Source organism: Barbus barbus (genome assembly GCF_936440315.1).
Source record: "Barbus barbus genome assembly, chromosome: 3".
Lineage (NCBI taxonomy): Eukaryota > Metazoa > Chordata > Actinopteri > Cypriniformes > Cyprinidae > Barbus > Barbus barbus.
In genome coordinates this window covers 4,500,491-4,572,579 of record NC_136731.1, presented here as the reverse complement: position 1 = coordinate 4,572,579, position 72,089 = coordinate 4,500,491, and the positions used below count along the sequence as shown (strand labels likewise).

Sequence of the window (72,089 nt, the reverse complement as noted above, 5' to 3'; positions counted from 1 at the left end):
GGAGCTGTGAATCTGAAGGATCTGGAGTGATTCTGGATGAAGGAATGGTCTCTGATCTCTTGTCAGGTGTTCTTTAACCTCATCAGGCATTATAGGAGAACATTTAGAGCTGTTAAACTGACAAATGGAGGTTTCAAAAAGTATTGAATAAAAGGGTGCCGTTAATTGTGGCCAATGTGTATTAGAGAAAAACATTTATTTCATAATGATATTTCCCCCATTTTAAATTCTTATTATCCAACGAAAGGTTAGATATTTGTGAATTTTTTAAATAAAAGATCAAAAGATTAACATTGCAGATACATTTTCACATAATTTATATATATATATATATATATATATACACATGCACAGGTGCATCTCAATAAATTAGAATGTCGTGGAAAAGTTAATTTATTTCAGTAATTCAACTCAAATTGTGAAACTCGTGTATTAAATAAACTCAACGCACACAGACTGAAGTAGTTTATGTCTTTGGTTCTTTTAATTGTGATCATTTAGGCTCACATTTAACAAAAACCTACCAATTCACAATCTCAACAAATTAGAATACTTCACAAAAAAACATGTTTAGTGAATTTTCGTCCTTCTGGAAAGTATGTTCATTTACTGTGTATGTACTCAATACTTGGTAGGGGCTCCTTTTGCTTTAATTACTGCCTCAATGCGGCGTGGCATGAAGGTGATCAGTTTGTGGCACTGCTGAGGTGGTATGGAAGCCCAGGTTGCTTTGATAGCAGCCTTCAGGTCATCTGCATTGTTGGGTCTGGTGTCTCTCATCTTCCTCTTGACAAGAGTCAGGTCAGCCGAGTTTGCTGGGCAATCAAGCACAGTAACACCATGGTCATTGAACCAGCTTTTGGTACCTTTGGCAGTGTGGGCAGGTGCCAAGTCCTGCAGGAAAATGAAATCAGCATCTCCATAAAGCTTGTCAGCAGAAGGAAGCATGAAGTGCTCTAAAATTTCCTGGTAGATGGCTGCATTGACTGTGGACTTCAGAAAACACAGTGGACCAACACCAGCAGATGACATGGCAGCCCAAATCATCACTGACTGTGGAAACTTCACACTGGACTTCAAGCAACATGGATTCTGTGCCTCTCCACTCTTCCTCCAGACTCTGGGACCTTGATTTCCAAATTAAATGCTAAATTTTCTTTCATCTGAAAAGAGGACTTTGGACCACTGAGCAACAGTCCAGTTCTTTTTCTCCACAGCCCAGGTAAGATGCTTCTGACGTTGTCTCTGGTTCAGAAGTGGCTTGGTAGCCCTTTTCCTGAAGACGTCTGAGCGTGGTGACTCTTGATGCACTGACTCCAGCTTCAGTCCACTCCTTGGGAAGCTCTCACAAGTGTTTGAATCAGCTTTGCTTGACTGTATTCTCCCAGATAGCAAAATTTGTCTGGCCCACCTCTGGGCCACAACCTTGCTTCACTTCTGGCCCAGTTCTGGCTGGGTTCCCGGCCCAAAACTGGCTCACACACTGAAAACAGACACAAACAATTTCCTCTGGCCCAGATGCAGCCCACGCCCTGTAAAATGACTCTTATTTATTGATGTGGCCCAGATATGGCCCGCATACTGTAGAGTGACCTCTATTATTTTATGTGGCCCAGGTCTGGCCCACTTTAAACCAGATCCGGCTGAGACTCGGCTTGGTCCCCGGGCCAAATGTGGCCCAGAAACTGCTAAATGTAATTCAGCAGTGAAACACAAAAACAACCATTTAAAAACATTAAAAAGGCTTTTATTATAAAATTACCAAATACTTTAATATAAATATGTATTAACAATGAACAAATGCACTACAGTATAAACATTAACACTGTTAACTGTTAAAACACAGTCCGTCCTTTGGCTTTGTAAGTACAGCTTTTGACTAACTATCAGAAATATTTGGGTTTATATGGATGGAGATATGCCCTGCAGATAAATACAGTCTTAATAAAGATATTAAAGGGTTATTTATTTATTTATTTTTATTTATTCATCTATCCATTATTTAATTAATGAAATAATTAATTATTACAGTATTATTATTACTATTATTTATTTATTTATTTATTAATCAGATTGACCATATTTATTATGTTCTGATTAATCTGTAATTACTGATAAAACATTTTTATTTATATAGGTTAATCACACTCATATTCAGACTTATTTCTGATTTTTCTCTTTTTTGCTTGTGTCTCAACAGCAGTCCAGTATACCCCAAAGGCTCTTTTAAGAGCCAAAACACAGTCCGTCCTTTGGCTTTGTAAGTACAGCTTTTGACTAACTAATCAGGGGTGCGTTTCCCAAAAGCATCGTTAGCCAACTACGGTCGCAGTCCCGTCGTTACCAGCATAGTTCAACGATTCAGTGTTTCTCAAAACCATAATTCAAATGAACTTTCGCAATCAGCATCACAAACTTACGTGGTTTGAACTACAGCTCTCGACCTGTGGTTAGAAGCATACCGTGATCATTCTGCACAGCGCCGCTTCAAGTCGAATGCGCCTGATGATTCTGACTCGCCATCTGCTCATTCATGGGTGGTGCTAGGGAGGGGCTAGCAGGTGCACCCCCTAGAAAAACCAAAGCACCCCCATATCACCCCCAAAAAATGTGAAATAAAATAAAAACATTTGACTCATTAAACGCATGCATAAATACTGCAATGCAACGTGATTTGCAGTCGCATGTAATGTCAGCATTTTATTTTAAAAATGGATCGGTTCCTTGTGGCAAGTACTGTTGGCCTGCCCCGACTAAAGATTGTTCTAGTCAACTATTCGCACGTTTATATTAAATTGATAGTATAATAACCTACTAAATCATCCTTTAATATAGGCATTTAGGCGTATTATTCCGCGCTCTAACGCACGCATAAAGCTTTGCCGCAAAGCACTGGCTAAAGTAATGATTATGAATGGGGAAAAGATGGGGAATCTGGGAAAAACAATACATTTTAATTATTTATTAATAAACTAGTGCTTTCTCAGACTTGCCATATCCACAGTGGACATGTCAGAGAATATTTTTTTTTTATTGGTTTTCAAGCTTTCTGCAGATTTATTTCTTATGTCTGTGAGCTGGTTCATTGTTGTGACGCGCTCCATTCATGGAGACTGCATGAGACGACAGAAAGCACATCCAAAAATGACGGGAGTATAAGCTCTTTCCGCAAGAAAACAAAAATAAATAAAAATAATTGCGTGCGCACCCCCATGCAGTAAGCGGGATAATACTCCCACATTCCTCATAAACATTTGAAATGCGCCTATACAGCGATTTTATTATAATAATAACAACCTGTTTTGGTCATATTTACTATTAATTGCGGTGATCTCCCCGTCATTGATCTAGCACCCCCTCAGCACCTGCGTTCAACATTCTCTGTCGCCGCCCCTGTCCTCATTAGACGCGCCATTAGAGAGAAGTGCATCTTCATGGATTATAATGAAAGAGTTTTTGTTTTCGATTTGACTTATTTCGTTAAGTAGTAATTTAAAGATTTATATAGATATAAATTCCAAAAATGGCACAAATATGAAGGCCTTGGGCACTAAAGTACACAATTGGCCGGCCACACCGGATCTGCTTTACTGTCTCACTGATTTGTGATTTCTGGGTTACCCTTGGGTTGAAATGGATAGGCAAAGAGGTGAGAAATGCACGGAATTTCTAATACCCCACAATTATGAATTTCTAAAGCACTATAGCTATAATGTGTGTGTGTCTGTGTGTTTGTGTGAGGAAGAATATTATTATGGGCTTTCCTATAGCTCAAATGGCAGCAACGCTAAGATCATGGGTTCGATTCCCAGGGAAAGCAAGAGCTGATAAAATGTAAAACTGTAACTTGAATGCAATGTAAGTCGCTTTGGGTAAAAGTGTCTGCTAAATGCATAAATGTAAATGTATTAAATATTATTGAAAAAACTGTAATGCAATTCTGGTGACTCTGGTGAAAATTTATTGTCATTCCACTACATGTGGGGAATGAAATGTCATGCCTCGCAGGACCACGGTGCTACATAAATACAGACATACAACAATGAAGTAAAAAACACTATAAACCTATACACAACTAACCTACTGACAGATTTAACTATAAGTATACTATATATATAAGTATTTACCCTATACAAACTAAAGAATAGAAGATGAAAAATACAAACTATACGAATGCTTCACATAAATATTTACCCTATACAAACTAAAAAAATAGAGGATAAAAAATGCAAACTATACGAATGCTTCACAAATACTGTACATGTGCAAAGAGAGACATTTGAGTCAGCAGCTGGTTGGGGAACAGTGCGGGATGATTTGTAGTGCATGAGCATGTAAACATACATATATTGCTGAGTCTTTTGTGGGATTGTGTACACGCAGCAGTGTGTGTAAAGTGTCCATAGTGCACATAGTGTAAAGTGTCCATAGTGCACATAGAGGAGAGTGTGGTACTACAGGTGGTTTGTACAGGCCCCACTCACCTGTGTGTAGCACACTTCGGATTGCACATGGGGGTCCATGTTTCAGGAGGTAGGGGTTTCAGAGGGGGGCGGGGTGATTTCAGTTCAGGGCTCTCACAGCCTGGGGGAAAAAGCTGTTGAGCAGTCTGGCGGAGCGGGCTCTGATGCTCCGGTACCATCTTCCTGATGGTAGGAGCTGGAAGAGACTGTGGGAGGGATGGGTGGAGTCCTTCACGATGCTGTTGGTTTTGCTGGAGCATCGTGTAAGGAAAATGTCCAGGATGGAGGGGAGAGGGGCACCGATGATCTTTGCAGCTGTGTTCACTGTCCGCTGGAGGGTCTTGCGGTCAGCAGCACTGCAGTTCCCATACCAGACAGTGATGCAGCTGGTCAGCACACTCTCAATGGTGCCTCTGTAGAATGTGGTGAGGATGGGTGGAGGGAGACTTGCTCTTTTCAGCCGGCAGAGAAAGTGTAGGCGCTGTTGTGCCTTTTTGGAGAGTGACATGGTGTTGGTGGTCCAGGTGAGATCCTCTGTGATGTGCACCCCCAGGAATTTAGTGCTGCTGACTCTCTCCACAGTCAAGCTGTCGATGGTCAGTGGGGGGTGGTCAACTGAGTTTCTTCTGAAGTCCATCACAACCTCCTTTGTCTTCTCCACATTGAGGGACAGATTGTTTGTGCCACATCACTCAGTCAGCTGTGCCACTTCCTCTCTGTAGTGCGTTTCATCGTTGTTGCTGATGAGACCTACCACTGTTGTGTCATCAGCAAACTTGATGATGTGGTTTGAGCTGAACTTGGCAGTACAGTCATGGGTCAGCAGTGTGAAGAGCAGCGGGCTGAGCACACAGCCTTGTGGGGCACCTGTGTTCAGTGTGGTAGTTCTCGAGGTGTTGTTGCCGACACGGACTGACTGAGGTCTTCCAGTTAGAAAGTCCAGGATCCAGTTACACAGGGAATTGTTAAGGCCCAGCAGGCTTAGTTTATTTATGAGCTGTTGTGGGATTATTGTGTTGAATGCCGAGCTGAAGTCAATGAACAGCATTCTAACATAGGAGTCTTTATTTTCTAGGTGGGTAAGAGCCAGGTGGAGGGTGGAGGAAATTGCATCGTCCGTAGAGCGGTTTGGACGGTATGCAAACTGGAGCGGGTCGAGTGTGGGTCTAGTTATGCATGACTAGCCTCTCAAAGCACTTCATCATGATTGGAGTCAGTGCTATGGGACGGTAGTCATTGAGACAGGACACAGGTGATTTCTTTGGTACCGGTATGATTGTTGTGGATTTGAGACATGTGGGGACGACTGCCTGGCTCAGCGAGGTGTTGAAGATATCTGTTAGGACATCTGTCAGCTGTGCAGCACAGTCTCTCAGAACACGGCCAGGTATGTTGTCAGGACCCATAGCCTTGCGTGGGTTAATCCTAGATAGGGTCTTCCTTACGTCGGCTGGAGACAGACAGAGCGCCCGGTCGTTGGGAGGTGTGGGCAGTTTTTGTGCAGGTGTGTCATTCTGCATTTCAAACCGTGAATAAAAGTGGTTGAGTGCATCGGGGAGGGATCCCAGATAGCAGACGGATGTGGGCCACTTCAGGCATTGATGCGGCACTGGTGGCCTTCTTATGGCCCGCATCAAATGTGTCTGAGCCTGAAGTGGCCCACATGTAAAATGGCAAATATGGCCCAAAAAATGTAAATCACATCTGGGCCATTTTAGGCAAAGATGCGGCACTCATGCCAATGTGTAATCTGAATCTGAGCCTAAAGTGGCCCATATGATAGATAATAAACATGGCCCAAATATGACAAACCAAATGTGGGCCACCTATGGCAAAAACGTGGCACAATTGACAATGACTAATCTGGATGTAAACCAAATATGGCCCACATATGTTTCAGCAAATGTGGCCCAATTATCTTAAAACATATCTGGGCCAGGTTGGGCAAAGATATGGCACAGTGGCACTGGCTCATCTGGATGTGAGCCAAAAGTGGCCCACATATAATCCTGAAAATGTGGCCCAGTTATCTCAAAACATATCTGGGCCCGGTTTGGCAAAGATATGGCTCAGTGAATACTGGCTCATCTGGATGTGAGCCAAAAGTGGCCCACATATAATGTCGCAAATGTGGCCCAGTTATCTTAAAACATATCTTTGCCAGGTTTGGCAAATATATGGCACAGTGGCACTGGCTCATCTGGATGTGAGCCAAAAGTGGCCCACATATAATGTTGCAAATGTGGCCCAGTTATCTTATAACACATCTGGGCCAGGTTTGGCAAAGATATGGCACAGTGACCACTGGCTCATCTGGATGTGAGCCAAAAGTGGCCCACATATAATGTTGCTAATGTGGCCCAGTTATCTTATAACACATCTGGGCCAGGTTTGGCAAAGATATGGCTAAGTGACCACTGGCTCATCTGGATGTGAGCCAAAAATGGCCCACATATAATGTTGAAAATGTGGCCCAGTTATCTTAAAACACATCTGGGCCAGGTTTGGCAAAGATATGGCTCAGTGACCACTGGCTCATCTGGATGTGAGCCAAAAGTGGCCCACATATAATATTGAAAATGTGGCCCAGTTATCTTATAACACATCTGGGCCAGGTTTGGCAAAGATATGGCACAGTGACCACTGGCTCATCTGGATGTGAGCCAAAAGTGGCCCACATATAATGTTGCTAATGTGGCCCAGTTATCTTATAACACATCTGGGCCAGGTTTGGCAAAGATATGGCTAAGTGACCACTGGCTCATCTGGATGTGAGCCAAAAATGGCCCACATATAATGTTGAAAATGTGGCCCAGTTATCTTAAAACACATCTGGGCCAGGTTTGGCAAAGATATGGCTCAGTGACCACTGGCTCATCTGGATGTGAGCCAAAAGTGGCCCACATATAATGTTGCAAATGTGGCCCAGTTATCTTATAACACATCTGGGCCAGGTTTGGCAAAGATATGGCTCAGTGACCACTGGCTCATCTGGATGTGAGCCAAAAGTGGCCCACATATAATGTTGCAAATGTGGCCCAGTTATCTTATAACACATCTGGGCCAGGTTTGGCAAAGATATGGCTCAGTGACCACTGGCTCACCTGGATGTGAGCCAAAAGTGGCCCACATATAATGTTGCAAATGTGGCCCAGTTATCTTATAACACATCTGGGCCAGGTTTGGCAAAGATATGGCTGAGTGACCACTGGCTCATCAGGATGTGAACCAAAAGTGGCCCACATATAATGTTGAAAATGTGGCCCAGTTATCTTATAACACATCTGGGCCAGGTTTGGCAAATATATGGCTGAGTGACCACTGGCCCATCAGGATGTGAGCCAAAAGTGGCCCACATATAATGTTGCTAATGTGGCCCAGTTATCTTATAACACATCTGGGCCAGGTTTGGCAAATATATGGCTCAGTGACCACTGGCTCATCTGGATGTGAGCCAAAAGTGGCCCACATATAATGTTGCTAATGTGGCCCAGTTATCTTATAACACATCTGGGACAGGTTTGGCAAATATATGGCTCAGTGACCCCTGGCTCATCTGGATGTGAGCCAAAAATGGCCCACATATAATGTTGAAAATGTGGCCCAGTTATCTTAACACACATTTGGGCCAGGTTTGGCAAAGATATGGCTCAGTGACCACTGGCTCATCTGGATGTGAGCCAAAAGTGGCCCACATATAATGTTGCAAATGTGGCCCAGTTATCTTATAACACATCTGGGCCAGGTTTGGCAAAGATATGGCTCGGTGACCACTGGCTCATCTGGATGTGAGCCAAAAATGGCCCACATATAATGTTGAAAATGTGGCCCAGTTATCTTAAAACACATCTGGGCCAGGTTTGGCAAAGATATGGCTCAGTGACCACTGGCTCATCTGGATGTGAGCCAAAAGTGGCCCACATATAATGTTGCAAATGTGGCCCAGTTATCTTATAACACATCTGGGCCAGGTTTGGCAAAGATATGGCTCAGTGACCACTGGCTCATCAGGATGTGAACCAAAAGTGGCCCACATATAATGTTGAAAATGTGGCCCAGTTATCTTATAACACATCTGGGCCAGGTTTGGCAAATATATGGCTGAGTGACCACTGGCCCATCAGGATGTGAGCCAAAAGTGGCCCACATATAATGTTGAAAATGTGGCCCAGTTATCTTATAACACATCTGGGCCAGGTTTGGCAAATATATGGCTCAGTGACCACTGGCTCATCTGGATGTGAGCCAAAAGTGGCCCACATATAATGTTGCAAATGTGGCCCAGTTATCTTATAACACATCTGGGCCAGGTTTGGCAAAGATATGGCTCGGTGACCACTGGCTCATCTGGATGTGAGCCAAAAGTGGCCCACATATAATATTGAAAATGTGGCCCAGTTATCTTATAACACATCTGGGCCAGGTTTGGCAAAGATATGGCTCGGTGACCACTGGCTCATCTGGATGTGAGCCAAAAGTGGCCCACATATAATGTTGCAAATTTGGCCCAGTTATCTCAAAACATATCTGGGCCAGGTTTGGCAAAGATATGGCTGAGTGACCACTGGCTCATCAGGATGTGAGCCAAAAGTGGCCCACATATAATTTTGCAAATGTGGCCCAGTTATCTTATAACACATCTGGGCCAGGTTTGGCAAAGATATGGCTCAGTGACCACTGGCTCATCTGGATGTGAGCCAAAAGTGGCCCACATATAATATTGAAAATGTGGCCCAGTTATCTTATAACACATCTGGGCCAGGTTTGGCAAAGATATGGCTAAGTGACCACTGGCTCATCTGGATGTGAGCCAAAAGTGGCCCACATATAATATTGAAAATGTGGCCCAGATATCTTATAACACATCTGGGCCAGGTTTGGCAAAGATATGGCTGAGTGACCACTGGCTCATCTGGATGTGAGCCAAAAGTGGCCCACATATAATGTTGCAAGTGTCGCCCAGTTATCTTATAACACATCTGGGCCAGGTTTGGCAAAGATATGGCTAAGTGACCACTGCCTCATCTGGATGTGAGCCAAAAGTGGCCCACATATAATATTGAAAATGTGGCCCAGTTATCTTATAACACATCTGAGCCACTCAGCGTTTTTTATAGATCGGCGAGAGTTAAAGAATGTTAAACTTTGGTTAAAACGCTCATTACTGTCACTTTCTACCAGACCGTCCAATCACAATGGAGGAGGGGCGACCAACTGTCACAACATTCTTTCTGTACAACATCAAATAGCAGAGTAGATGGAAAAATTATATTTCTGGTTTCCGAACATACGTGTCTATACCATATGACATCCGTACTATACAAACATTATTATTATACAAATTATCAGCGAAATCAGTTACAAGTAAACTGTGCTACGGATATTCTGTATAGCAACAAAGCGTCTCAAAAAAAAAAAAAAAAAAAAAAACAACAACAAAAACGCTGCACTGCCAAAACACTTTCAATCGCCCACAGCTAGGTGTTTTCAGCAGATTGCCTAGCATTTTCGGCTGGCTAAAAACGTTTTGGTGGACATGTCCTTAGGCTGGATGTGAGGCTACATGTACTTACATCTATAACATATATGCTATTGCTGACATATGTTTTGTAGGTAGAGTGTCTCGAAAAGTTCAAGTGTCTAAGTTCAAACTTATGAAGAGTTTTTTTATGGTTTTGGGATGTGCAAGAAGATACTTTAGTTGCTGTTTGTGCAAAGCTTGGGGCACAATGATTTTGCCAAGTACTGTATCAACATATTTTTGTTGATCTTGGAACATCATTCCTGTCCATAAAAATAGTCCTAACCCTAACCCTACAATCAGAGGGAAATGATAATAACACTGATCTAGAAGCATGGTTGAAAGCCTAAACTTGGCATAACTTCAAACTTCAATTCTAATTGGTCGATATGAATGCTGTTCCAGGATCAATAAAGATGTTGAGCCAGGAACATGTTGTAGCCTACTCGGTGAAACCTTGCTTATCTTGCTAGCAGTGTCATATAGGCCTAACTTCTAAAGCAGACACGGATAAACTTCCAATGAGGCCTGAAGATGAGTTAAAATTATGACAAATTAGTCAATCAAGATATTTCTTATTATTTGGCTATTTTTATAACAAATGTACTGGATTTGTTGTGGAGAATAGGACTATAAGGAGACATTGAAGTCAAAAAGGTTGTGATTCACTGTTCCTATGTGTCTCAAGTGACCCCACAAAGGGTAATATTTGAAACCCCCTTAAAATATTAAAATATTTAAAAATAATCCAATTAAAATATTCAAATATTGAAAATATATTAAAAAAAATAATATTTAAAAAATGAAATAAACATATTTTAAATAAATAAATAAACATTTAATTTTATTGCATTCAGGGTTCTCAAGTTTTATCAAAATCTTGATGCGGTTAGGGGAGGAGCCCTAATGGAGCCCCAATTTGACCCATTGTTCATAATTAACCAGCACAAATTGAAATTATAACAATTGGTAAATCTGATAAATGACAGAGCAATTCATCACATTAAAAATACTCTTTAATGTTATATTTCAAAATGACAAATATACACAAATTACAAAAATATAACAAATTGCTCAAGAGTACACACTCCATCTTATGAAATGTGTTTTGTGTTGTAAGTGTTTGTTGCACATTTTGATGCCTTGATAACAGGGGTAGGGGGCTCCCAGACATTTTCACTGTCATAATGGATGTGTTCCGTCCAGAGCCAACCTGTTTCTAGTTTTGGTTTTGTTCAAACCTATCTCCATCAGGACGTGTGTTCGCGCGATGTTGTTGGTTGCCTAGTAACGAACGTACAGTGGCCGAGAATGTTCCGTCAACTTTGTTCGCGCATCTATGTTGCCTATACGTGCTGGCAGCAGGAAACGTCACTTTGGCTGTATCCGAAATCGCCCCCGGTTGGCATTGCCTTTTCAGCGTGAGAAATACACGGCGTGGCGTACAGCGTGTGAACTGGTTGAATTGCGTGTGTCTCACGCCCACATTTCTGGCTTAATATAATTTACATTTATACAACTGTCATTTTTAGGCTATAAATAATCTTTCTTAAAGATAAAAAATATATAATTTTAATTGACATTATAATTGATGAAATACGATTAAATGAACGACAAAGCTCTTGTGAGAAAATATTATTATTTTGATAATTAACTTTTTCAGCCCCCTGCATTCATGAAAAAATTGTCACATTTTTTTGCTTCAGCTTACTTATTTATTAGAGATACGATCTCTATTTTGTTTATAACAAAATATTTACTGCATTTGAAGTTGTCTTTGAAAAAAAAAATCAAACTGATTCGGCCCTTTAAATTTAAACAGCCGTAAGGCGCGAAAAAGGCGCTCGAAACCAGAAGGATTGTCGGTTGGAGGGAGGACGAATACAACAAACAATCAATCAAGGTAAGATCGATACATTTATATTTTCTTAGCGATTGCTTCGTTATATCCATGTTGTATGAGTTAATGGAATAACTTCTAATTTCGAAGTAACATTATTTTGGCAGTTTATAGCTCTAGATCTATTATGGTTATCGAATGCGAAATGAACAAGTATCGATTGAACGGCGCGCCAATACATTTAGATTTGCTCATGTTGCTCCGATCTTGCCAACCTTCACTCAGTTCTGCACGGTGAAAGTATTTAACTCTTGTCTTATTTTGGCACAACAATGAAAAATGTATATATAATAGCCTATAGTGTAATTTTTCCTTCATGTTTATACATTGGGCATACAGTAATACTGCAGTAACTGCACTAGTTTTATTACTTTGTGACAGCATTTTTCGTTAACTAGCAATAATGCACAAATTACTACATGCTTTTTCTTAAAATAATAGCTTTTATGAGATGATTACAAAGTAACAATAGCCTAATAGATATTATTGAGCAAGTTGGTTCAGGTATTATTACTCTATGTATTTCACATTTTTAGTATACCCTAGTAATTTTAAAATTAGTTTGCCTGCTTTTTTTTTTTTTTTTTTTCATTTAATGTTTTGAGTCAGGATGTTTTTCACCTTAATAACACATGTCAATGTGATTTGCTACAGAAAACTGCTGGTGGAAATAAAATGCTACAGTTTAGAGTTCACTGTCACCATTAAGGTAAGCTGCTGATACATTTCATGTGGTACAAAATAAAAAAGTATCAAGGAATTTTTTTTTTGTTTTGTTCGTTTATATAAGCTACAATTTAAAAGTGTAATTTAAAGTGTAAAACTTAAAACTTTAAAGTGTAATTATTATTTTTAAACAGTTCTTATAAATACATACAGTATGTAATTCCATCCCAAAAATTTTTTTGAGGTGACTCAATCATGATCATGAGGTGACTAAAGATTCCCAGTTCCCAGCCATATTATACAATGATTTATTGCTTGTCTTTGTTGAATAATACAGAAGATAAAGAGCTTAAACAACTAGTATATTAAATCACACTATTAGTAAAAAAAAAAAAAAAGTAAAAAAAATAATTTTTAAATAAAAAACACATTTAGATTATTTTCCAAAATCGTTCGACTAACATTATTACTTGTTCGGCCTCAAACTCTGACCATGATGACATTGTGTCACTACTAAAAGAGATTGAATCTGATCTTAGATTTGTTAGTCTACCTCTACTCCGTGTGTTTCTCTGCACAGACCCTGTGCACCCAGAATGCGATCTTCCCAGATGTCCTTCATCTCCACCCGAAACCGCTTCGCTCCCCTCCGCGAGACGGAACGCGATGCTGTGATCGTCGGAGGCTCCTTCGTCCGGCACGTCCGTGCTACGTCAGCTGAAGGTAGAGTGCACACTAACTGTTTCCCCGGTGCTCGTGTTCTCAATGTTTCTGCGAATGTTTACCCGCGATCCTGAAGGGCAACGAGAACATCGGTGCTGTCGTGCTGCACGCGGGGGCAAACGACATCAAGCTGCAGCAGATGGAGACACTGAAGAGGGACTACAGGAGCCTGATCGAGACGGTACGCAGCACATCGCCCGCGGCGACGATCATCGTGTTAGGACTGCTTCTCACGTATCGACAAGGAAACGAAAGGTTCAGTAGACTGTTTGCTTTAAACGAATGGTTATCGTCATGGTGTAAAGAACAGAAACTGCTCTTTGTTAATAATTGGAATCTTTTCTGGGAGCGTCCTAGGCTTTTCCGTGCTGATGACCTGCACCCCAGCAGAGTCGGAGTGGGATCCTGTCGGACAACATCTCCAGGACGCTACGCTCCATCTGACTAGTAAGCCAGCTCTCAAATAACTGCCATGAGGACTTTTGTTCTACCCACTTAAAAGATAGAAGTACTTGCGTTGTCCAATCTATACAGACTGTGTCTGTTCCCCGAATAGCGAGGTCTAAATATAAATTTAATGCAGGATCTAGAAAAAATCTGACCGTGATTAAACCAGAAAAACACAAAATAAACAAACAAAAACTATTTTTAAAGCTTGGGCTCCTAAATATTAGATCACTCGCACCCAAAGCAGTTATTGTAAATGAAATGATCACAGATAATCATTTTGATGTACTCTGCCTGACTCGATAAAACAAAAACAACAAGCAGCCGAAAATGAATAGTGGAATAAAGTCGTTATTTTTGTTTGTTTTTTTGCGCACAAAAAGTATTCTCGTCGCTTGATAAACTTATGGTTGAACTAACATGAACAAACAGTGAATGACTGTAACATTAAAAAAGCTTAATAAATAATGCAGTTCATGTTAGTTAATACTAGTTAATACATTAATTAATGTTAACAATTAAGGCCTTAGAGTTACCAAACTGTTTAATGCACTGGTAGTTCCAGTCCATTTTTTCCCCATTCAGTATTAATGTGCTATTGCTATTAAAACACTATTGTAAAATCAGCATTCAACAGTGTATTTTGTTTTTGTGTGTATCCAATAAAGGCTTGCAAGATTGCCATGATGACGCAGATGGCCCCAGCCAAGGTGGTCAAATTCTTTAATTTTGGATGGCTCCATTTACCAATGTCTTCTAGTGTGTTTACTTCTGCGTTGTCTGTTTTTTTTTGGATGACCAACTGGAAACATGTTTTGTTTTGTTTTTTGTTTAGTTCTAAGATGCTTTATATGCACATATTTTGTGTTTTTATTATTATTGCTATTTTTTTTTTTTAGATTGCTTTCCAGTTTTGAAAATGGAAACTTGCACTTGGTTGTTCTTTGACAATATTAATAAATAATGCAAATGTTTTCAGAAATGTGTTTAAATCATCTGTTGTAACTTCTCTTAACATAAAAAGGGGGCATTTTTAAATTTCTCTTTAGTTTATATCTCTTAGTGTCAATGATATGGCACAGCATGCACACACAAAAACACACAGTTATGGTTTATTTATGTAATTCTTGGCTAACATGCGGCTGAACAACTGGCCTACTTGTGGAGCAGATCTGCAAACAGGAGTGCATTGCAAAAGTGCCACCATTCCATGCTGCATGAGGAATGTTGGGAAAGACCAGGGTTTGTATAAAAATCAACTGTGGCCAGGTGTGGTTTATTTGGTTTGTTGTTGGGTTACATGTGGCATTGCTATGGCTTAATTGTGGCCCAAATCTGGCAAGCAGGAGTGGACTGCCTTAAGTGCCATAATGTTCATCTGGCCCACATACCGCGTGGAATGATGGCACTTGGGCGGTCCGCTCCTGTTTGCCAGATTTGGGCCACAATTAGGCCAAAGCAATGCCGCATGTCAGCCGTAAACAAAACAAATGAAGCAGAACTGGCCCACATCTGGCCCAGACACCAAAATTGCTGTGGCCCAGATCCGGCCCACACTTTACGTTTTCATCTGGCCCACATACCGCGTGGAATGATGGCACTTGGGCGGTCCGCTCCTGTTTGCCAGATTTGGGCCACAATTAGGCCAAAGCAATGCCGCATGTCAGCCGTAAACAAAACAAATGAAGCAGAACTGGCCCACATCTGGCCCAGACACCAAAATTGCTGTGGCCCAGATCCGGCCCACACTTTACGTTTTCATCTGGCCCACATACCGTGTGGAATGATGGCACTTGGGCGGTCCGCTCCTGTTTGCCAGATTTGGGCCACAATTAAGCCATAGCAATGCCGCATGTCAGCCGTAAACAAAACAAATGAAGCAGAACTGGCCCACAACTGGCCCAGACACCAAAATTGCTGTGGCCCAGATCTGGCCCACACTTGACATTTTCATCTGGCCCACATACCGTGTGGAATGATGGCACTTGGGCGGTCCGCTCCTGTTTGCCAGATTTGGGCCACAATTAGGCCAAAGCAATGCCGCATGTCAGCCATAAACAAAACAAATGAAGCAGAACTGGCCCACATCTGGCCCAGACACCAAAATTGCTGTGGCCCAGATCCGGCCCACACTTGACGTTTTCATCTGGCCCACATACCGCGTGGAATGATGGCACTTGGGCGGTCCGCTCCTGTTTGCCAGATTTGGGCCACAATTAAGCCATAGCAATGCCGCATGTCAGCCGTAAACAAAACAAATGAAGCAGAACTGGCCCACATCTGGCCCAGACACCAAAATTGCTGTGGCCCACATCTGGCCCACACTTGACGTTTTCATCTGGCCCACATACCGCGTGGAATGATGGCACTTGGGCGGTCCGCTCCTGATTGCCAGATTTGGGCCACAATTAAGCCATAGCAAAGCCGCATGTCAGCCATAAAAAAAAAACAAATGAAGCAGAACTGGCCCACATCTGGCCCAGACACCAAAATTGCTGTGGCCCAGATCCGGCCCACACTTGGCCAGTTCTGCTTCATTTGTTTTTTTTTTACGGCTGACATGCGGCATTGCTATGGCTTAATTGTGGCCCAAATCTGGCAAACAGGAGCGGACCGCCCAAGTGCCATCATTCCACGCGGTATGTGGGCCAGATGAAAACGTCAAGTGTGGGCCGGATCTGGGCCACAGCAATTTTGGTGTCTGGGCCAGATGTGGGCCAGTTCTGCTTCATTTGTTTTGTTTACGGCTGACATGCGGCATTGCTATGGCTTAATTGTGGCCCAAATCTGGCAAACAGGAGCGGACCGCCCAAGTGCCATCATTCCACGCGGTATGTGGGCCAGATGAAAGTGTCAAGTGTGGGCCGGATCTGGGCCACAGCAATTTTGGTGTCTGGGCCAGATGTGGGCCAGTTCTGCTTCATTTGTTTTGTTTACGGCTGACATGCGGCATTGCTATGGCTTAATTGTGGCCCAAATCTGGCAAACAGGAGCGGACCGCCCAAGTGCCATCATTCCACGCGGTATGTGGGCCAGATGAAAGTGTCAAGTGTGGGCCGGATCTGGGCCACAGCAATTTTGGTGTCTGGGCCAGATGTGGGCCAGTTCTGCTTCATTTGTTTTTTTTACGGCTGACATGCGGCATTGCTATGGCTTAATTGTGGCCCAAATCTGGCAAACAGGAGCGGACCGCCCAAGTGCCATCATTCCACGCGGTATGTGGGCCAGATGAAAGTGTCAAGTGTGGGCCGGATCTGGGCCACAGCAATTTTGGTGTCTGGGCCAGATGTGGGCCAGTTCTGCTTCATTTGTTTTTTTTACGGCTGACATGCGGCATTGCTATGGCTTAATTGTGGCCCAAATCTGGCAAACAGGAGCGGACCGCCCAAGTGCCATCATTCCATACGGTATGTGGGCCAGATGAAAGTGTCAAGTGTGGGCCGGATCTGGGCCACAGCAATTTTGCTATCTGGGATGTGTCCTCATCACAGGCCTGTGGCGGGGGCTTGTAGTCAGTGATGGTCTGAATGGGTTGCCACAGGCTCCGTGTGTCTCTGCTGTCTGTGAAGTGGTTGTTGATTTTTTGGGCATATGACCGTTTTGCATTTTTGATGCCACAGGACAGATTGGCTCTTGCTGTTTTGAGGGCTGCTTTATCTCCTGATCTGAATGCTTCATCTCTGGTCTTTAGCAGCCCACGAACCTCTGCTGTCATCCATGGCTTCTGGTTTACACGTGTGGTGATGGTCTTGGTGACTGTCACATCATCAGTGCACTTTTTGATTTAAGCAGTCACAGTTTCAGTGTACTCATTCAGGTCTGTGTGGTTGTTGTAGGTGGCTGCCTCTTTAAACATGTTCCAGTCTGTGTCCTGGAAGCAGTCCTGCGGTGCTGAGATGGCATTGTCTGGCCATACTGTGATCTGCTTCTGAACCGGTTTGGTGAGTTTGAGAAGTGGTCTATATGCTGGGATTAGCATAACAGTGATGTGGTCTGAGTACCCGAGGTGGGGGCGGGGTTCAGCCTTGTAAGCGTTCTTAACTGTTGTGTAAACAAAGTCCAGTGTGTTGTTTCCCCTTGTTGCAAATTTCACATGTTGGTAGAACTTTGGCAAAACTGTCTTTAAGTTTGCGTGGTTGAAGTCACCGGCTATGATGAAAAAGCCGTCGGGGTTATTTGTTTGTTGTTCACTGATGGCGCTCTACAGTTCACGAAGCGCGTCCTTACTGTTTGCATACGGGGGGATGTAAACCGCTACAATAACAATGGCCGTGAACTCCCGCGGCAGATAGAACGGTCGACACTTCACAACCATAAACTCCACCAGCGATGAACAGTGTTTGGATAATACCGCAGCATTGTTACACCAGTCTTTGTTGATATACACACACAAGCCACCTCCGCGGGTCTTACCAGACAGTGATGAATCTCTGTCCGCTCGGAAGTTGGTTAGCCAATGCAGTTGAATGGCGGAGTCCGGGATGTTGTCGTTTAGCCATGTTTTGGTGAGAACAAACACACAACAGTCCCTTGCCTCATGCTGTGTAGACCGACTGAGTTGAATTAAGTCCAGTTTGTTTTCCAGATAGCGAACGTTTGAGAGCACGAGTGTTGGAAGAGCTGGTCTTGTGGGGTTGGCTCTTAGCCTAGCTCGTATACCTCCGCGTTTACCGCGCTTCCGTCCTCTCTCACACCGCTTGCGATGCTGCCTTGTGCGGGTAGCGTCAGTAGGCGAGGCCGTGGTCTCGTGGTCCGGCTCCAGCAGTAAACAAAGGCCTCGTAGCTTCTCAGTAGCCGCCGGCGAGAGTTGATGTTCGTATGCGTTGCTGATATCCAAAAGACTTTGGCGATCATAGATGAGTTCTGGGGTGATTTCCTTAAGAGTTAGCGGTAAACTGACACTATTTGGAGACGAACAGATGACATAAAAAGACATAAAAGCACCGTCTTTGGGACCCGAGTAGCCGCTGCGTCTGACCGCGCCACCATCTTGGATCTAACCAATCTACGCTGTACATTAAAAGGAATTAAAGCAGAGATAATACTCTTTACATTGATATAAATTATTCAATTGTAGCTTCAGAATTGCCTTAATGACAAACAATTTCCTACTGTCAAATTTCCATTGTTTTGAAGGCCACACACACAAAGGCCTCACACAAGCACAGAAAAGACCTGAATTTAAGCTTGGAGTTTTCCATTTCAGAAAAAGATACAATTATTTTCATCTATTGCTAGCTTATGTGATAAAAATTTAAAACTGTAACTTGAATGCAATGTAAGTCGCTTTGGATAAAAGCGTCTGCTAAATGCATAAATGTAAATGTCATGTAAACAACAGTGTTTGGTGCTTCAGAACCTGTTTGACCTGTTTCACAGCCTTAGTGTGAAGACGGGGATGGCGGAGAGTTTGGAACTCTACATGTAGAGTTTGGAACTCTACATGTAATTTTCAACTTTCAAATGTAAGTATAGAGTTTGATGTGTTTCACCCCTTTTTTTGTTTAAACATTTGTAGACTGCAAAACTATGTTTGCCCATCGGGTGGTGCTCTGGTTCATAAGTTGACATGCTGGCTGAGAGAGCAGACACCCATCCCCCTGTCTTCACACTAAGGCTGTGAAACAGGTCAAACAGGTTCTGAAGCACCAAACACTGTGTCTTTTATCCAAAGCGACTTACATTGCATTCAAGTTACAGTTTTACATTTTTATCACATAAGCTAGCAATAGATGAAAATAATTGTATCTTTTACTGAAATGGAACACTCCAAGCTTAAATTCAGGCCTTTTCTGTGCTTGTGTGAGGCCGTTGTGTGTGTGGCCTTCAAAACAATGGAAATCTGACAGTAGGAAATTGTTTGTCATTCAGGCAATTCTGAAGCTACAATTGAATAATTTATATCAATGTAAAGAGTATTATCTCTGCTTTAATTCCTTTTAATATACAGCGTAGAATCTCCCCTTTAAAAATAGCTTATCTTTTATCTTTTTCTGAAATGGAAAACTCAAAGCTTAAATGTTTCTTCTCTTTGTGAGAAAGGCTGACATGCTGGCTGAGAGAGCAGACACCCTTCCCCCTGTCTTCACACTAAGGCTGTGAAACAGGTCAAACAGGTTCTGAGGCACCAAACACTGTGTTCCTTACATGACATTTACATTTATGCATTTAGCAGACGCTTTTACATTTTATCACATGAGCTAGCAATAGATGAAAATAATTGTATCTTTTTCTGAAATGGAAAACTCCAAGCTTAAATTCAGGTCTTTTCTGTGCTTGTGTGAGGCCTTCGTGTGTGTGGCCTTCAAAACAACGGAAATCTTACAGTAGGAAATTTTGTCATTCAGGCAATTCTGAAGCTACAATTGAATAATTTATATAAATGTAAAGTGTAGATCTTATCCTTTCCAATGAGCCTAGGGACTTTGCTGTAGCTTATCTTAGCTTAGCTCACAGACAGAGATGTCGGAGGTCAAACTTTTGCTGTTTTCGGCTCGCACTCTAACCTATTGCTAACTCTCTGGTCAGAGTGAAGTCAAATTCATAAAAAATGTTATAAAATCTGAACAGCACGTTGCACACGGGTCCACAGTTGAGGCACCAAAATGCTCAGGAGAGCCAGACGGCTACGCCGATACCAAACTCACTGTGATCGGACACCGTTTTCTGATTTTGAAATCACCAGAGTGCCCAGTGAAACCTCAACGGGCCATTTCCAAACATTCCCGACAAGCGTCCAGGAAGGGACGAACGCACGTCTGCACACTCCGCCCACTTAGGCTTCTTCCTCAGGCGTTAATTTTCCCCTCCGGTGCTTTATTACCTTTTTACGTGTTTTATGAGTTATGAGTGTAGAAACTGGTCAGAACCAGAACACATACACACACCTAATTTCAAGACGAGACATTCCTGAGCAGGAATCAAAAGCTCCACTCCCGGCGTGTGACTGGCTGGCTGATCTCCTCCCCTGAACCTTCTTATCTCCTGAGACCATAAAAACCAGGATATATTGGAGAGGAACATCTGGATGTCTTTAAAGAAGAGAACCTTCAGTGCTCAACCGGATTTATCATAAATAAAGTCGAACAGGGCAAAGACCTTGGCATCTGGGATAACTCTGAAACAAACCCTCCCTGATTTCCTTTCCATTAGCGCAGTAATTCAATGATGTGTTTACGACACATGTCCAGCTAAGACAATTCCCAGATCTCCACGAAAGTGACACTCGTGACCTCGCATTTCTCTCCAAAAGAGGAATGCGCCTTTTTGCTCCCTAACAGACAAAGAGATGCAATGCTTTGCTCAAGTATTTTAAAAGGGACAAATTATTCTAGTTCCCTATCTGTCGGTCACTACGAGTTATGTCGTGACGACATTAGGGGATTTACTTGAGAGCCCCGACTGCCTCTGATAAGAGAAAACGCCAATGAAATTTGGCTAGTGGATTTTGCATACCTGAGCCACTCCCCGTGCATACGGGTATAAAAGGGCGACAGGTGCATCCACTCATCAGATTTTTGCTTCGGAGCCGAGTGGATGAGAAATCTTCAAAACAGATCAGATCTCCACAAAGCCGTCTGCCTCGAAGTTTGTTCCTGGGTGGCGTTACGGTGCAGACAGCGGTGTCCCTGCACTTCACCTGAAAGAGCAAATTTCTAAAACACTGGGCGGTTCGCGTCTTTTTAAAGATGCCGTTCCGTCCGTGTTCTCTTGGTTGCGGTCGCTTCCTGTCCTCGGATGACGGTCACGAGCGCTGTCTTCAGTGTCTGGGCATCCAGCACGCTGAAGATGCGTTTGTGGATGAGTCATGCGCCTGTTGTGGGCGTATGAACATGGCAACGCTGCGATCTCGCCTTTCCTTTCTGAAAGGATTGGCACCCTCTGCCGCCACCCGTCCCGGTCTCTCTGGCTCGAGCAGAGGACCGCCGGCTGGCGCTCTGGGAGATCTGAGGGTGACAGTAGGAGCTTCTCCGCCGGGCACGTCCCCGCGGACCTCTTACTCCTCCCGCAGCGCTTGTTCCGTCCGGTTCCCGAGTGATTTCGCTGGTTCGCCTCGCGGGGCCGCCAGCATTTCATTCGGTGCGCCGCCCGAGGATCAGATGTCGATCGCGGCATCGGGGGATGGGCTTTCGTCCTCTGAGGATGAACGATCGGCGGGGCTGCCCTCCTCGGGTGTTGTCGCCACTGCCGATCCGGACCCAGAGCTGACGGCTATGCTTGCCCGGGCAGCCGTGAGTATCGGGCTGGAGGTCAACAGACCGCCCAGTCCCGAGCCTTCGCGGCTGGATGATTGGTTCATCGGCGCAAAACGCGACCAGCGGCCGCACTTTGCCCCGGTGCCTTTCTTCCCGGAGGTGCATGAGGAGCTGACGAAGTCGTGGACGGCCCCTTTCTCGGCCAGAAGCCGCTCGTCTTCCTCCTCCGTCCTCACTACCCTCGATGGCGGGGCGGCCAGGGGGTACGTGGATATTCCCCAGGTGGAGAGAGCGGTTGCGGTGCACCTGTGCCCGCAAAACGCCGCCACCTGGAGGAATCGTCCGTGTCTCCCGTCCAAAGCCTGTAAGCTGACGGCCGCACTTGCCGCCAAGGCTTACAGCGCTGCGGGCCAGGCCGCCTCTGCCCTGCATGCCATGGCCATCCTGCAAGTTCACCAGGCCAAGGCACTGAAACAAATGCACGAGGGTAGTCCCGACCCGGGGTTGATGCAGGAGCTGCGCACTGCGACTGACTTCGCTCTCCGGGCGACGAAAGTCACAGCGCGGTCCCTCGGGAAGGCGATGTCCACGTTAGTGGTCCAAGAGCGCCATCTCTGGCTCAATCTGGCCGAGATGAAGGACGTCGACAAAGTACGCTTTCTCTTTTTTTTTTTTTTTTTTTTTTTTTTTTTCGGCCTGTCAGTAACACAGATAACACATGACAGTACGTATGTGTAGTTATGCTATCATCATTCACAGCCTTTTTTTTTTTATATATATTTTTTTTTTATATTATTTTTTTTTATTAATTAATTAATTAAATTTTATATACCCTTTTATTTAACCATACTATGACCGACAAGACCAGGGGACAGAGAAAACAAGAGAGAGAAAAAAAAAAAAAAAAAAATAATAATAATAATAATAATAAAAAAATAATAATTATAATTATAATGATAATAATAAAAATAATAATAATAATAATAAAAAAAAAAAAAGGAATTAGAAAAAAAAAAAAAAAAAATTGTGGATAAAGTCAACAGAGAAGGGGGAGAGAGAGAGAGGAAAAAAAAGAGAATGGGGGATAGAGAGAGAGAGGAAAAAAAAAAAAAAAAAAAAAAAAAAAAAACAGACAATTTGCTTCGATACCTGCTGACAAAAAGAGAAAACAACAGAAGACACAACAGAAGACACAACATCAGAGAAACTGCAGCAACAACCAACATCTGTATGAATCACAATAAATTCTAAATGTTAAATGTTATTGAGCAACACGCATAACTAATATTACAAAATAAGTTTTGAAGCAACAGCAGATCAGAACAATGTGTGTCTGTGAGCACCCGTTTTTACACCAATGTGAATGCTTGAGTGTACACCTGTGTGTGTGAGCGCGCTTGTGTTCATAAGGTTCCTCCATGTAAATGTTTAATAGTGTGTGTGTGGGGAACAACAGCCCCATCCCGCAAGGCATGAAGCAGGCATGGAAGAGACCCAGGCCCCAAACATCCGGAGGCCCCCCAGGGCACGGGACCCCCAGGGGAACCACCGCAGGGACAACTGCGGCCCCCACCCAGAAAAGGGCAGAGGAGAGCCCGAAGGTGGGACATCCGACAGCCACAGTGTAGACACCCCAGCGTGCCGTGGCGGCAAGCCCGCAGGCTCCGCCGGCAGCCGACCACACCAGGGCAGACCGAGCCCTGGGCCCGGAGATCCAAGGGCCCCCCACCCCCCAACCGGGGCCCAGCAAGGCCAGTAGGGCCAGGCCCCGCCAAGCGACCGCCGAGAGTGGGCCAGCGCTCACCCGAGCATCCCGCCCCGGCGCGAGAAACCACCAATGCACCGGCGGCATCCTCCACCGGCAGGGCATGGTGGTGGGGTGGGGGTCGACTGAGATGATGAGTGAGGTGGAGTCTAAGGCCCGACCTGACACATAGACGTAGACGAACAAGCACACATATACACAAGCATACGTTCCCACCCTCATGCACGCAACGAATATTCTCACCCTCGCCCCACATGTAGACACACAAAAATGGACATGGTACCCACACTCACACTCCCTATATGCACTCTATACTCCTAGATCCAGGCACCACCACCCCCAGAGGGGTAATCAGCGCCCGATCCCGGAGCTGAACCCCCTTCGCTCTGGCGTGGGGACAGGAAGACCACCCCGGTCCCCGCAGCAGCAGAGAAGACCACCAGCCCAGACCCCGACCGGGCGGCCAGCTCATCCTCGCAGCCCCCGGCCCCGGACAGAGAACAGAGAACAGGGGTGTGAGATAAAAAAAAAAAAAAAAAAAAAGAGACCCCATGCTTCACCTCACCCGCTCAAATGTAGTGTTGGTGTGTGTTGTTCTAAGGTGCTTTAAAACAGGGGTGCTTTAAAACAGGGGAGGGGCACCCTCCACAAGCTTGTGTCAGCTCGTCCCCTCCCTAGAGCCATCAATGTCTATGTGCAACTTAAAATTGAGAAGTGGGCACTGGCACCAGAGGGAAGGCTGAATGAACAGACCGCCCTCCGGATGCTATTCAGTGTGCCCACCCCCAAGGCCCTATATGTATGTGTCATGTGACAGTAAGTAATGAGAATGTCTAAGCTGTAATGTGTGATTGAGATGCAGGTGGCCACGAGGAGACAGAGGAGTACCACCTCCCCCGCATCCCAGCGACACACCCGCACCTCAAAACCCTACCTATGTGTTGGTGTGATGGAGCGGGAGAAGTGAAGCCTTAGGGATGGGGAGGAAAGCATCAGAGGGGGCAAAATACCCCCCCCTTTGGAGCCAGCTCCCCCGCTGACCCTCATAGGCACCCCCGTTACCCCAAATCTGCCCAGGGCGGGGGGCCCAGGCCCATCCAGACCAGGGCCCATGGCAGCCCGGGGCGGCCCACCAGACCCCACAGCAGAGGAAAAACTACCCCACCCCATCACTCATTCAACTCCCAGACTACATAAGACAATAAGACACCCAGGTTAGGCCCGTTTTCCCTGCCTCTATTGGATCCCCCCCGCGGAGGCACCGATGCATCGAAGACCCCCACACCAGGGCCGGGTCCAAGCGCATGCACCAACCCATGCTCCCGGCGGCACACCAACCAGGACCCTAGCCCCCCAGGCCCAGCCGTAACCCCAACCGGGAGGCAGAGCGCCCCCAGAACCCCAAGCCCCCCCCGGACCAACCCTGGAATAGTGCAGCCGCCAGGCCGGCAACCTACGTCCGCCGGCACAGGCATCCCCAGTAGCGCCGCATGCAGCCGCCAGAAAAACAGCACCCAAGAGTCACCAATACCCCATCCAGGCCAAGATCGCAGCCCCAGCGCCGAACCCCCCAAGAAACCCACCCCCAGGGAACTCCCAGATGCCCCAAGCCCATATGGCCACCCCAACAGCAAAAACCACAGCCGGACAGAATCAGGACCCCCACTCACACTAGGTGATGGAGCTGATCAAAGGAGTCCAGAGAGATTGATCTAATGTGGCAGCAGAAGCTGTGTCAAGACTAATATAATCCCACAAATAATTTCTATATTGGTTGATATTAAGATTATTTTTATTTTTCCAGTTCATGAGGACAGTCTTCTTAGCAATGCATAGGGCAGTGAAAGCCATGTGGATTGTGTTACCTTCTGTAGTGACACCATCTAGGTCGCCCAACAAGCAGACTGAAGGAGAGGCTGGAATAGAGCATTTAAGACACTTTGATAAATCTTCACAAATCCTGTACCAGTACCTCTGAACAGGTGGACAGAACCATAGAGCGTGGATGTAATTGTCAGGTGTATTGCCTTGACAGTGTGAGCAGTTGTTAGAAGCTGTAAGACCCATCCTGAACATCCGATGACCTGTGTAGTGCACTCTATGCAGGATTTTGTATTGTATTAATTGTAAACCAGGATTTCTAATCAGTTCAAAGGTTTTTAAACATATCTGAGACCAGAAATTATGGTCCCAGTTTACTGCTAGATCTGCCTCCCATTTTGCAATAGGAAGTGATACTGATTCATCTATTTTGGAAAGTGTCCTGTATATTTTAGACATTAATTTGGGGGTTTTGAGATTAAGAAAATCTGCCACACTTGGTGGTATTTGTAATTTGATATGATTAGATTTAAATTTCCCTTTTACAATAGATTTAATTTGTTGATATTCTAAAAATCTGTTTTTGTTAATCCCATATTGTTTAACTAATTTGTCAAAGGGAATAAAGTCTGTCCCTTCTAATATATGTTCCAGGTATTTAATACCTTTACAACTCCAATCTGTGAGGTTCATCATATTATTGTTTAGTAATATGTCAGGATTGTTCCAGATGGGGGTACGTTTGCATGGGATTAGTGAAGACTCAGTCATTTTTAGAAACTCCCACCATGCTGTCAGAGAAGAGCTGATACTGATGCTTTTGAAGCATACGTGTCGTTTGATGATCAAGCTAATGAATGGCAGATCCGAAATCTCTATATTATTGCATAATGCCTGTTCTACATCTAGTTAAGGCTCATCTAAGAGGGTGTGTTTTAACCACCCTGAAATGTGTTGAAGCCTGTTGGCTAAGAAATAGTGGTGAAAGTTAGGTAGATCTAGTCCTCCTTTATCCTTGGTCTTTTGTAGCGTTTTTAAGCTAATACGCGGGGGTTTACCTTTCCAAAGGAATTTAGAGATGGAGGAGTCCAGAGATCTAAACCAGTCAGGTGATGGTTTGCTCGGGATCATTGCAAATAAATAATTAATTCTTGGCAAAACCATCATTTTTATTGAGGCGACTCTTCCCATGAGTGATATGGGTAGAGACTTCCATCTGGTTAGATCATCTTCTACCGTCTTTAAAAGTGGGATGTGGTTTAATTTAATCAAATCTGTCAGCCTAGGAGAAACATTAATACCTAAATATTTAATATTTCCAGATTGCAGTGGAGTGGAGGAATTCTGGAAGGAGCAATTAATTGGAAGAACTGTTGATTTTAACCAGTTTATTGAATAATCTGAGACTCTTGAGAAAGAGTTTATTAATGTAATTACCTTAGAGAGAGTGGTTTGTGAATGCTGAAGAAAAAGTAACACATCATCTGCGTAAAGACTAACTTTATGTTCTACATTCTTGCATTTAATGCCTTTAATCACTGTAGCCTGTCTAATTGCTGCTGCTAGTGGTTCAATAAAAACTGCAAACAGTGAGGGGGAGAGGGGGCATCCCTGCCTGGTGCCCCTCTTAAGATAGAAGCTAGAGGATGTTTGGCCATTTGTCCTGACACATGCTGTTGGAGAGTTATATAATATTTTTAACCAGTTTATGAAAGAGTTTCCAAAACCAAATTTGTGTAAAGTTGCAAATAGAAAATTCCAGTTAACCCTATCAAAAGCTTTTTCTGCATCTAGAGACAATATTGTAATTTGAAGGTACGTATTTCAAAGTACGCTTTCTCGACGCCTCCATCTCCCAGACGGGGCTATTTGGCGACACTGTCGAGGGTTTTGCACAGCAATTCTCGGCAGTACAAAAGCAGACAGAGGCAATTCAGCACATCCTCCCTAAACGGCGGGATGCTCCAGCTGCCACCGCTGGCCCAAGGGCCAGGCCCCAGTCTGCTGGTCGCCGTGGGCGCCCTCCTGCGTCCTCCAGAGCTGCGGAGATGGAGGAATTTGCTCTTTCCCAGGAGACGACGAGGTTAGCGTCGCTCCTTCCCCCGGAGGAGGGCCGGGTGGAGAATCCTGTGTTTTCTTTTGTTTCTGTTCCGCCACTGGCTCAAGGGCCAGTGGTACCCACATTGTCAAAGAAAGAGCAATTTCCCTTTCCTCCGGGTTCCCAGGTCTGCGGGCTGACAGTGTGCGACGCAATGCCTCCTCACTCTCACCCGAGACCCATATTGCCAGTGGCCAAGAGAGTGCGGTCTGGGGACGCGATGCCTCCCCGCGCACCTCTAGCCAGTCCCCCCGGGGACTTAGGGAGTTTTGTGGGGATGAGTCAGAACGCACTGCCTTCTGTTCCATCCAACCTTACTCCCCCTCGCTGCACCACTGCGGGCACGTCGATTGGGCCTTTGGTGCTGCTTGCACGGTATCTGGGGGCGTGGCTTGCGCTACCCAACCCGTCTCGCTGGCTCATTCGCACAGTTCGACTCGGCTATGCGATTCAGTTCGCCAGGCGGCCGCCCAGGTTCAGCGGCATCCTCGAGACTTCGGTGGCAGTCCGAGATGCGCCTGTCCTGCGCGAGGAGATTGCTGTCCTTCTGGCAAAGGGTGCAATCGAGCCGGTCCCTCCAGCCGAGATGAGGCAGGGGTTTTACAGCCCCTACTTCATCGTGCCCAAGAAAGGCGGTGGCCTCCGGCCAATCCTGGACCTGCGAGTCTTGAATCGGGCCCTACACAAGCTCCCGTTCAAGATGTTGATGCAGATGCGTTCAGTCCGTGGATTGGTTAGCAGCGATCGACCTGAAGGACGCTTACTTTCATGTCTCGATTCGCCCTCGACACAGGCCGTTCCTACGGTTTGCGTTCGAGGGGCGGGCATGGCAGTACAGGGTCCTCCCCTTCGGGCTCTCCCTGACTATCCGTGCCTTCACGAAGGTGGCGGAGGGCGCCCTTGCCCCGTTACGGGAAGTGGGCGTCAGGATCCTCAACTATCTCGACGATTGGCTCATCCTGGCCCGATCGCGAGAACAGTTGGGTGGTCACAGGGACCTGGTGCTCCGGCACCTCAGCCAGTTGGGGCTTCGGGTCAACTGGGAAAAGAGCAAGCTCTCCCCTGTGCAGAGAATCTCTTTTCTCGGTGTGGAGTTAGACTCCGTGAGTAGGACGGCACGTCTCTCGGACGAGCGTGCCCAATCAGTGCTGAACTGCCTGAGTTCCTTCAGAGGCAGGACAGTGGTTCCGCTGAAACAGTTTCAGCAGCTCCTGGGGCATATGGCATCCGTAGCCGCAGTCACGCCGCTCGGGTTGCTTCATATGAGACCACTTCAGCACTGGTTACACTCACGGGTCCCGAGATGGGCATGGCGCCGCGGGACACGTCGTGTGACCATCACGCATCGTGTCGCCGCTCTTTCAGCCCCTGGTCGGACCTTGCCTTCCTACGGGCCGGGGTGCCCTTAAGACAAGTGTCCCGGCATGTTGTTGTCACAACAGATGCCTCCAGCATGGGCTGGGGCGCTACATGCAACGGGCAGGCAGCCTCGGGGCTCTGGATGGGGCCTCGACTGCTTTGGCACATCAACTGCCTAGAGCTGTTGGCAGTGCATCTGGCCTTAAAGCAGTTCCGGCCACTGCTCCTAGGCCAGCACGTGTTGGTCCGCACGGACAACACTGCGGCTGTTTCGTACATCAACCGTCAGGGAGGTCTACGATCACGCCGCATGTCACAGCTCGCCCGCCATCTCCTCCTCTGGAGTCAGTCACAGCTCAAATCGCTGCGCGCCGTCCACATTCCGGGGGAGCTCAATCGTGCAGCCGACGCGCTCTCACGACAGCTCACTTCCCCGGAGAATGGCGACTCCATCCCGAGACGATCCGGCTGATTTGGAGTCGATTCGGGGAAGCTCAGGTAGACCTGTTCGCTTCCCGCATGTCCTCCCACTGCCAGCTGTATTCTCCCGGGCCGAGGCCCCCCTCGGCACGGACGCACTGGCACACAGCTGGCCTCGGGCTCTGCGCAAGTATGCGTTTCCCCCAGTGAGCCTGATCGCACAGGCACTGTGCAAGGTCAGGGAGGACGAGGAGCAGGTCTTGTTGGTTGCGCCATATTGGCCCACCCGGACCTGGTTTCCGGAACTCACCCTCCTCGTGACAGCCCCTCCCTGGCGCATCCCTCTGAGGAAGGACCTTCTTTCTCAGGGGCTCGGCACCATACGGCACCCGCGTCCAGATCTGTGGAACCTCCATGTGCGGCTCCTGGATGGGACGCGGCAGACTTGAGTGGCCTGCCACAGGCTGAAGTGGAGTCTGTTCGCGGACTGGTGTTCTTCTCGTCGGGAGGACCCCCGAAGATGCACGATTGGAGTGGTGCTTTCTTTCCTGCAAGAGAGGTTGGAGCGCAGGCTGTCGCCCTCCACCTTGAAAGTGTACGTGGCTCCTATTACGGCCCATCACGATGCAGTGGACGGCCGGTCCCTGGGGAAGCACGATCTCATCGTGAGGTTCCTGAGGGGTGCCAGAAGGTTAAATCCTCCTAGGCCACCCCTGATGCCCTCCTGGGATCTCTCTATTGTCCTGGCTAGACTTCAGAGGGGTCCCTTTGAGCCGCTGGACTCAGTCGAGCTGAAATTCCTGTCGGCTAAGACAGCGCTCCTGACCGCGCTCACTTCCATCAAGAGGGTCGGGGACCTCCAAGCATTTTCGGTAAGCGAAGAGTGCCTTGTGTTTGGGCCGGCCTACTCTCACGTTGTCCTGAGACCCCGGCCTGGATACGTGCCTAAGGTTCCCACCACGCCCTTCCACGATCAGGTGGTGGACCTGCAAGCACTGCCCTCGGAGGAGGCAGACCCAGCCTTGGCGTTGCTGTGTCCCGTAAGAGCGCTGCGCATATACGTGGACCGCACCCGGAGCTTCAGAAGCTCTGAGCAGCTCTTTGTCTGCCACGGAGGTCAGCAGAAAGGGAAGGCTGTCTCCAAGCAGAGATTGGCCCACTAGATAGTGGATGCCATCGCCTTGACGTACCAATCCCAAGGCGAGCCGTGCCCCCTCGGGGTGAGGGCTCACTCCACACGGAGTGTTGCCTCCTCCTATGCGCTGGCGCACGGCGCCTCTTTGGCAGACATCTGTAGAGCTGCGGGCTGGGCGACACCGAACACCTTCGCGAGATTTTACAGTCTCCGCGTTGAGCCAGTCTCTTCCCGTGTGTTGGGTAACAGGTAAGTGGCGGGAAGAGTTGGCCGGTGTCACGCTTGCTGCGCCATTCCCCCTTACCCGGGGATACGAGCGTCTATTCTCTCCTCCAGTTAGTTCCCCGGACGGCGAACCCTGGCGGAGTTCCTCCAGCACCCCCGGCAGTCAGGCTGGGCGGAGCAGTCTGACGCCAGGCCCAGTACCGGTGTTAGCTTGCCCGGGTCTCCGGTCAGCCCCTGTACTCGGCTAGGTGCCCGTGTGGCCTGATTCCCTTCGGGTGATCCCACACGTGTATTCATCCACGGTACGGTTTCCCTCACGGTAAATCCGTGTCTTCCCTTTGACAGAGCTCTGTCAGACCCTGCTGGCAGCCTTCCTCCCTTCTCCTAGGTAGGATCTGCCCCAGGGTCCAGGCGTATGTAGCACTGCCCCAGGCTTGGGCCAGTCCATACCAGTGTCTCCACACGTTACCTCCCTTCGGGCAGGGTGTGGCCTCCGTAGCGCCCTTCTCCGGAAGGCTCGCTTCCCCGTCGTTACTGCCGGGCTTTAACAACAAACAGGAAAGACTTGAAGCAGTCTTTCATAGTAGGTCGAAATCCCTTCCGATTTCTGGGGAAAGGAACAGCGGCTTGGCTATCTCCAGCAGCAATGTACTCAGTGGTCCCTGCGGGCACCAAGGTTAGCGAATTTGCACTGGGGCGACGGGAAGGTTGCGACCTTCGCATCGCATTTGTCTGTCACGCGCTAGCTTGTCAACATCTGCATGCCACAAGGTCGTGACGGGGTTCAGGTTGTGGCGCTTTCCATAGACCCCTAATGTCGTCACGACATAACTCGTAGTGACCGACAGATAGGGAACGTCTCGGTTACGTACATAACCCTCGTTCCCTGATGGAGGGAACGGAGACGTTATGTCCCCATGCCACAATCTTGAACCATCGCTGGTTGCCAGGGACACGTTCTCGGCTCCTCAGCGGAAAACCTGATGAGTGGATGCACCTGTCGCCCTTTTATACCCGTATGCACGGGGAGTGGCTCAGGTATGCAAAATCCACTAGCCAAATTTCATTGGCGTTTTCTCTTATCAGAGGCAGTCGGGGCTCTCAAGTAAATCCCCTAATGTCGTCACGACATAACGTCTCCGTTCCCTCCATCAGGGAATGAGGGTTACGTACGTAACCGAGACGTTTCTGCTATTGAAGCAATATACTCAAAAACAATATATACAATATATTTACAACATATATTAAGGTTGTTTTCATGTCATTTATAAGCTTGGTGTGATTATTTAGAATTAAGGATTGTTTCATCTATGGCTTAACCGCGTAATGGATACAGTTGATATATGTACTTTGGGTTATGCAAAATACTTTGGTTTGATTTGTTATAAAAGCTGATTTCATCAGCAATAATCTGGTATGGATGAAAATTGTCTTTTCCCATCATAATGTACAAATTAGGACACTTATAGGAATCTGCTAGGGTATGTTTTTCATGTTATGGAATAATGTGACCAAGGATTCACGCACGGAAACTGAGCCGTGCGGGGCGGAGCTCCGCCCTACAGAAACACTTGTGATTGGATCAAACGCCCCACAGGAAGAATCCGATTGGGTCAGTCGCCCGTGGGTGGATCCCAAATCAGCCCGTTAAAAACAGATACCCAACTGTGTCTCGGGGTTGGAAAGAAAAGTTTTAAACTCAAGCTTAATCTCAGCTCGCTCGTTGCTCTCTGCTTGCTCGGCGCTCTCAGTCATTTAACATCATGATCGAGCAGTGAACAGAGATCAAGACTCAAACTTCCAAATAACTTTAACATCTAAAGCCTCAGAAACTGAAACCAACTTCCTAGGAGCCTCATCAAGGAGGAACAAAGCCAAACATCCACTGAAGAGTATTCTCGTGACAACGACCGACCAAGCCGCCAATCCGCGCACAATCTTTCCTGAACCGGGAAGGAACTCAACTGAACTGAAAGCAAAGAAAGTAAGACAATATTTCCTAAATCTGCTGGAAACTGGTTGTATTCATCGCTAAGAGTAAAGATAGAAGAGTTCCATGTGTGATTTCCCTCAGGTTGAAAACGAGCATTAGAATCTATAACCCTCTTCAGATCAAAAGAATTCATTGCAATGAATGTGTGTGTGTTTGTTTACGTCTTCTGTTTGTGTCATTTAGCTTAAGTATTGTGTTAGAGTAGTGAAATAAACGTTGATTCTATTAAGAAATCTTATGTCTGTTGCTATGTGATTTTTTTCAAGTCTGAAATTATTTGCCAAAGATCGCGTACCTACGCTCAAAAGTTACTTATGCTAATTTTGCCCAATGTCAACATTACATAATCAGTTCAGATTTACTATGGCCACAGAGTTAGTCTGAATTGAGGCATACTGGTTAATGCATGCTGGACAAGTCGTTAATGAGGTATGATTTAGAAGGTATATGTTGGACATTTTGATTAATATCAATTAACCTGTTAACCTTTGCCAGTGCGTCAGCGCACTGAACGCTCTTTGTTTTTTTTATTTCTATAAATAGATTCTTTGGCCAAAACACATCCGTTTCTCTCAGCTGTTGCCAGCGGAGAGCAGTGCGCAGTTCGAGATGGGCAACCAAGCCTCTTCTGCACCCCCTGTCCGACCGTGGAACCTAGGGCTGGGCGATAAAACGATAACGATATGTATCGCGATAGACACGTGAACGATATCAATAAAAAATGTGTTCGATAAAACGTTCGATATTTTTTATTCTTCGTCGGAAGAAAACAAAGGTTGCGAAGCAAGTTTGGTTGCATTAACAAAGGCACTCGCTCTCTGGTAACCTAGCAACGTAGGGAGTGACACGCTAACAGCCAATCATGTAACAGTATCATGTTTGGTTGCGCCATATCGTTGTCTCGTGTCTAAGTGCGCACGCGCGGCTGAGAGTGCACGTCTGCAGCCAGACCTGGCTGGTCTGCTGGATTCCTCTTCATAAGCAGAAAATGAGTGCCGCAGCAAGCGAGGAAATTGTAAATAAAAGAGAAAGTCAGCTCGCCAGTATGGCAGTTTTTTGGATATTATAAGTCTGACCGTAGTCAGACCAAATGTCGTCTGCAAATTATGCAAGACCGTCATCCCCGCCAAGACTGGTAATACCACGAACTTGATGTACCACCTTAAAAAAAATCAATAATTATCGATATCGACCGATATGAAACGCTGATATCGTGATACAGTTTTCAGCCATATCGCCCAGCCCTAGTGGAACCAGGTAAGTGTTGCACAGCACACACAGACCCCGCTACGGGCCGCCTCCAAAAGAGAGCCTCCTGAGCCGTGTCCCTGCGTTCCACTTCGCTGCCCCACTGCAGGTACATCTACGAGCCTGGTTAGCGCTCCCCAGTCCATCTCGCTGGCTCATTCGGACCATCAGGCTCGGCTATGCGATTCAGTTCGCCCGGCGTCACCCCAAGTTCAGAGGTGTCCACTTCAGTGAAAGCTGTTGATGCCCATGTCTTGCGTGCGGAGATCGTAGTCCTACTGGCGAAGGACGCGATAGAGCTGTTCCCTCCAGCCGATATAAGGTCAGGGTTTCGTACGTCGAACGTGACCGACTAAATAGGAACGTCTCGGTTAAGGTAACCCTCGTTCCCTGAAGGAGGGAACGGAGACGTACGTCCCGTCGCCACACTTGCTGTACCCCGCTGATGCTACCGCCTTACCTGTTCGGCTCCTCAGCGAAAACCTGAAGATGCAACGCATCTGCTGCTCATTATACACCCGCGCTGCGAGGTGAGCAGCTGCTGCATATGACTGCATGCAAATGTGCATCGGCTCGTTTTAGTTACACTCGAAGCAAATTGGTCTCTCTAGCGAGATTCCTATTCATCGGTCAGTCCAACATACGTCTCCGCTCCCTCTTTAAGGGAACGAGGGTTACCTATGTAACCAAGATGTTCAGTAAACAGGCGCTGTTTGACGGGCTTTTTCGTGCGCGCGCTTTGGGTGTATGTGCTCAGAAAAAAAGCGCATGCCTAACCACCGCATGAATGCAACGTTTAACTAGCAAGGCTTTAAAGCAGATGCAAATAATGTACTTTTGTGATTGTGAATAAGTGCAGTGTCCCATGAGAGTAACTCTACCGCTGAGTTAACACTGATGTGAATATATACTTTATACTTTGTCTGCCGGCTGCCTTTTGAGCGCGCGCGATCAGAACAAACAACGCAATCTGGCCGATCATCAAATAGCAACAGCTCTCATATGGACACTACGACCACGTCCACCCCTGGCACCCCCATCCGCGTTGGGCAAAGGCTCAAAATGATCACTTGATGGTGCTTCTTGAACACTCGCGCCTTGCGTGGTGGCACCATTGCGCTGCAAAGATGTACCGGGAGAAGCACGATCATTAGACGACCGATCGCCATTTCCAAAAGGCAAATATTCCCAGTCAGAATCGGCGAATAACTTTTGCAACACATCCTCACGGTACAAATTTTTATTAGCCATTTTGCGATTTTCTCTCACAAATCTCACAATTTACTTAGACGCTATGAACTGAACTGTTTCCGCATCAATGACGCAATAGCTCACTTGCTCTGCTATTTCCTCCAACACTTTTGGTCTAGAATCAAAGTACTACATGTCCGCCATCTAGTGGTAGGGAATACAAATGAGACACAGAAACAGCTTCTTCCCTCAGGCAATCCATCTCATGAACATTTAACTCTTTAATCATATAAATATCGAATCTTAAGAATGATTCCCTAAAAGCTAAAATTAGAACAATGGTTCTAAAGTTTATTACATGAGTTATGTAACCGATCTGTAATTTTTATGGCCTCACTCTGAAAATTGATTTCATATAAAATTATTATGCTCATCGCGATTGGCGTGAGAAGACGAATACAACGATGCATCTCACATGGTTTTGACCTGAGGCCGAGTCGGGCTGTAGAGTATGCATTTTACCTGCTAAAGAAGAGACTGAAGGGAGTAACCCCCAACACTGAAAGAAGCTGCGGTGAAAGCCTGGAAAAGCATCACAAAAGAAGAAATCAAAAGTTTGGTGATGTCAATGGGTCACAGGCTTGATGCAGTTATACGCCAATTTCACGAAGCTGCCATGTTGAAATCAAAAGCAAGGCTCCGGTGGGAAGAAACCTGGAAGTAAAGGTAAACAACAATGACTTGGACTACCAACCTAGAGCTGCTACCGCGATTTAATATTTTAGATGTCGAAAAATGGGCCGACAAAGGATGTCGAATCCTACGATCTGTTTTGTTAAAGGAATACACAGTAACTGGGTCGAGGGCTACGTCACCGATATTGAAGGTAAGGTTAACGTTAGATCACATGACATGAAGGCAAACAAGCTAGCAAGATAGCTCTGCCTTACCGGTTGAAATGCATTCATTTGTCCATGTTAATCGAAACCAAGATGGCGCCACTGATGGCTGCTATTGTGCATTACTCTTCAGTGTTTGTACTGTTTTTGTTTGTTTTTCCTATTTTTTGTTTTTCAAATACGATCCGTTTTACCAGGGATAACCTGCTGAACATTCGGCAGAACACACCACAAAATCTTTTACCGGATTTAGATTTTTCGGATGTTTTTCTGGACATTGGAGTTGGCGGAGCCGTAGCTCTGGTCAAACACTACAGGAGGCGCAGGCGGGGGAAGCGAGCCGGAGCGCTCATGAAGCTTCGACAGCGCGGATTTCGAACGGCGTTGCCTAGCATCCATCTGGCGAATCTCCGCTCTCTACCGCACAAAACAGACAAACTCCTTCTGCTCTCTCGGACAAACAAGGATTTTTCTAACTCTGCTGCTCTGTTTCACAGAAACCTGGCTAAATGGCGACATACCGAACAGCGCGATTCATCTGGCTAATTACCAGCTGATCAGAGCAGATCGGGACGCGGAATCAACAGGGAAATCGCGCAGCGGCGGGACGTGCTTTTACATCAATGAGAGGTGGTGTACAGATGTAACTGTGTTAAAGAAGATGTGCTGTTCAGATCTAGAAACGCTCTTCATTACCTGCAAACCGTTCTATTCGCCACGGGAGTTCTGCTCGTTCATTCTCGTGAGTGTCTACATTCCACCACAAGCGCACGTGAGCACAGCTTTACAGAAACTTGCTGATCTGATCACAGACACAGAACAACAACACCCAGACTCTGTTTTAATCATTCTCAGGGACTTTAACACTTTAACCTTCAACCCCATTTAGGGCCTCGCAGGTGAAAATAACCTACCTGAATTAAAATGGTAACAGTTTGTGACAAAGTGTGCTTACACAAACAAATTAGGTATCTTTGGAAAGAAGAGACTCTGGGCTTTACTATCTATCATCCAGAGTTGATAATGCTCAAAAAGATAAAAAGTTATAGACACTGACGTGCCTTGAAAAATATTTTTCCACACTGAATGTTTTTTTATTTCATATACAAATACATGAAATAAGTCCTGGAGCAATCCAGAAAAGTAATGGATCGAAAGCCATGTGTCTCATCAGTTCATATTTCAAATTTGAAGAAGATACCATGAAAAATGAGATTCCTGCAATATTTTTTCTGAAACTATTTATAGTCCCCCCACCCCCCTGTTTGAGGAAAAATAACCACCAAATGGATTGCAGAATTATACAAGCTATTTTAGTCATTATACATGTTCCTGCATAGTTTTTCAATTATAAAATAATAGACAGATTTATTTGAGCACTAAAAAATACAAAAATAATTATTTGAGTAATAAAAAAGGAAAAAAAATAGAAAAAAATGCTTTGTATATAGTATGTATACTGAAGTATTCTTCGTTATTCGTTATTACAATGATAAATATCACTGCCAGACGTGAAGTGATATTGCCAGACATGGTCATAGAGTCAGTAAACACACGCTGATGTGCTTCCATTCAGATTATAATCAAACAGATGGGCCATATAATCAATAATAGCTGATCAATGAATCACAATGATAGCCGTCATAGAGTCGCTAATAAACACGCTGATGTGCGTCCATACAGATTATAATCATGCAGACACGGCCACATTCCCCACACAATACACACACACACATATAAAAAATGTAGAAGAAAAAAAAAACAGTTTTTTATGGATAAAGCAGATCGCTAAGTTATGCCCCGCTCAGATGACAGCGTGCGTCACAGAAGCGTCACTGCCGGCAGGAGGGAGCGCCAAATTCAAATAATCTATATTCCGCTTTTCTGAGACTTTTTTTTCCGTAGACGGTCTCATTATGTTTGTAAGACCGTATTCTACAAAATCGTTTTGTTTTTTTACCACCAAGACGCTGTTTTTGAGCGTAATTTATTCCATAACGGACGCGAACAATAACTCTCTGAAGAAATGAAACGTAAACAAAGGAATATTCATCCTTATTACAACGTTATTGTTTCGCTGGACTAAAAGTGCTCGCTGGGATGTTTTTCTGTGGACCCTTACCTCTCTAACTAAACTGGGATTTCAGCAGTGGACGCGTTTGTGGCTCGTTATTACAATGATAAAGGTACGTACGGCTTTTTTACTCTGCGTGTTTGGATGTGTACTGCTTACACAAATGTAGCAAATTTGTGCCACTCATTCCTTATAAGCTTTCCATCGAAAAACAGCGATCTGTCGTCGATGCTTGAGGCTTAGACCCTCAGAATGATATAGAGTTTGACAAGATTAACTTTGTCCCGTTTCATTTATTCTATTAGAAAACAATGACACATGCAAACAAAGAGCGTTCAGTGCGAGGTCGCTCTGGTGCAGGCTAACAGGTTTTAACCTGTTAACCTTCGCCCCCCATTGTGGGCCTCACAGGTGAAAATAACCTACCTAAATTAAAATGGTAACAGTTCCTGACAAAGTGTGCTACACAAACAAATTAGGTATCTTTGGAAAGAAGACACTCTAGATTAGATTAGATTAGATTAGATTCAACTTTATTGTCATTTATGCAGAGTACAAGTACAGAGCTAATGAAATGCAGTTAGCATCTAACCAGAAGTGCTAGAATATAGTGTTTTATATACATCTAAGTGCAGAGTGTAAGGATTACAGAACCTCAGACACTTTGAACTTCTGAGATGGACAACACACACACAGTGCATTAACATACAGACATCTGTCTCCACATCCCACTGAGAGAGAATACAAGAAAATGCCTCTCTCACATATGCATCAGTTCCTGTTCATCCCCTTCCTTCCCCCATCCTTCTCTCACTCAGCCCACTCAGAATGGTCGATAGCAGAAATGTAATATTCTGCATTAATGCAAGTGTTATTTACAGTCATGTTTGGTATCATTTGAATTGTCTCAGGGCGACTGGTACAATGGTCTCATTCTTATAAGAAGTAAACTAAAAGGTAATACAGATCCCAAGAGTTCAGAGATATTTTACACACTGTAGAGGGCGGATCAGCACCTAGTGGTTTTCATGCAAATTACCTTTTGTTCCAAAAAGGTGTTAACTCGACTTGATTAAATTGCAAATTACAAATGTTAATTCCTGTCTCCAGTTCGGGGGATGTCTATTCTGGTCTGAAGTACTTAAGGAAATTTGGCAAAAGGATCAGGGCGATTCTGTAACCAGAAGCCCGTAGTGTGGGTCTCAATGCTCACACTATGTATTACTATAAAGTCAGGTATGCATTCTTCACTCGTAGATTTATCTTTGAGAATTCGATGCTTTGTATTGATATGATTTGATCTCTTTGAATTGCTGTGGAATTGACATAATACATACAGTATTTACCTGACTGATAATAAATTGTTACATTTGACCTTATTCTGTTTTACTCTGTAATTATTGACTCTAGTAGATTACGTTGCATCCTTGTTAAAGACATGAGCAACCGAATGAACGAGTAAATATAAAGTCAAGAGTTAACTAGAATAATCAAATATCAGAAGAATAAATTAGAAGTGGACAAGCAATCAATTTGTATTTCAAGCTAAATACGAGGTCATGATAAAATGGAGTCAGATTAAATGAGAAAATGGAGTCAGATTAAATAATAAAATGGAGTCAGATTAGAGTTTAATTTAAATTGAAGAACTTTGCACACTGGAAAGACCGAACACGCAGGAACCCTTCTGCCGTGCCATTGGCTGCCGTCGTTGGACCAGTGGACGGGCCTTACAAGAGTAAGTGAAGATATGATTTACAGAATATACAGTGGAATTGCTATATACAATATTGAGCAGAGTATGTACAGAATATAAATAGGAATGCAATGTAGGGATTGTATGTACATTATGAACAGAGCAATGTAGATTATATAGATTACAGATTATATATACACATTATGAACAGCAGAAACGTGAGAACAGTGGTAATAAATAAATACAGCTGGATGAGTGTGCAAAGTATTGATAGAACAATGTATTCTATGCAAAATAGCAGTAGTGCAATATTTTATAGAAATAGTTTACTGTGCTTGTACAGTAACAACTTTAAACAGTTTATAGTGTAATGACTTTGACAATGTGCAGTCTGTGCAAAATATGAGTAGTGCAAATGCATGTGTGTAAAGTACTGTGACCAGTGCAGTAATAAGCAGGTGCAGGTTAGATTGGTGGTGTGGCGTTCAGAAGTGTCACAGCCTCGGGGAAGACGCTCTTACTGAGCCTACTAGTGCGAGAGCGTAGGCACCTGTAACGCCTGCCGGATGGAAGGAGGGTGAAAAGTCCATGATTAGGGTGAGAGGCATCCTTGATGATGTTTCTTGCCCTGCCCAGACAGCGCTTATGATAAATGTTCTCAATGGAAGTTAACTGGGTGCCGGTGATCCGTTGAGCAGTTTTCACCACCCGCTGGAGTGCTTTGCGGTCAGATGCGGAGCAATTGCTGTACCATACTGAGATGCAGTTCGTGAGTATGCTCTCAATGGTACAGCGGTAGAATTCCACAAGGATCCTGGGATTCAGGTGAACTTTCTTAAGGCTCCTTAAGAAGTAAAGGCGCTGCTGTGCCTTTTTGACCAGAGTGGAGGTGTTATGGGACCAGGTGAGGTCATCAGAGATGTGGATGCCAAGGAACTTGAAACTCGACACACGCTCCACTTCAGCTCCGTTGATGTAGATGGGTGTGTGTGCATGACTCCTAGTCCGCCTGAAGTCCACAATGATCTCCTTTGTCTTCTGGGTGTTTAGCTGTAGATTATTGGTGGCACACCACACAGCCAGGTGCTGCACCTCATCCCTGTAGGCTGACTCATTGTCATCCTTGATCAGACCTACCACCGTGGTGTCATCTGCAAATTTGATTATGGTGTTGGAGCCATAAACAGGAACACAGTCATGGGTGAAGAGGGAGTACAGGAGAGGGCTCAGTACGCAGCCCTGTGGCACGCCGGTGTTCAGGGTGATGATGGAGGAGGAGAGGTTATCTAACTTGACGGACTGAGGTCTGTTAGTCAGAAAATCTAGAATCCAATTGCAGATGGGTGTGCTGATTCCAAGCTGGCTGAGCTTGGAGATCAGCTTGGAGGGGACTACTGTATTAAATGCAGAACTGAAGTCCATGAACAGCATTCTCACATGTGTGTTTTGACTGTCCAGGTGGGTGAGGGCAGAGTGAAGCGCTGTTGAGATGGCGTCCTCTGTTGACCTATAGTGGCGATAGGCAAATTGGAATGGCTTGTCTGGGAGGGAGGCAGAGCTGGAGGGGGGCACAGAGTTAGGTGGTTTGTAATCTGTGATAGATTGTATGCCTTGCCACATACGCCGGGGGTCTGAAGAATTGAAGTGATCTTCAATCTTCTGTTTGTGTGTGAGTTTGGCCTGGCAGATACCCTTCCTCAGGTTGGCTCTGGCTGAGCTGTAAGCCTCCTGGTCTCCAGACCTGAAGGCTGCATCTCTTGCTTTGAGCAGGAGGCGAACCTCTCTGTTCATCCAGGGCTTCTGATTGGGGAAGATTTTTATTTTTTTGTGTGTAGTCACTCTGCTCACACATCTGTTGATGTGCTCCATGACAGAGTTGGTGTAAATGTCAATGTTAATCTGAGAGTTTGTGGTGGCCCGGGCAGCAAACTCACTCCAGTCTGTGTGCTGGAATTGATGTTGAAGAGTGGAGTCAGCACCTTCCAGCCAGATTTTAACAGTCCTTGTTGTAGGTTTCACACATTTGATGAAACCTATCGGGGTATACTTGGGGAGCAGGAACAAAGAGAGGTGATCAGACTGACCCAGGTGGGGGAGGGGTGTGACTTTGTAGCATCACTCACATTAGTATAAACGTGGTCCAATGTTTTATGTCCCCTTGTAGTGCAGGAGACATTTTGATAAAATTTAGGGAGAACAGATCTAAGAGTGCAGTGATTGAAGTCCCCAGCAACAATAAAGGCTCCATCCGGGTGCAGGGTTTGTAATTTGCTAATAGCAGCACAAAGTTCTTTCATAGTCACGTTAGCATTAGCGTCCGGAGGTACATAAACTGCAGCAGCAACAATGCAAGTGAACTCACGTGGTAGATAGAATGGCCTGCACTTGATAATCAGGAACTCCAGCTCAGCAGAGCAGTAGGTATCAACAATGACAGAGTCTTTACACCATGATTTATTTACATAAATGCATACTCCACCACCCTTGTTTTTACCAGAGGTTGCTGCTACTCTGTCAGCCCTGAAGAGAGAGCCATCCATATGCACCACGCTGTTTGGGACATCGTTGCAGAGCCATGTTTCAGTGAAGAACATAACATTACAGTCCATAAGCCATTTCTGTGTGAGGGTCCAGATCTTTAGTTCGTCCATCTTGTTCATCAGAGACCGTACATTGGCAAGGAAGATGCTGGGCAGAGCTGGTCGATGTGAGTTTAGCCTTAGCTTAGCACGCAGCCCTCCACGCTTTCCCCGTCTTTGTTTACGGTCTCGACGCCGACGCCGAGCACTTCCGGTCGGTACGAGTGATCCGCTTGTCCGCGGTGATCTCAGTAGCTCCGGCGGGAGTTCGCTGAAGTCGAAAGGATGATCTAAAACTATGTTGGAACACCGTTTGTTGATGTCCAAAAGTGACTGTTTACTATAGCTGTAGTTCGCATAACTGGATCGCGCGAACACGAATGAAATAACCAGGTAAATTAACACTATTTTCCAAAATCTGGTAAGACGCTGAGCCTCGCGATGTGTTCGCGCTGCCATCTTTTTCAAATATCCCGCCATCTTTGTCAAATATGCTAGGCTTTACTATCTATCATCCAGAGTTGATAATGTTCAAAAAGATAAAAAGTTATAGACACTGACGTGCCTTGAAAAATATTTTTCCTAATTGTTTATTTCATATACAAATACATGAAATAAGTCCTGGAGCAATACAGAAAAGTAATGGATTGAAAGCCACATGTATCATGAATTTATATTTCAAATTTGAAGAAGATACCATGAAAAATGAGATTCCTGCAATATTTTTTCTGAAACTATTTATAGTCCCCCCACCGCCCTGTTTGAGGAAAAATAACCACCAAATGGATTGCAGAATTATACAAGCTATTTTAGTCAGTATACAGATTCCTGCATAGTTTTTCAATTATAAAATAATAGACAGATTTATTTGAGCACTAAAAAATACAAAAATAATTATTTGAGTAATAAAAAAGGAAAAAAAAAGAAGAAAAAAATGCTTTGTATATAGTGTGTATACTGAAGTATTCTGATTGCCAGACATGAAGTGATATTGGCAGACATGGTCATAGAGTCAGTAATCGCACGCTGATGTGCTTCCATTCAGATGATAATCATACAGATGGGCCATATAATCAATAATAACTGATCAATGAATCACAATCATAGCCGTCATAGAGTCTGTAATAAACACGCTGATGTCCGTCCATACATATTATAATCATGCAGACACGGCCACATTCCGTATAAAAAATGTAGAAGAAAAAAAAAACATTTTTTTATGTAAAAAGCAGATCGCTAAGTTACACCCCGCTCAGATGACAGCGTCACAGCCTGCGTCACGCTTTCAGGAGGGAGCGCCAAATTCAAATAAACTATATTCCGCTTTTCTGAGACTTTTTTTTCTGTGGACGGTCTCATTCTGTTTGTAAAACTGTATGCTACAGCACCGTGTTGTTTTTTTACCACCAAGACGCTGTTTTTGAGCGTAATTTATTCCATAACGGACGCGAACAATAACTCTCCCGAAGAAATGAAACGTAAACAGAGGAATATTCATCCTTATTACAACGTTATTGTTTCGCTGGACTAAAAGTGCTCGCTGGGATGTTGTTCTGTGGACCCTTAGCTCTCTAACTAAACTGGGATTTCAGCAGTGGACGCGTTTGTGGCTCGTTATTACAATGATAATGGTACGTACGGCTTTTTTATTCTGCCTGGTTTGATGTGTACTGCTTACACAAATGTAGCAAATACATCCCTTATAAGCTTTCCATCGAAAAACAGCGATCTGTCATCGATGCTTGAGGCTTAGACCTTCAGAATGATATATAGTTTGCCAAGATTAATGATATTCTTTCACGTTAAATTCATTCATAAAGATTAAACTAGTGGGGAAAAAAACGCTTCAGTGCGCCGTCGCTCTGGTAAACGTTAACAGGTTAATAAAGCAAATCTCTCCTGTGAACTGCCAAAATACAGCAAGCACATCACATGTCCCACCAGAGACAGTAATATATTGGATCACTGTTACGCAACAATAAAGGACGCATATCACTCGCTTTAGGACTGTTTGATCACTGTTTGGTTCATCTTATTCCGACCTACAGGCAGAAACTTAAGTCTGCAAAGCCTGTATTAAGATCTGTTAAAAGATAGACTAATGAAATCTATAAGCCTGTTTCGACCTCACTGATTGGACTGTTTTTGAAGCCGCTGCCACCGATCTGGATGAGCTCACAGAGACTGTAACATCTTATATCAGTTTCTGTGAGGATCTGTGCATTCCTAACAGGACTCATCTAATCTACAACAATGACAAACCATGGTTCACTGCAAAACTCAGACAGCTCCGTCAGGCCAAAGAAGATGCTTACAGAAAGGGGGATAAAGTCTTGTACAAATAGGCCAAATACACACTGGAAAAGAAGATTAGAGTGGCAAAGAGGAATTATTCTGACAAGCTCAGGAAAAAATGATCTTCCAATGATCCTGCTTCAGTGTGGATAGGAATGAAGGATATCACCAGTTACAAGTCACCATCCCCCAGCACTGTGGAGAATCAACACCTGGCAGACGACCTGAACGAGTTTTATTGTTGTTTTGAAAAATCACCCCACACCCGCCCTGAACACCTCTCCACACAACCATTAACACCTCCAGCAACCCCTCTCTCCCCCACACCTACAATTCAAATCAGCGAAGAAGATGTGTGCCAGGTCTTCAGGAAGAAAAAAAGAAGGAAAGCACCAGGCCCAGACGGTGTGTCACCAGCCTGCCTAAAAACCTGTGCTGATGAGCTGGCCCCCATCTTCACACAAATCTTCAACAGCTCACTGGAGCTGTTTGAAGTCCCCTCATGCTTCAAACGCTCCACCATCATCCCCGTTCCAAAGAAATCCAAAATTACTGGACTTAATGACTACAGATCTGTGGCCCTAACGTCTGTAGCCATGAAATCATTTGAAAGACTGGTTTTGGCTTATCTGAAGGACATCACTGGTCCCTTACTGTAAACCCTGCATTTTGCCTACAGAGCAAACAGGTCTGTGGACGATCCAGTCAATATGGGACTGCACTTCATCCTGCAGCATCTGGACAGACCAGGGACTTATGTGAGGATCCTGTTTGTGGACTTCAGCTCCGCTTTTAACACCATCATCACGGAAACCCTTCAGAATAAAATAATCCAGCTCTCCGTCTGTCAGTGGATCAACAGCTTCCTGACAGACAGACAGCAGCTAGTAAAGCTTGGTAAATTCACATCCTACACCCAAACCATCAGCACTGGAGCTCCTTAGGGCTGCGTACTCTCCCCACTGCTCTTCTTCCTCTACACGAACGACTGCACCTCTAAAGACCCCTCTGTCAAGCTCCTGAAGTTTGCAGACGACACCACACTGATTGGCTTCATCCAGGACGGTGACGAGTCTGCTTACAGACAGGAGGTTAAGGAACTGGCTGTCTGGTGCAGTAATTTCATCTACTTATTAGAAACGGGTTCTTTGTACCCCTCTAAATCGATTAATGTCCCATATCTCCTTTTCTACGAATCTTGCAATGAAATGCAGATAGAAGAATATAGTAGGCCTAATACAGATACAAAGACAGCAATAAATAACACGGATATTAAGAAGATGTACATAAAAATAACAAAAAATGTCATTAAATCTCAACTCTGGGCGTCTAGAATGAAAAGCTTTGAATGCGCGTTCCCTCCGTGTTGGTCCTGGTTACCGTAATCATAGTAATACACGCGTATTATGGCTGGCTTTACCCCGGTGTTTTTTGAGGGTATCGGTTAATTTCTTGATTGCTGTTTTGACAGTGTCTGCTTGCATATTTTAATCATATTTGGTAATTATCTTGAATGTATTTGCCCTGATTTGATCCATGGGAAATTTACCTAACGTTATATTTAGATTATTTCGTTGTCATTATTTAGTTTTAAGGAATAAAAAAGCCTCTTATCAACCTTGATTGACACATTCTATCATATTATTTTGACAGTTAATGTTTTGGGCTGGAAATCGTCCAATCTGGCAACCCTTCAGGTGAGTCTCTGCAGGTGACTTCCTCTTTCATTTTCTCCTGAAGGACGTGTGTTCTTTGATATGCTTGTTTTTGATCAGATGTTGTTGTTTGGTGTTGTCTGTGGTTGATTTCATCATTTGTGTTCACATGAGACTAAGATTGTGTATTTGAGTGAACTCTCAGGATGTGTTCAGCACTACACTTTTAGAGTATCTCTACTTTACTTGAGTATTATTTTTCCTCTTAAGATCGCGCACGCGTCCATTTGTGTCTGGCTTCCGGTGTTTATCTGAACAAAACAGCTTAAGTACGTAAGTAAACATCTGTGTTTCCATCTTTGGCTTGTAATGGAGTAATATTTGAGCAGCAGTGTCTGTTCTTTCACTAATGGAGTTGTGTCTGTGTTCAGCTTCATCATGAATCTCACACAAACACCCCGAGATCAAGAGCTTCCTCCAGGATCCAGGTACTTTACAGACTTACTATATTAACACTAATAAACAGACATCAGAAAATTCATTTATTGATGTCTTTGGATCTTATTAGAACACAAATAATACACATTTGTGATTTAAAAACAAACAAACATAAGTTTCATTTTTTATTTTGTTTGTATCCCAATAAATCGGTTGAAAATTGCTTATTTTTTTTATCTGTGATACAACATTTTAGCTACATTTTTCAAAACTTTTGTTGTAATTGTGTCAAACAATAATGTCTATTTATGATACAGAATATATTCATATTTAATACACAAATTTCTAGGGCCTATAAATTATGAACATGATCAGAGCTTTTCTGATAAACCTGTTGTATTTACTTCATGCTCTCTGATTGAGATTTCATGCTTTTATCAAGTAAAGTATTTTTGCTGTGAAATCTTTATTGTAATGTAAATGTAAGAATAACATTTATATTAGTCATTTGTTTGTTTAATTTGTTAAAAAGTAGATGTTGAATATGACACAACAGGCTTTTGAGGAAGGTTTATTTGTTTATCTCTCAATAATGAATAATGATTTAATTATTGACAATAAATTATCATTTAAGAGTTTGAAGTATTAAACTGATTTTCTGAAATAGGCAACAGAGTCTAAAATATCTTGATTTATAGCCCTAAACGGGTGACGAATCCCCTGAGATACAAAAATTTACCGGCAGATTATGAAAAATGTACAAATTAAATTCATAAAATTTCAGCATAAACATAAGATAACACTTAACAACAACTTTTTAAACATGGAAGTTCCCTGCAAATATTGTAAATATGTGAAATACATCAACTTTTATATACAACAGCTGGCCGTGATGTTTTAAATGCTGCCTGTGAACGAAACAAAGAATGAATGAACTCAGTCACCAGATCTAAATATTCACAACAAACACACTTTCAGTTTTATTTTTTAAGTTAAAAACTTTAATTTTATTTAAAACAATAAGACCATAGAGCCTCCTTATGAAGTGATTTTAATGTTTTATTTCTAAAGGTCCTTTATTAAAATGAATGTCATCATTAAATCTGTTCAGCAGAAGAGATCAGAGCTGTGTGTCATATTTATATTGTGTTTTGTTTTATATTCATGTTAATATGGTATTCATATTACTTATTATACCAGAGAGTCTATGAAAACAAATGATGGTTTCTGTATCAACATAGTAAAAATGAAAACATATTTTTTTAATCAAAGGTTAATATTAATAATTAATTGAAAGGGTTCTTTGTTATAGTTCAGTTGATCAGAAGAGATCAGAAGCAGAGCCCAGCTGTGTGTTTATGAAGAGTGACGAGTCTATAGATCATCCACAACATTTCAGGTACAATATTTTATTAACAGACAGAGTTTAAATATTTGTTATGGTGTTTGATCATGTGATTATTTGATCTGATGTTTTATCATTTGCTCACACACTCTCTGTTATAGTTCAGTTCATCAGAAGAGATCAGAAGCAGAGCCCAGCTGTGTGTCTATGAGGAGTCATGCTTCTATGCATCATCCACTTCATTTTAAGAGCGATGACACAAGGTTTAACCTCAAGTATTAAATTGTTTTGTAAAATATATGATTAATTAAACTGTCCTAATTATACAGCACTGTAATAAATAAATATGAGCAGAAGTCTGGCTAGAAAATGCAGTAAATGTATTGACAACGAACAGATATAGAGCACAGCATATAATTATTTATTTACATTTATTTAAATGGCAGGTGCATTTTTAATAAAGTCACTGTTATTAAGGTGAGAAAAATGTCAGAGTGTTTGATTCTTGATTCAAGGTCAATCCTGCAACACAGATCAGAAACAAAACCCGTCTGTAAGAAATATGACCAGCCTATGAATCAACAACAAGACATGTATCCTGGTGTGAGGTAAACTGTGGGATTTATTAATGCAGTGCATCATCACACATTACTCAAATACATCATTAATAACTGACACATTTCAGAAACCCTATGATATGTTCAGTGTCTCATAACGTTTTGCTCTGTACATTTACCACTGTAGCTCATGTAATAATGTGGTATTTTAATTTTCCAGCCATGAAGTCCTCAACACGTTCAGATCGAATCTGCTGAAGAAGTTTGGTCGTCTGTATGAGGGAACAGCGACGCAGGGAAACCCAACACTCCTGAATGAGATCTACACAGAGCTCTACATCACAGAGAGTGAGAGTGGAGAGATCAGTAATGAGCATGAGGTGAGACAGATTGAGACACAATCCAGGAGAGCAGCAACAGAGGACACAGCCATCAAATGCAATCACATCTTTACACCTTTACCTGGACAAGACAAAGCCATCAGAACTGTGCTGACAAAGGGAGTCGCTGGCATTGGAAAAACAGTCTCTGTGCAGAAGTTCATCCTGGACTGGGCTGAAGGGAAAGAGAATCAGGACGTCCAGCTCATATTTCCACTTCCTTTCAGAGAAATCAATCTGATGAAGGACAAAACACTCAGTCTTTCAGATCTTCTTCATGTGTTTTTCCCTGAAACTAAAGAAATGGAAATATCCAGTGATGAATATAAAGTGCTGTTCATCTTTGATGGTCTGGATGAGTGTCGACTGTCTCTGGACTTTAAGAGTGAAGTGAAACTGTGTAATATATCTGAATCAGCCTCAGTGGATGTGCTGCTGATGAACCTGATTTTGGGGAATCTGCTTCCCTCTGCTCTCATCTGGATCACCTCCAGACCAGCAGCAGCTGATCTCGTCCCCTCTGAGTGTGTCCATCGAGTGACAGAGGTACGAGGCTTCAATGAGCCACAGAAGCAGGAATACTTCAGGAAGAGGATCAGTGATCAGAGTCTGGCCGACAGGATCATCTCACACCTGAAGTCATCAAGGAGCCTCTACATCATGTGCCACATCCCAGTGTTCTGCTGGATCTCAGCCGCTGTTCTGGAGAAGATGTTGACTCAAGCAGAGAGAGGAGAGATTCCCAAGACTCTCACTCAAATGTACACACACTTCCTGATCCTTCAGACCAACATCAAACATGAGAAGGACTATGAGAAGAAGGTGACAGATGAAGACATGATCCTCAAACTGGGGAAAGTGGCTTTTGAGCAGCTTGTGAAAGGAAACCTGATCTTCTATGAGGAAGACCTGAGAGAGTGTGGCATTGATGTGACAGAAGCATCAGTGTACTCAGGATTGTGCACTCAGATCTTCAGAGAGGAGTTGGGCTTGTATCAGGGGAAAGTCTTCTGCTTTGTTCATCTGAGCATTCAGGAACATCTAGCAGCTCTATATGCGCACCTCTCCTGGACAAACCACAACAGAGATGTGATGCGGTCTAAACTGAAGGTCTTCTTTCAACGTGTTTCATTATCTGAGCTGCATCAGAGAGCTGTGAAAGAGGCTCTACGGAGTAAAAATGGACATCTGGATCTTTTCCTGCGGTTCCTTCTGGGTTTGTCAGTGGAGTCTCATCAGATTCTCCTACAACAAATAATGAAGCTGAAAAAAAGCAGCTCTGGCAGCAATGAGAAAACAGTTGAGTACATCAAGAAGAAGATCAGGACCATTGACTCTCCAGAGAAATCCATCAATCTGTTCCACTGTCTGAATGAACTGGGTGATCGTTCACTAGTGGAGCAAATACAACAGTATCTGAAATCTGGAAATTTAAGTGAAGCCGGACTCTCTTCATCTCAGTGGTCAGCTGTAGTTTTTGTGTTGTTGACATCAGAAGAGGAACTGAATGAGTTTCGTCTTGATAAATTTGTTAAAGGAAAGAATAATCCTGAAAATATGAGAGTTCTTCAGAAGCTGCTGCCTGTGATTAAAGAATCCAGATCAGTTCAGTAAGTATCAATGAGAACAATCACTTCACTGTTAAAACATTAAGAAAATCAGAGTCAAAAGCTCATAAATCTTCAGTGATGTGGCTGTTATTTTAGTGGTCTGCATTTTGATGTGTTTTCAATACAGAGACACTGTAAAAGATTTCTTCAGGAAAACAAAGTCAGAGAAGTTGCATATAAATAATTCAGGTTTTCCAGTAAAAAATGTTAAAATTAAAATAAAGAAGGAATTTAAATATTTCTCATCTGGCATAAAAGACCAAACAAGTGGAGAAGCAGCTCAAAACTCCTAAAATCTGATGAATCAGCTAATGGAGCAAAACAGCAGCATACTTGAACACTTTTGAACACAACAATTGAAACATAGAAGGTAGTTAATTATTATAATTGTTTGTTATTTTTATATTTTGTTAGTTTTGACATTTTACAGAAGGGCATCTGGAACGACGAGCTAGACTCAAACTTATGAACACATGAACTATCTGCCAGTTCACAGTCCAGCATGTGGAGGATTTTTAAACGTTAAACCAGTTAGAAGTTGAATTATATTAAGTTACTTTTTATTCCATTACGATACAATTACATATAATTACAATTTTATTCTATTCATAGATAAATGTTGATTAAATCCAGTCTTAACATTCGTTTAAATTTACCCATCAAACTTGGATAATTTGACAATGCATGTGCAGTTTTTCTTTTCTCATAATATTAATTAATTTAATTGGAATTGCAAGTTGTTGTTCATTGCAGCAAGTTGTTTGATTGTTTTTTTGATAGCTGTTTGATCATGTTTCACATGATTTTCATGACGTACATTAAAACCTTGAGAATCTCTATTGAGTTCAACACATTTCTATTCAGTTTTAAGCTGCCAGATGAGAGCAAACATGACACAATGATCAAGTGTTTGATCACAAGAGTTAATAAATGAGATGTAATTGGGAACACGTGGCTCCTGTGAAGCAGATGTCCTCCTGTAGGTGTTTCTTAGAGGAGCAAGTGACTGTTTCTCCAGACAGATCCGTCCTTATATCACTATGAAACAATATCTCACATTCAGCTCTGTGTGTCTGTTCAGTCCTGAAGCACATGACAGTTTCAAACAGCAGCATTGAGCATCAACATGCATAAATCTCATTCTATCAGCAGCAGTATGTGGCAATGCTTGTCATTATATCTCCTCTCCTGCTCTGAGACCAGAGTCAATAACAAACTACACACACTTCAACTACAATTCACATTCTGTCATTGTTCTCTACAGGTTGAGTAAGTGTGGCGTCACAGATGAAGGTTGTGCTGCTCTGTCTTCAGCTCTGAGATCAAACCCCTCACACCTGAGAGAACTGGATCTGTCGAAGAATAAACTAGGAGATTCAGTGAAGCTGCTTTCTGATGTACTACAGGATCCTCACTGTAAACTGGAGACACTGAGGTAAGATCATATGACACACTGTAAACTATACTGTATGTGAAGTGCAGAATAAATTACAATTTTGAAAACAAAATTAAAAATCCAAAAACAAAACAACAAATTTTGAACACAATAGCAAATCTAAACACAAAGCAAGTCAGAAAACACAATGACAAGCCAGACAAAATGGAAAAGGTAGGTATTGTTTGCAAATTGAATACTTATCACTGATTGGATGAGACATCTGTCAATCAAGACAGATGATCAAAAAAAATTTTTGAAACTTTGTTTCTTGTACATGTGTGGACTTCTGTGTTCATTTTAACCCTTTTATTTGCAATAGTAAAAACCTTTTAAATTGATTACTTGTTTACACGTAGTGCATATAGACCATCAGACAAAATGAGAAAAGAAACCAGTCTCATACTGTAAGTGGAGAGTAAAGACAGTGAATGAATCGTTCGATTTAACCGGATCTTCTTAGTGAACCAGTTCACCAAATCGGACCGAATCGTTTGAAACGGTTCGTGTCTCCAGTAAGCACTAATCCACAAATTACTTCATTTATTCACTTTTTTAATGTGCCTGACACTCCCTCTGTCTCGAAATAAACCAATATCCCGGAGTTATTAATTTACTGAAACAGTAGACTGAGTGAACTGCTGTGAAGAGAGAACTGATGAACACGAGCAGAGCAGCATGTGTGCAGCGAGCCGGTAACGAACGAACACGCCACTGCTAGAGCGGTTCTCGTTCTCGAGTCAAGATTAATTTACTGAAACAGTACACTGAACCCGTTTCTTTCAGACACGTCTGATTTGAGAACCATTGAGCTGATGTTACTGCTCATGCGTGATTCAGTGAACAGTGATTTCCTCCCTGACTGACACACGTCTGAACCAAACTACCCGTACCACTCAAATTATAAAACATTATTATAAGCTAACCGTTGTGAATCAGGCTAAAATAAGGAGATCGTTTTGAACACTGGCTGGTTATCTACTTTCTCTAATTTTAATTTCAGATCATTTTTAACCAAAACAAGTTACGGACTGCAGCTTTATGTTTGTGCTTTATCTTTAATAATGGATTCACAGCTAAACTGATCTGATCTGAGAGTGAAGAGTGTGTCATTGTTCTCTACAGGTTGTGGGATTGTGGCGTCACAGATGAAGGTTGTGCTGCTCTGGCTTCAGCTCTGAGATCAAACCCCTCACACCTGACAGAACTGGATCTGTCGTGGAATAAACTAGGAGATTCAGTGAAGCTGCTTTCTGATGTACTACAGGATCCTCACTGTAAACTGGAGAAACTGAAGTAAGATCATATATGACACACTGTAAACTATACTGTATGTGAAGTGCAGAATAAAATTACAATTTTGAACACAAAATTACAAATCCAAAAATGAAAAAAAAAAAAATGAATTAAAGTCATTGCCAAATCTAAACCCAAAACAACTCAGAAAACACAATGACAAAATGGAAAAGGTAGGTATAACCAAAGTTATGTTCGTAAACGAAAACTAAAACTAAGACCAAAACGATTGAAAAAACAATCTGGTAAACTGAAATAAAATAAATTAAATATGATTGCTGTTATTATTGAATTTCATTAGACCAGTTATGATCTATGCGCGGCTGTTCACGGAAAAGTGTGCGCAAGACACGACACAATATCATGATTATGATTAAATAAGAAAAAAGACATCTAATATAACCAAATTAGGCTACATTTATTTTCATATTAAATATTTCAACACGCCATTAGATATGACATTAAGCACAACTTGAAACTGAAACTAAAACTGAAACTAAACTATATAAAAACTAAATAAAAATCTGTTCACAAAATAAAAACTAAACTAAAACTAACAAAAATATGATGAAACTAATAAAAACTAAACTGAATTTTATAGCAAATTTGAAAACGATATTAAAATAAAACAAATAAAAAAATTCTAAACTATAATAACCTTGGGTAATAACACTATAAATTAACCGCAGGTGTGAATGTTTGTGTGTGTTTGTGACCCGAGACTCTGAGATAGACTCCAGCCCCCACAAACCTGCAGAGGATAAAGAAGATTGAAAAATGGATGAATGTTATTACATAATATTTGGTAATGGACTGCAATATACAAATAATATCTCACAGCGCAGGTGATCTCAGATTTTACTATCTTCAGTGATGGATGAGAAACCTGTAAACACACACACACACACACACACACACACACACACACACACAATCATTCCTCCATACATATTAGTACAGAGACATATAGTGAATATTATCATTAATAAAACAGATTTAGCATAAAGACATAGTGCAGCAAAGAAGTCTTTCTTGAAGGAGACTTTGGATGTTTTATCATCATGTTTTGTGTTCTGTGACATTTTAGACCTCAGTCCAATGATCCATCAAACACTGATTAGTGCTCTAAGTTTGTGCTTTATCTTTAATAATGGATTCACAGCTAAACTGATCTGATCTGAGAGTGAAGAGTGTGTCATTGTTCTCTACAGGTTGAGAGATTGTGGCGTCACAGATGAAGGTTGTACTGCTCTGGCTTCAGCTCTGAGATCAAACCCCTCACACCTGAGAGAACTGGATCTGTCGTGGAATAAACTAGGAGATTCAGTGAAGCTGCTTTCTGATGTACTACAGGATCCTCACTGTAAACTGGAGATACTAGAGTAAGATCATATATGACCCTCACATGAAGCACATTTAAAGTAAATATGAAGTGTTCAGCCTCAGGTTTTTAGTATTAAATAAACAGCATAGTAAAAGTAATTGGTTCTGATGTTCACTGTAGTTTATATGTAGATGATATCTGCATTTGATACAGAAGCAAGTACATGAATACCATCAAGTGAAAAATCCAGCTGAAGATAAACAAAATACAATCTTGGTCAAAACAGAACGGTTTCAAGTTCTCACAAACAGAAACTGTCTGTATGCATTAGGGATGTGCAACAGCGATCGAGTACTCGGCCGTGACAGCGATGATCGATCATGAAAACGATGATCGTGGAGGAAAAAAATAATATTTCTGATTGGTTATAGCATCACTTTGGGCGGCACCCTGAGCCCATACTGATCCTATAATAATGAAGCAGTGATTATTTTCATCATATTTGCTCAACAGTAGGCATACTTCAATTAAAATAGTTTTCGTAATGGCTTCAAAAACACGCAGGCTATTTTAAGAATCACTTGATAATGTAGATGAAAATATTGCACAAATCTGCCAAAAACATTAATGACATAAGCATTATAATGAGAACTTTATATAAAATGTGAAATCTATAGTAAATCCTGTCCTTGCCCGTGTTTCAGCGCGCTGTTGAAAGCTCTCTCTCTCTCTCTCTCTCACACTATAGCGCATACCTTAAAGTTCAAGCATATGCATCCTTTTGTGCAGATACAAGTTGTAATGTTACGTTTATGTTATGTATCTAGGTTATCTGATTAATATCATAGGAAGTGTCATAGAACGAGTTTCAGTTTAATGGCATAAAGTCAGCTTCACTCAGGCAGCTATTTGTTTTTAGATGCTTCTTTTTTAATAACATTGCTGCATCATAATCATAATCTAACATCTAACAGTGTTATAATCATGTGTTCATGTTTTCAAAGACTTCAGATATTTTTATTATCTCCATTACGGCCATGCCCCGCATCCGAGTACTCCATTAATCGTTTTTGAAACCTATCGATGATCAAAATAAGAAATTGCCAAAAATGCCCATCCCTAGTATGCATTTCTGTCAACTTCATTCCTTGCACTATGAACTAGCGACGCTCCAATCGCTCTTTTTTTTCCTCCAATACTGATTCTGACACCTGGGGTTCAGTATTGACCGATACAGATCCCGATCCCATACCAGTGCAGTTTTTTTTTTTTTTTTTTTAATCAATGTATAATTTTTATATCTCTGTGTGGAACTGATAATCACTCTTTCACAATCAACTAAATACAGACCAATGTTTCCTCTAAGCTGAGCGCGGCCGCAGAGAAATAATGTGCCGCGTACACACAAAAATGAGTTGAGAAAGCCATTTGATTGTATTGTGGTAAAAACGAAAGAATTGCAATGCTCAGGTAAAGCGCTATAGAGCTGCTGCTACAGAGTTAGAACCGGTGAATGTGGTTTACAGGTTTCTTAGAAAGAGAATGATGTGCATCAAACCCAATACTTCAATGGTTGCGGATGAAATGAGTTAGCTCAACACGAGAGCAAACGCAGTGACATGTGAAATAAAAGCTCCTCATGTATTAAAGAAGAGTGGCTTGATTAAGTGCTGGAAATAGCGGAGGATGGGCACAGAACGGGAACAAAACTCTTGAGACATTTCCAGTCACACACAGGTGTATTGTGCAAACTGTACTTCATAGCCATGTTTAGATAGCTATAGAAGAATTCATGTTTTTCTATTATATTTAACTTACAGATCTGAGTTTAAATGCTTCAGTTTGTTTTCTATTCTCTTCTATCAGTTTAATGCTTGTGTTGATAATATATTATATTACATTATATTATATTAGCTCTATATTATAAACCTAATAAATAATTGACCTTGTTTTTAATGGAGTCACTTATGATCATCAAGGGATCAAAATACAGAAGAAAAAAACAGTAATATTGTAAACTCTTAGGCTATTGCAATTTCTAATATTGGTTTTCTATTTTAATATATTTTAAAATATAGTGTTTAATATTCCTGTAAAGCAAAGCTGAACTTTCAGCATCATTACTCTAGTCTTCAGTGTCACATGATCCTTCAGAAATCATTCTAATATTCTGATTTATTATCAGTGTTGAAACTGTTGTGCTGCTTAATATTTTTGATCTGATCTGAGACTGAAGAGTGTGTCATTGTTCTCTACAGGTTGAGAGATTGTGGCGTCACAGATGAAGGTTGTACTGCTCTGGCTTCAGCTCTGAGATCAAACCCCTCACACCTGAGAGAACTGGATCTGTCTGAGAATAAACTAGGAGATTCAGTGAAGCTGCTTTCTGATGTACTACAGGATCCTCACTGTAAACTGGAGAAACTGTGGTAAGATCATATATGACACACTGTAAAGTATACTGTATGTGAAGTGCAGAATAAATTACAATTTTGAAAACAAAATTAAAAATCCAAAAACAAAACAACCAATTTTTAACACAATAGCAAATCTAAACACAAAGCAAGTCAGAAAACACAATGACAAACCAGACAAAACGGAAAATGTAGGTATTGTTTGCAAATTGAATACTTATCACTGATTGGATGAGACATCTGTCAATCAAGATGTACAGAGAGTTAAAAAAAATTGTGTGACCAACTTTGTTTCTTGTACATGTGTGTTAATTTGAACCTTTTTTTTTTGCAATAGTAACACGCTTTTAAATTATTACTTGTTTACACGTAGTGCATAAAGACCATCAGACAAAATGAGAAAGAAAGCAGTCTCATACTGTAAGTGGAGAGTAAAGACAGTGAACGAAGCTTTTGACTCCAACCCGAGTACAAGCTCAGAGATGTTTATTTTAAACAAAAATTAAACATTCAAAATATGTAAATAAAGTGTCTGACAGGTATGTAATGGTGGGAATAAAGCACCTAATGGTTATTTAATAGTTCTTCTGATTGATCAGGCCGGCTGGAGATCAGTCATGTGCAGCTATTTCTCAAACCGTGGCTCTCTTCATGGAGCTTCACAGGTTAAACATGGTTAGTGTTAGGAGCAGGTGTAGGAGTGGACTTTAGTGAGAGCCACAAGTAGAGTCCCAATAAGGCTGCATTCATTTATGATTATTATAAATATAATCATATGCCGTGAATATGTTATTACATAAACTTTAAAGATCATGATTATGATGTTTTAACTGACTGAAGTTATAATTACTGACTTTATATATTTGAATGTGTATTTTCATCCCGGGACGATAGATTATGTCATTACGTCATCGCGAAAGATGTCACTACGTTAGGGCGTAAAAGAACCGATGAGCTGGTTTTTTGAACCGGTTCATTGAAACAAACTGTCCGAAAGAACTGGACTCCCCATCACTATTCTGCAGGATCCTCACATGCGATACTAAGCCTACTAGCCGGGAAAACTGCTTCATGTTTACAGACGTGACGTAATGACGCAGTGCCGTGCTCGAATTTCCCACAGAAACCTACCCGTATCTCTCAAATTATAAAACATTATTATAAGCTAACCGTTGTGAATCAGGCTAAAATAAGGAGATAGTTTTGAACACTGGCTGGTTATGTACTTTCTCAAATATTGATTTCGGATCATTTTTAACCAAAAACAAGTTACAGACTGCAGAAACTACGGTTGAGAAACCTGTAAACACACACACACACACACACACACACACACAATCATTCCTCCATACATATTAGTACAGAGACATATAGTGAATATTATCATTAATAAAACAGATTTAGCATAAAAACATAGTGCAGCAAAGAAGTCTTTCTTGAAGGAGACTTTGGATGTTTTATCATCATGATTGTGTTCTGTGACATTTTAGACCTCAGTCCAATGATCCATCAAACACTGATTTGTGCTTTAAGTTTGTGCTTTATCTTTAATAATGGATTCACAACTAAACTGATCTGATCTGAGAGACTGAAGAGTGTGTCATTGTTCTCTACAGGTTGAGTAAGTGTGGCGTCACAGATGAAGGTTGTGCTGCTCTGGCTTCAGCTCTGAGATCAAACCCCTCACACCTGAGAGATCTGGATCTGTCTGAGAATAAACTAGGAGATTCAGTGAAGCTGCTTTCTGATGTACTACAGGATCCTCACTGTAAACTGGAGACACTGAGGTAAGATCATATATGACACACTGTAAAGTATACTGTATGTGAAGTGCAGAATAAATTACAATTTTGAAAACACAATTACAAATCCAAAAATTAAACACAATGCCGAATCTAAACCCAAACCAAGTCAGAAAACACAATGACAAGCAGAGGCGTCATGCCCATTCAAATTAAGGGGGCACGTGCCCCGTCAGATTTTTGAGTAAAGTGGATTTTGAATGACAAAAAAATAGGCGAATCATATTTTTATATTTGATACAGTCACACTGGCGTGATTAGATCGTTCAGTGCGTCAAATCACCAGCCAGCCAGAGACAGATGTGTTTTTACAGCGCTGCTTTATAACCAATCACACACGATTCTGTTGAGCTTATGAATGCAGTGACCAATCAGAGGCGTTCAGATGAGTCATCGCTGACACGCGGTGTTTCGTTCAGGGCTCGCTCGCTGAGTGAATTCTCTTATCAGAAACAACAAAGTGCAGAAGTGCGTACGATGTAAGTAAGAGATCCATTTGACAGTGCAAACAGCTTCAGTGATTATAATGGGAGTTTCTGAGACTGAAGTCTTGATAATGAAATGATAATGTTCTTTGATAATGTAAGTTTCCTTTGCTGTGTTCTGTACAATGAACGTGATATAATTAGTAACTTACAACATTTATTAAATTCATGTTAAATACAAAGTCAGTCATAAAATATTTAATGTGGTACTTAAGTAAAAAGTCAGATTTTATGAGAAGTTATTCATTCTACAGAAATGTCCACTTTTGGTACGGCAAGATGTCTTAAAATATATGTATTTTTCAAACATTTAAACTTAGACCACATTATTAGATTATCTTTTGACTTCATGAATATACAAATGACAGGTTTTGTTAATCTTTTGTGCATTTATTTACCCATAAGGAAGCTGACACCAGTGACAGTAACACAATTTTCATGAAAAATGCATTTTACAAAATGGCTTTCTCAAGATATCAAACCACATGTTGTCAATCATTGTAAACTCACTAAATTAAGTAGTTTAATCCGTTTGTATTCTAGTGTTTACAATTCCCTAGCAATAAAGCAACTTTCAACTAAAAGCAAAGTTCAACCGAAAGCTTTATATGAAATCAAGAGATAAATAAGAACATTTCTGATAACTGAAAAGAGACAGTGGGTTTATCATGGGCCTTTCTTCATAGGTCTTCAGGAAATAGGACGAAGGAAGTCAAGTGATGTCATCAGTGTGATTTTTATTTCAAAATAAACTATTTTTGTTAAACGGTAACACCAGTGACACAACTCCAGTGGACCACTACTTTCATTATTTTATAATATTTATTCATCATTTAGTTTTTTATGTCATTTACATCATATATTTGATAGTTATGAATACATTATTGTATTTTAAATGGTAGAGAAACCTGTTTTTGACCTCAAAATAAAGCACTTTTTCTCTGTACATGGCTGTGGGGACGAGCAGTTTTGTGGTGCTTGCAATTCTATATAATTAATTAAAAAACAAACATTGCCACATTGATGGCTCAAGAAGGTGTAATTGTTCAAATAACATATTGTTTCATTTTAAATCGTAACCCTAAAGTGTTTTTCAAGTGTAATATTTCTGTAAAAGCTAGGGACAGAAAAATGGACATTTCTATAGAATGACCCTAATAGAACATTAGGCTAATTTGCCCGTTATAGATTAACTAGCATGATATATAAATGTGAAAAATGCATTTACTTGCAGTTTAATTACTGTGAATATTTCGAAGAGCCTAAAAAAGGAAAAATTAAGTAAAACATAAGCCTACTGCTGTCAACCCCCATCCCCCCCACCCACCCACCTGTGCCCCCTCAAAAATAATAAGTGCATGGCGCCCCTGATGACAAGCCAGACAAACGGAAAAGGTAGGTATAACACTATAAATGAACCGCAGGTGTGAATGTGTGTGTGTGTGTTTGTGACCCGAGACTCTGAGATAGACTCCAGCCCCCACAAACCTGCAGAGGATAAAGCAGATTGAAAAATGGATGAATGTTATTACATAATATTTGGTAATGGACTGCAATATACAAATAATATCTCACAGCGCAGGTGATCTCAGATTTTACTATCTTCAGTGATGGATGAGAAACCTGTAAACACACACACACACACACACACACACACACACAATCATTCCTCCATACATATTAGTACAGAGACATATAGTGAATATTATCATTAATAAAACAGATATAGCATAAAGACATAGTGCAGCAAAGAAGTCTTTCTTGAAGGAGACTTTGGATGTTTTATGATCATGATTGTGTTCTGTGACATTTTAGACCTCAGTCCAATGATCCATCAAACACTGATTTGTGCTTTAAGTTTGTACTTTATCTTTAATAATGGATTCACAGCTAAACTGATCTGATCTGAGAGTGAAGAGTGTGTCATTGTTCTCTACAGGTTGAGAGATTGTGGCGTCACAGATGAAGGTTGTGCTGCTCTGGCTTCAGCTCTGAGATCAAACCCCTCACACCTGAGAGAACTGAATCTGTTTGGGAATAAACTAGGAGATTCAGTGAAGCTGCTTTCTGATGTACTACAGGATCCTCGCTGTAAACTGGAGATACTAGAGTAAGATCATATATGACCCTCACATGAAGCACATTTAAAGTAAATATGAAGTGTTCAGCCTCAGGTTTTTAGTATTAAATAAACAGCATAGTAAAAGTCATTGGTTCTGATGTTCACTGTAGTTTATATGTAGATGATATCTGCATTTGATACAGAAGCAAGTACATGAATACTGTAGTATTTTTATACCGGTATGGGGGGTTAAACCTACTATTCACATCCATATTTCCCAAAACAATTCATAATAGTTTCAATTCAATCCGTAGTTTCCTTTCAGTTGAGTGGATGTTAAATGAAGTTTCAGATCTCTCCTCCCGGTGTCCGTGCTCGTTCAGCCGAGTTCAGACCACTTGAAGCTCCAAATAAGGATTTATTCAGGTTCTGATAACTGGTTATTTAATAATTAATTACTCAGAGACTGGATTTAAAAGTTTAACGAATCACCAATACAATGGTTTCATTTTATTTAAAAACAATAACTGATAAGCAAATAACAAAATAACAAGCGAGAAGTCTTCACCACGTTAACCGTTCTTTTACAAAGCAAGCAAAATAACCACATAGCAATAATAACTACAAAGCAATTAATATCTGTGCTCTCTAAATACAGCACATACTCATAACATAACATTGTGACATTTACACTTCTGTGATATAAGTTTGGAGTTCCATTGTTCCTAAACCATTTGTTAACATAAATCAACTGAAAAATCATACAAATTAATCATCTGTCTCATTAATTTCATTATTATTTTGTTCATCGACTCTTGCTTTCTCATTAACTTCAGAATCTCTTTTAGTTTGAAACAGATCTTTTGATCTTCCACCATATTCTTGTGACGCTCCGTCTTCTGCTTCCTCTTGTCCGTCTTATTCTGGTAGCGTTGAAATCCCTGATCTAAAAGATCGTGAAAATCCATTTCTATTCTGTCCGGCTGTTTTGTTTGGTTAGTAGAGGATTGATCAGGAAATTGCACATCATTAAAGTCCGATAATCCTTCAATACCATCAAGCAACAAATCCAACTGAAGATAAACTAAATACAATCTTGGTCAAAACAGAACGGTTTAAAGTTATCACAAACAGAAACTGTCTGTATGCATTTCTGTCAACTTCATTCCTTGAACTATGAACTAGTGATGCTCCAATCTGTCTTTTCTGCCTCCAAACTGATTCTGACACCTGGGGTTCAGTATTATCTGATACAGATCCTGATCTGATACCACTGCAGTTTTTCTTTCTTTTAAATCATTGTATAATTTCTATATCTCTGTGTGGAACTGATAATCAATCTTTCACAATCAACTAAATACAGACTAATTCATTATAAAAATATATATATATGTATATTCATAATATGTGACAAATATATAGTATAAACTAAGTTAGTGGATAATTCAGCTGCAAAAGATGTTCTAGATATATTCACAGACTTAAATATGTTTGCATTACGAGTGAGTTTCTAGAATTATGACCATTACAAATCCCATCCATGTATTCCATATTCTTAAATCAAAGTCACATAAACAGTTTAAAAAGTTATCACAAAAACACATTTTTCACACTTAAAGCAAAGCACACAACATATTCACAATCTCTATTGAGTTCAACACATTTCTATTCAGTTTTAAGCTGCCAGATGAGAGCAAACATGACACAATGATCAAGTGTTTGATCACAAGAGTTAATAAATGAGATGTAATGGGGAACACGTGGCTCCTGTGAAGCAGATGTCCTCCTGTAGGTGTTTATTAGAGGAGCAAGTGACTGTTTCTCCAGACAGATCCGTCCTTATATCACTATGAAACAATATCTGACATTCAGCTCTGTGTGTCTGTTCAGTCCTGAAGCACATGACAGTTTCAAACAGCAGCATTGAGCATCAACATGCATAAATCTCATTCTATCAGCAGCAGTATGTGGCAATGCTTGTCATTATATCTCCTCTCCTGCTCTGAGACCAGAGTCAATAACAAACTACACACACTTCAACTACAATTCACATTCTGTCATTGTTCTCTACAGGTTGTATGATTGTGGCGTCACAGATGAAGGTTGTGCTGCTCTGGCTTCAGCTCTGAGATCAAACCCCTCACACCTGAGAGAACTGTATCTGTTTGGGAATAAACTAGGAGATTCTAGTAGGAAGTTACTCTCTGATCTGAAGAAGGATCCACATTATAAACTGGAGACATTATACTATTGTGAGTGTTTGTTTATTTAAAGTTTCTAAATTGAGTAACAGACCTCCTGTGTGTGTGATTGGAGAATATAAGATCATAATTCAGCTCCACTTTAGTCTCTTTAAGATGTGTTTAATTCTGTGATGTGACTGATTTATGAATAGTTTAATCTCTTACAGAGTCTCTAAGTGATAGTAGTTGTTGATCATGTTGTTCATTCATATCTCTGGCTGTAATATGAATATACTGTGTGTTTTCTGAGCTGGATCTGCTGATGTGATGTGACAGCAGTAATGTCTCAGACTCATATCTGACTGTCTGTGTGTTTTATTGTAGGACTCTCAGTATTTATCGGTCAGTGCAGTTTCCTCCGGATCAGCTGATGGTGAATAAGGAGCCGCTACAGAGACGTCACAGTCACACAATCAACAGAGACTGCGTGATGGGACACAAAAACATTTTCCTGACCGACTCCCAACACTCGTTAACCAATCATTGATCGTTCACTGACCAAATTAAAATGTTAAATTAGATTGAATTAAATTGTAATGGATAAGTTTGTGACCCAAACATTTGTATTCATGCAGAATGAGAGATGTATGTTTCTCTTTAAATAAATTAGTTTTTTCTAGGTGTTTGTTGTTTATAACTAATAATTTTATGCCTGCTTATATTTTCTGATTTATATTTTGCTCAGTTCTGAATTAAAAATGACTTTATTGTATTCCTTTACTAAATGATTTTTAAGAACCTTTTCACTGTAACGTTTATGGGTAGCTTAATGTAAAACATTGTCATGAATTCGCTGAACTCCATTAGTAAAAGACAAATTCATTGTTTTATACAGATAGCAGAAACAGGTTTAGGCTGACAGAAAGACTCGTCTGATGTAATCTAGAGATCTCAGACTGAAGATGTGTGATATGAGATCACAGCCTTTTATCACCAAACTGATTCAAAAGGGTTGCCAAATATTATAGAGACTTTTAAGAGTTATTATATCCATACAAACCTCACACAAACACTGGCAGTTTATAGTGTATTTCATTTCCCAACAGTGACTGTCCACTTCAGAAACAGACTTGATTACAGATGCATTTAACCCATATTTTCTCATTACGCAATTAATTATTAGGATCTTCTGAGGAGCGTTTATTTCTTCATCTCTCAATCAGCATTGGATTGCATTGCATTATATGTTTGGATCATTTCAGTCTCATCTTACGAAGACATATTACTGGAGATATAGAGCGACCGCTGATATTTAGATCATTTTATGTCAGTATCTGCTCTACTGTTAGAAAGATCTCATTGATTTACAAGAATCAGAATTTCATTATATAAATATCAGCATCTGCACCAAATAGCATATTTTTGCTCAGTTTGAGCTGTTTTTTTTCCTCCATATTCAGACTATATGAGCCTCAAAAGCCTGATGCATCAAATATGACATGCAACAAAAGCATACATGCAAACTTAATTTAAAAAAAAAAGAAGCAAAATGTTTCATATAAAATATATATATTTTTCTGGCTCTTTAGACTTTACAGGGTTAAAGAAGAATGATTAACCTGGCAACAGTAGAAATAATGTGTAATACTGTAGCTCTGACTATATTCTCTTTATCTGTTGATATCTGAACCCCTGAAATATTCCCTAAACCTGATGCAATAACAAACAGAAGCGGTTTGACTGCTTGTATCTCTGTCCACTCAGTGTTTGACACGAGAGAGTGTTTCTGAGTCTCTTCTCCAGGAGTGATGCTGCTGAACAGAGGCCTGTCAAACACTGAATTACTGAATTAACAAAACACGCTTCACACTGAGACTTCATCAAAATCAGCATGATTACAAATGTGATATTGATATTATACAACAGTTCGATAAACTAAGAAGTTAAAATTAAGAGACTTATGTTTTAGACACCATATTTCCTGCTTTTGCTCTATTTCTCCAACAAAAATAATTACAAACAGTCACAGCACTGTTCTGTGTCTCTGAGCAACATGAAGGTGTTTCAATCAACCGTTTTTTTATTTTATTATTATAATTATTACAGAATGTCAATGTTACGGAATGTGGTTGTAGTAATGAAACGCACGACGAGGAGTAGACGAAAAGGAGGTCTTTTAAGCATCAACACAATATTCCATGTACTAACATTCAGACAGGACAAAGATACAAATCAAACTGAGTGCTTATAAAGGAACAGGAACCAGGAGTAAACGAGATAATTAACACAAAACAGGAGTGACTGATTAACTGATGACTGGAAACTAGAACAGGAAATAACAAAAAAGGGCAAAAGGGAAACTAAACAGAAACTAAACCGTGACAAATATCGCCCCCCTCCCGGAAGGTGCGTCCCGCTCCGTAACAGTCACATAGGGGAGGGGAGGGGGGCTCCCTGGAGGCTAGGACAGGATAGGGAGGAGACAAGGGAAGCCTCCAGGGCGGGTCAGGAGACTCGGGAGGCCATGGTGGAACTGGAGACTCGGGAGGCCATGGCGGGACTGGAGACTCGGGAGGCCATGGCAGATCTGGGGGCTTGGATGGCCTTGGCGGATCAGAGAGCTTGGACGGCCATGGAGGATCAGAGAGCTTAGACGACTATGGCGGGACAGAGAGCTTAGACGACCATGGCGGGACAGGAGGCTCGGTTTATATATCCAGACATGGATATATAAACCCCCCCCCACCCAATTTTCTTGGGGAAGTTCCCCCCAGGGAACAATTGAGGAGAAGCGGGCTCTGTGGAGCTCTCTGGAGGAGCGGGCCTTGTGTGGGCGCTCTGGAGGAGCAGGCTCTGTGGGGCTCTCTTGAAGCGTGGACACTTGGGGGCGCTCTTGAAGCGCGGACACATGGGGGCGCTCTTGAAGCGCAGACTCTTGGGGGCGCTCTGGAAGCGCGGAGCTGGACAGAACCAGTGGAGACACAGGAGAGCTGGACGGAACCAGCGGAGACAGTTACAGTTCTCTGGCGGGCTTGCCACATTCTCAGGTGGCGGAGTAGGGTTGACCGCGAACGGCGGCAGGCTTGGGTTGGCTGCGAACGGCAGCGGGCTTGAATTCCCCGCGAGCGGCGGGACCATCATCGCCGCGGACTGGGCTCCGGCTTGGGATCGGAGACTCTCTAAACACCGGATGACTGCCTCCTGCCAATTGAGATTGGAGGTGTCCTCCTAAATGTCCTTATTATTCCAAATAAAGTAATGGTGTGGTGAAAAATTATGTTTGTAAATCAAATTCCACACAACAAAAGCTTGATGATGAAATGCCGAAAGTTTCACAGGTATTTTGCTAATATCAAAATTGCAAACAAGAAAAAACTTTATGCCACCCAGACTAGATAAATTATGAAGGGGAATCATATTCCAAACAGAGGTTGGGTACTTAACAAGTTGTTTAATCCAGTTGATCTTAAAAGTATTGTTTAGTCTAGACAAGTCAAGGAAATTGAGACCACTAGTTTCATATGAGTTCATTAAAACTGCTTTCTGCTATAATATAATACTGCTATAATAGTAATATATACTGCTATAATAGTCATACCTTTAACAGCACTGGCTTTAATATGATTAGCAAGAAGTTGACTTACTATCAAAAATAAATATGGAGAGACAGGGCAACCCTGTCTAATCGCTCTGGATAAATTAAATCTAGTAGAAGTGCCACCCAACAGTTTTATTGAACTGTTGCTGTTCTTATAAAGAGTTTTAATTGCACTAGTGAAAGAATGTCCAAAACCAAATTTTATAAGTGACTCAAAAATAAACTGATGCTCTACGGAGTCAAAGGCCTTACACAAATCAAGGAAAAGATAAAACCATTATCTACATTAAATTCAGGATAACCCAAAATATCTAAAACTAGTCTTATATTGTTTGTAATATGTCTATTGCTCATAAATCCAGATTGTGTTTCTTCTATAATAGAATCTAATACTCCTTTGAGTCTTTTAGCTAATATCAGGGCATATACTTTATAATCATTATTGAGTAGACTACTTGGACGCCAATTGTGGAGAAAAAGTAGATCCTTTTTTGGTTTGGGAATTAATGTAATTAATCCTTGAGTCAAAGTAGAAGGAAGGCACTGATTGTTTATACTTTCATTAAACATTTTTAGCAAAACGGGCCAAATCATTAATAAACTGCTTATAAAATTCTCCTTTTAAACCGTCCGTACCTGGTGATTTATTGTTTTTCAGATGATTAATTGCCTTTATCACTTCCTCAACAGAATTGGGCATATCACAGAGTTCACTTTCATTTTTGTCAATAGCTTTCACCTCTATAGAACTCAAAAAAGCATCAGATGTAGCTTGAGAAAAATTGGAAGTATATATTCTCTTATAAAATTCATAACAGTGACTAGAAATTAGTTTATAGTCCTTCGTTACAACCCCATTCACATTTAATTTACTAATGTTGTTATTAATATGGCGTCTCTCTAAATTAAAGAAGTATTGTGAATTTTGTTTGCCTTCTTCAAGCCAACGTCTCCTCGATCGAACAAACGCACCTTCATCTTTTCTTCTATACAGTTCATCTAGTTTGATTTGCAGATCTGATAATAGTCATTTCTCATCTTCTAATAAATTTTCTGGACATTTATTTACCAATTTTGTAATTTCAACAATAATGCTGGTTTCTTCAGCTCTATTCAATTTGGCCATTCGGCTGCCAAATGACCTAAAATATTTAGTAACCTCAAATTTCAAAAGTTCCCAATTTGAGCAAAAAGCATTTTCCTTATTGGCTTTATCACAAAATCTGTGAATCAAATTAGTGATCTCTTTTTTTTTACCTCATCATACAGTAGCAATGAATTGTTGAGTTTCCAGTACGATCTGTTGATAAAACAGTATACAATGTATTAGAGAATTGAATATTTATGCATATAGTTTTATGATCTGTTAGTGGAGAGGAAGCAATATCAACTACTACATCATCTTTGTTAAAGCTCTCAAACAAAAGCCAGAAGTCAATTCTGGACTGACTGGACCCCGCTTTTATTGCTCCAGGTAAATGACTTATGTGGAAATTTGTCTCTCCAAATATCTATTAGATTGAGCTTATCCATGAAATTTTGAAGATTATTGTTATTTAAGTTAGGCCGACCCGAAATCTCCTCCAACTAATAGAATAGCACTTGGATACTTGTTTAGCCAACTAATAAATATATTTTCTATGGATTCAAAAAGATTGTTATTATCCAAATTGTGATTATATCCATATAAATTCCCCAAAATGAATATGTTATCATGTAGCTGTCAGGGTTCTGTCGTGTCTGTCATGTGTTGCCGCCTAATGTTTCCTTATTTGGTTTGTTTCCTGTCCTTGTTTCATGTGATTTATTAGTTCATTCTGTTCAGGTGTGTTTGTCTCATTAGCGTGTGTATTTAAGTTCCTGCCTGTTGAGTTTCATGCTGTCTGGTCTACTCGTTACTCCCCGGTGTTCCTGTTGATGTTTGCCTTGCCTTGTCCTGCCATGATGTCATGATTAAAGTCTGTTATTTGAGTTTATATCCTCGTCAGCGTGTTCCTGGTTCCTCCCTCGTGTGTGCACCGTGACAGAAGACCAGACCGCACCAGTAAGCGGCACCCCTTCACTTTGTTTTGTTTTCCGTTTTTGAAAAGTCTTTTGTTTGTTCCTGTTCTGTTTGCGAGTCCGCTGGCCGCGAGCCCTCCAGTCTGACGATCGCGGGAGAAGTTCGCCGTTGTCCGCGGCTCATCCTCGTAGGAGATATTCGCCGCTGTCCGCGGCTCCCAACCTCACCGCTCACCCAAGTCCGCCGTCCGTGGGGAAAGCCAACCCGCCGTCCGCGGCTCCCCCTATTCACGGCGCTACCCGCGGCACACCGAGCCCGCCGTTCGCGGGAGATCACGTCGCCGTCCGTGGGGAAAGCCCACCCACCGTCGGCGTCTCCCCTGTTCACGCCGCCGTCCGCAGCTTCCCTGTGCACGCCGCCGATCCGCCTCTGACTCAATGCCCGCCGGCCAGCCTCTGACTCAAAGCTCACTGGATTGCCGCTGACTCAAGCCCGCCGGATTGCCGCTGACTCATGCCCATCGGCCGCCTTTACCCTCTCCGTGGATCAAGTCCACACGTCACGGCCAGGAGAGCCGTGTTTGTGTTTGTTGTGCCCACAGGAACATTTTAATCTTACCTTGTCATGTCTTGTCTTGTCCATGGAGACTCGTCTGGGGCAGGCTCCTCGTCTTGTGGCCATGGAGGCCATTCCAGCCGCCTGCCCCCCTGTCGCGGAAGTGGAAGCGGTTGCTGAGGGAACCTTGTGAGGGCCCCTGACTCCTTGTCATGCCCATTAAGAAGCCTCTACTTCCGAGCTAGCCCAGGTGGGCTCCTGTTCCTGTGGGCGGTCCTGTCCGGTCCTGTCCTGTTCCTGTGTCTGTGTTTAGCCCTGGAGGGCTATCGGGGTCCTGTCCTGTTCCTGACTGTCTGGCCCCGGAGGGCTCCTGATACCCCCTGGATTCCCCATGGGAATTTTTTTTGGGGGGGGGTAGTAGAGCTCTGGGTGGGGTGGGCGGGCCGATGAAGGATGCCACGGCCACAAATACCACCCGCCATAGCCTCCTGAGCTCCCTGCTCTGCCATGGCTTCCTGAGCTCCGCCGGGGCCTCCGTCTGTTCTGCTCTGGAGGTCCCCGTCCTGTGTTCCTGTGGATGTCTGTCCTGAGGGGCCTCCAGAGCGCCTCCAGAGAGTCCGCTGGCCGCGAGCCCTCCAGTCTGACGATCGCGGGAGAAGTTCGCCGTTGTCCGCGGCTCATCCTCGTAGGAGATATTCGCCGCTGTCCGCGGCTCCCAACCTCGCCGCTCACCCAAGTCCGCCGTCCGTGGGGAAAGCCAACCCGCCGTCCGCGGCTCCCCCTATTCACGCCGCTACCCGCGGCACACCGAGCCCGCCGTTCGCGGGAGATCACGTCGCCGTCCGTGGGGAAAGCCCACCCACCGTCGGCGTCTCCCCTGTTCACGCCGCCATCCGCAGCTTCCCTGTGCACGCCGCCGATCCGCCTCTGACTCAATGCCCGCCGGCCAGCCTCTGACTCAAAGCTCACTGGATTGCCGCTGACTCAAGCCCGCCGGATTGCCGCTGACTCATGCCCATCGGCCGCCTTTACCCTCTCCGTGGATCAAGTCCACACGTCACGGCCAGGAGAGCCGTGTTTGTGTTTGTTGTGCCCACAGGAACATTTTAATCTTACCTTGTCATGTCTTGTCCATGGAGACTCGTCTGGGGCAGGCTCCTCGTCTTGTGGCCATGGAGGCCATTCCAGCCGCCTGCCCCCCTGTCGCGGAAGTGGAAGCGGTTGCTGAGGGAACCTTGTGAGGGCCCCTGACTCCTTGTCATGCCCATTAAGAAGCCTCTACTTCCGAGCTAGCCCAGGTGGGGGAGTACTGTCAGGGTTCTGTCGTGTGTGTCATGTGTTCCTGCCCCTTGTGTCCATATTTGGTTTGTTTCCTGTCCTTGTTTCATGTGATTAGTTCATTCTGTTCAGGTGTGTTTGTCTCATTAGCGTGTGTATTTAAGTTCCTGCCTGTTGAGTTTCATGCTGTCTGGTCTACTCGTTAACCCCGGTGTGTGATGTCCTTGTCTGCCTTGCCTTGTCCTGCCATGTCCTGTCCTGATGTCTTAAGTAAAGTTTATTGTTTGAGTTACACCCTCGTCTGCGTGTTGCTGTTCCTCCCTCGTGTGTGCACCGTGACAGTAGCATGTAATACAAAATATTTTACTTCTGAATTTGTTTTTAAAGTTTAAAAACTAAAAAAACAACTAAAGCAATCAGTTGCCTTAATTTTTTGAGTTCTGGTCATTTGTGTCTTAAATGCACATTAATAGTTAAAGATAAAACGTGTAGTAGTAGGCTATATGAGATCCTGCCATTATATGATGAGATTTTAAAGGGACAGTTCACTCAAAAATGAAAATACTGTCATCATTTACTCAAGTTGTCGTAAACCTGTAAAATTTCTTTGTTCTCCTCAATATAAAAGAAGATATTTTGAAGAATTTTCGTAAACAGAAAGTTTCTGGTCCCCACCGACTCCAGTGTATGTTTTTTTTTTTTTATATACTATGGAAGTCCTGGGGTCCCGGCAACTGTTTGGTTACCAGTATTGTTTGATATTTTAAAGAAAGTTTGTAACCAGGCTGTTTTGGGGCACCACTGACTTCCATAGTATGAAAAAAAATACTATGGACTCAATGGTGCCCCAGAACTGCTCTGTTTCCCACATTCTTCAGAATATCTTCCTTTGTGTTCAGCAGAACAAAGACATTCATACAGGTTTGGAACTACTTGAGGGTGAGTAAATGATGACAG

General features: G+C 42.6%; 1 protein-coding gene across 9 annotated transcripts; it reads left to right on the top strand.

Annotated features, from left to right (window-relative positions):
- The first annotated feature begins 46,400 nt into the window (after positions 1-46,400).
- LOC306854291 (NACHT, LRR and PYD domains-containing protein 3-like) lies at positions 46,401-65,655 on the top strand. Of its 9 annotated transcripts, XR_013782813.1 has the most exons (15): positions 46,401-46,599; positions 46,800-46,856; positions 48,119-48,205; positions 48,313-48,414; positions 48,667-48,759; positions 48,929-50,698; positions 51,963-52,133; positions 53,259-53,429; positions 54,641-54,811; positions 57,012-57,182; positions 58,784-58,954; positions 61,394-61,564; positions 63,590-63,768; positions 64,084-64,322; positions 65,031-65,655. XR_013782813.1 is itself a non-coding variant. In XM_079392177.1 (14 exons), coding segments are annotated over exons 2-14 (3,309 nt in total). In that variant the 5' UTR covers positions 46,401-46,599; positions 46,800-46,806; the 3' UTR covers positions 64,086-64,480. The 9 variants fall into 9 exon arrangements, 8 of the variants coding, with proteins under 8 accessions (XP_079248303.1, XP_079248305.1, XP_079248306.1 ...); XM_079392177.1 differs by lacking the exon at positions 65,031-65,655 and having other exon boundaries at positions 64,084-64,480; XM_079392178.1 differs by lacking the exon at positions 65,031-65,655 and having other exon boundaries at positions 46,415-46,424; positions 64,084-64,480.
- Positions 65,656-72,089: the final 6,434 nt, after the last annotated feature.

What these genes read in the sequence shown, in the direction of transcription:
- LOC306854291 (XM_079392177.1), top strand. Translation starts at nt 46,807, where the DNA reads ATGAATCTCACACAAACACCCCGAGATCAAGAGCTTCCTCCAGGATCC. An exon ending in TTTAAGAGCGATGACACAAG is followed by an intron (nt 48,415 to 48,666) that starts GTTTAACCTCAA and finishes TCTTGATTCAAG; the next exon opens with GTCAATCCTGCAACACAGAT. An exon ending in TGTAAACTGGAGATACTAGA is followed by an intron (nt 61,565 to 63,589) that starts GTAAGATCATAT and finishes TGTTCTCTACAG; the next exon opens with GTTGTATGATTGTGGCGTCA.